The sequence below is a fragment of the Chiloscyllium punctatum genome, chromosome 30 (genome assembly GCF_047496795.1).
Source record: "Chiloscyllium punctatum isolate Juve2018m chromosome 30, sChiPun1.3, whole genome shotgun sequence".
NCBI classification, from domain to species: Eukaryota; Metazoa; Chordata; class Chondrichthyes; order Orectolobiformes; family Hemiscylliidae; genus Chiloscyllium; species Chiloscyllium punctatum.
The window spans coordinates 23,675,524-23,747,612 of NC_092768.1; the positions used below are offsets into that span (position 1 = coordinate 23,675,524).

The 72,089-nt window shown below is 43.3% G+C and overlaps 1 protein-coding gene across 1 annotated transcript; it reads left to right on the plus strand.

Annotated features, from left to right (window-relative positions):
- The first annotated feature begins 10,381 nt into the window (after positions 1 to 10,381).
- On the plus strand, positions 10,382 to 49,046 carry LOC140455281 (butyrophilin subfamily 1 member A1-like). Its single transcript, XM_072550025.1, has 9 exons — positions 10,382 to 10,517; positions 25,879 to 25,953; positions 29,820 to 30,167; positions 31,033 to 31,317; positions 34,840 to 34,959; positions 35,084 to 35,116; positions 41,389 to 41,415; positions 45,681 to 45,707; positions 48,149 to 49,046. The coding sequence occupies exons 2-9, from the start codon at positions 25,881 to 25,883 to the stop codon at positions 48,670 to 48,672; spliced, it is 1,437 nt and encodes a 478-aa protein (XP_072406126.1). The 5' UTR covers positions 10,382 to 10,517; positions 25,879 to 25,880; the 3' UTR covers positions 48,673 to 49,046.
- The last annotated feature ends 23,043 nt before the right edge of the window (positions 49,047 to 72,089 follow it).

Here is a 72,089-nt window from a genome sequence, read left to right on the forward strand (position 1 = left end):
ATTTTCCTCATTTAGACCCTTCGTCCTTAATCTGTGGTGAATCAATCAAAGACAAACTAATAAAACCAGAGGGCCCTGCGTGACTGAAATAAAATGAAGAAGTAGATCACTGGAAACCTGGAGAAACCCAGCAGGTCAGGCAGCAGCCCATGGAGAGAGAAACAGTGTTAGTATTTGAAGTCAGTTACCCTTTGTCAGATGTGAAATTAGCTGAGAAATCGTGGTTTGAATATTTCAGACAAAATGGAAATCTTCAGAGAGAGAGAGAGAGAGAGAGAGAAGAGCAGAATTTCTATTTGTTTCTGTTTGCAATATGATTTGTTTCCAGTAAGAACTGATGTCCTGTGAATGATAACCACCTGTGAGTTTACTCTCTCAGACCAGACGTGAACAACAGCATAGAATAGAATCCCTACAATGTGGAAACAGGCCATTTGGTTCAACAAGTCCACGCAGACCCTCTGAAGAGTAACCCCCCAAACCCATTCCCTTACCCTATCATTTTACAATTTTCCCTGACTAATACACCTAACCTACACACCCCTGAACACTATGGGCAACACTTAATCTGCACACCTTTGTGACTGTGGGAGGAAACCGGAGCACCCGGAGGAAACCTGCACAGATGTGGGGAGAATGTGCAAACTCCACACAGACAGTAACCCAAGGCTGGAACTAAACTGGGTCCCTGGTGCTGTGAGGCAGCAGAGCTAAACACTGAGCCACTGAGCCTCCCTAAATGGTCATCTGAGGAAAACATGATGGGGCTACCCTGGGAAATGTAACATCCTCAGTCTAATCAGTGATATTATTGGAAGAGAAACTGTCTCATGAATAAATGCAATTATTTATAAATTATGTAGTAATAATGATGTATATTCACCTATATGAAAATCATGATTTCATTATGAATAACATTCATTAAAATAATAATATTAGGATGTTCCAAAGCACTTTATAAACAAGGTGTATTGGAGGTTCACTCAATGATGTAAAGTGAGAAATTCTGTGGTGAATTTGTCTGCAGCAGTGTCCCACAAACAGTGTAATGCGATGTCTAAAATGTGATGTTGAATAAAGAATAATATTGACCAGGGACAACCCCCACTGCTCTTCAGAGTAGTCCCATGGGGAAGTTTTATGTCCATCTGAGGAAGCAGACAAAGCTAGGTTTAACATCTCACCTGAAGGATGGCACCTCTGACTGTGCAGCACTCCCTCAGGACTGCACTGGGACGGTCAGCTTGGTTACATGCTGAGGTCTTTGGAGGAGAATCAACAGCCTCCTGACTCAGAGGTGAGAGAGATACAACTGAACCGAGGCTAACACCTGTCAGGCTAAAGTGCTCAAACCACTCAAACCACTTCAAATATGGAGATTCCTTTTTGATTTAATTCACTCGTGGGAAATGGGCTTTCCTGGCTGGGCCAGCATTTATTGTCATCTCCAGTTGCCCTTGAGAAGGTGGTGGTGAGCTGCCTTCTTAAACAGCGGCAGGTACCATGGTATCACATTGGGATCACATTGGGATCACATTGGGATCACATTGAGTCGGGATCATATTGATGTCTCTGTCAATATTTTAAGGTTTGTGACAACCTTATCAACGCATTGTATTAACAGTTTGATTTCTTTTTTAGATCGGTGGAAATCTGTCAGTGATTCAGGTATACTCTACTCTTTGACTTGAAAGGTTGTTTTATATTGATGCCAGTGTGGGTCAGTAAGGAGAGGGCTGAGAGCTGAGTGTGAGATTTGGTGCAAGTTAAGACACAGCAGCAGAGTTCTCCGTGACCTCCAGTTTATAGAAGGTAAAATCTGGGAGAGCAGCCTGTAGTGTATTATCATAGTCAAGGCTGGAGCAGTACTTCCCAAACTGTATGGGAAACCACCCACCCACCCCCCCACCCCCAGGGTCACCGAAACACCAGATGGGGTTGGGTTTTATTATGTGAACCATGAATTGTGAATAAGAAGCTGCAGGTCCCATCTCCAACTGGACTGGAAGGAAAGGTGTTCCAGGATTTTAACCCAGTGACGGTGAAGCAATTGTGACATAGTTCCAAATCAGTATGGTGCATGGTCAGGAATGGTGTTTCACTGACCCTGCTTTACCTGGATATCGATGTGGTGCAGGTTGTAGGGAGCTATCAGAGAACACTGATGGTGCAGTGAGTTCCCACAGTGCAGTTTATCGGTGGGACACTCTGCTGTCTCACTGCAATGCTGGTGGGTGGAGTTCTGAACCATCAGGCTGATTGGTCCTGCACCGGGTCAAGCTTAAGCAGTGTTGTTGTAACAGGACCTCTCCAGGCAAGTGACAGGTATTTCATCACATTCCTAACTTGTAGACTGACATTGGGCAGTCAGGAAGTGAGTTACTGACCTCAGATTTCCCTGTTCTTATCATCACAGTATTTATGTAGTTAATCTGGTTAAGTTTCTGGTGAATGGTCAACTCCCAGAATGTTGTTGGTAATCAATCAGTGATGGTGATAGTGTTGTCTGTCAGGGAGTTGGTTTGATACCCATTTCTCAGAGATGGTCATCGTCTGGCACTTGTTTTCTGTGGCCATTACTGATGATACCAACTGACCTGTCCCTGCACTCTGTGCCCTCACACAGGAAGAGGATGTAAAATGTAACACCTGTAAGTGACATGAAACTTTGAAATAGATTTTAAAAAGGCTCAAGACTGGAATGAGGAAATTGCTTCCTTGCCACCCAGATTAACAAGACCAACACTTTGAGACTAACAACGTCCAATTCACAGCCAGCAGTTAAATAAAAATCACAGTCCATTTTCTTGTGTGGATTTAAGTACATGCTGATTTCTCCAGTTTTATTGGTTTATTATTTCTGATTTCAGATTGGGAGAACATTTCTAAGCATAAAGGTAAGATCCTCATGTGATAACAAGGGAATTTATCTCTAGATCACCTTCTCTTGTCACTCTCCAGTAACAACTTGGATCCTTCAGGGTAATTTTCTGGGTGCATGTTGCTGCTTCAGTGTCTCAATCACCAGCAGCACCTACTGGGAAATAGCAGGGACACTGCCCACAGTTTTCCATCTATCGATGGGAATGAATGGCAGATAAAGAGCAGCATGGATGCAGTTTCCAATCTGCATCACTATTGGGTGGCTCACAGCCCAGCCGTGTGAACTTAGAAAGCAAGCTTTCAAATTGAAGAATGTCAGATTTTTAATGGGTATAATTAATATCATTCAGTCTCTGTGAACCCTGGGTCTCTTGCTGATTTAATTTAGCCGGAGGACATTGCAGAAGTACCTTGAGGTATTGTTCATGGTCCAATCATCTTTAGCTGTATTTTAATTTATTTTGGGAATGTGTCCATTTATTATCGATCCTTTTATTGTCCTTGAGGAGATGGTGTTGAGTGATCTTCTAAAATTGGTGGAGTCCACATGTTGACGGTCCACGAAGCTGTTGGGATGAATTTCTAGAATGTTAAGCCAACAATAGTGAAGGAACAGCAGTATAGTCCCAATTCAGGATGGTGTGTGAGTTTGAAGGGGCCTTGTAGCTGATGGGTGGTGATGACCCCATGCGTCTGATTCCAATGTCTTCCTACGTTGTGGACGTCAGGGGTTTAGCAGGAAATCAAATGGACACATGAGATGTAAAGCTGCAAGGTTTGGGGTTTAAAGTAGGGGAACAAGACTGATTGATTGCTTTTAAACAGAGCTGGCTTCGACTTGTTGGCTAAACAGCCACCGTCAATGCTATTGTGACTTTTATAAGGTGCTGTAGAAGGAAGCTCAGTAAGTGCATCCAGTGCATCTAGTAAATGGTACACACTGCTCCCAGAGTACAAACAGCAGTGTGCACCAGAGAGGGCTCGTCAGAGGCCCAGTGACCTGACAAGTTGACTAAGTGACAGCCACTCTTGACATAACTCTTTAATTTAATAAACCATCTCAAGACTTTCACCAAAGCATTATGATAAAATATGATATTTAGAAACTTCAAAGGATATTGGATCAGAATCCCAAAAGCTTTATTAAAGAGGGAGGTTTTAATAATTCTCTTGAACCCCATATCAACCATTATCACATTTGTGGGTGGCACGGTGGCACAGCAGTTAGCACTGCTGCCTTACAATGCGAGAGATTCGGGTTCAATTCCCACCTCAGGCAACTGTCTGTGTGGGTTTCCTCTGGGTGCTCTGGTTTCCTCCCACAGTCCAAAAATGTGCAGGTTAGGTAAACCAGCCATGCTGGATTACCCATAGTGTTAGGTGTAGGGGAATGGGTCTGGGTGGGTTGCTCTTCGGAGGGTCGGTGTGGACTTGTTAGGCCGAAAGGCCTGTTTCCACATTGTAATTAATCTAACCTTTTAAAAAATGGTGTAAGAGGTTCGAGGGCAGAATGAGCTGCTTCTGTCCCTAGGACTGGGTAATAAATACTGACCAGACAGCCACACCTACATTCCACGCAGGACTAAATAAAATTCTGATGTGTTTGAGGATGAGACCTCATTAAGCCTTCACAAAGCTAATCTTCCAGCAAGTACTTGCAGTCAGTAAATGTAATAACTGGACCCAAACCACAACAGTCACTCTTACAGAACACGGTGAAACTCAAAAAAATCAAACCTCATATTTCAGTTCAAACTTTACAGCCTTCACACTCAGTTCAACAATTCCCCATCAGGAGGAGAGGGGGTGGGACAGGAGGTTGGGAGGGAAGGATGATAGAGAGAACTGGGGAGGGTGGTTGGAAGGGAGGGAAGGGAAGTGAGAAGGTGTATAGATGAGAGGATGGTGAGAAAGGAGATGGGAATGGAAAGGATGATGAGGAGACAGGGATAGAGGGGAAATTAGATTAAGGATATTGGGGAGGATGGTGGGACAGAAAAGGGTTTATAGATAGTGGAAATAGGGTGATAAGAGGGAGTGGGGAGATTGATAAGAGAGGAGAGGGAGGGTAGAGAAGGATGTTGAGAGGGAAGGGGCATGTAGATGTAAGGGGGAGGGAAGTGGGAAGTGGATAGAGAGAATTCGGGAAGGTCATGATAGAAGAGAGATGCATGGAGAGGGAGGTGATATAGAGAGGAGTAGGGAAGGTGATGTGGGAGGGAGAAGGATAAAGCATGGAAACACAACCTATGTCCAATGTGTCCGTTCCAACCAAGTTTCCAAAACTAAAATATTCCCATTTGCCTGGTTTTTGCTCGTATCCCTCCAAACCTTTCCTATTCATGTACCTACCAAATGTCTTTTAAATGTTAGAACTGCACCTGAGTCTACCACTTGCTCTGGAAGTACATTCCATATGTGAACCAATCCCTGTGTGAAAAGGTTGCCCCTCAGGTCCCTTTTAAATCTTTCTCCTCTCACCTTAAATCTATGCCCCCAAATATTGAACTACCGCAGCCTTGGGAAAAGATCTTTGTTGTTCATCTTATCCACGTCCCTCATGATTTTATAAACTTTTATAAAGTCATCTCTCAATGTTATATGCTGAAGTGAAAAGGTCCCAGCCTATCCAGCCTCTCCTTATAACTCAAACCATCCAATCCCGGTAACTTCCTGGTCAATCTTTTCTGAACCATCTCCAATTAAATCATGTCTGTCCTATAGCAGGGTGATCAGAACTGTAGCCAGTACTCCAACAGTGGCCTCACCAACATCCTGTACAACGTCAACATGATGTCCCAACTCCAATACTCAGTCGCCTGAGCAATGAAAGTACGTGCGCTGAACATCTTTTTAACCACCCTATCTACCTATGATGCAACTCGCAAAGAACTATGTATCTGAACCCCTGGGTCTCTCTGTTCGACAACCCTCCCCAGGGCCCACAATAAATGTATAAGTCCTGCCCTAGTTTGTTTTACCAAAATGCAATACCTTATATTTATTCGAATTAAACTCCATCGGCCACTTCTGAGCCCTTTGTTCCAACTGATCAAGATTCCCTTGTAATCTTACATAACCTTCTTCATTGTTGTGATGATGCTGTCACTTTAAAAAGGTTGTTTTGTACTTGGTTTCTATCAGGAGAGCTGGAAGGCAGAGGTGCCCAGAAGTCTGCGTTCACAATGGCAGGGGAGTGGCCAGTTCTCCCAGTTCAGGTTATTTCTGTTTGAGTTGACAGTGAGAGGCCGATTGCAGCAGGGAAACGTTCCAAGCTTCAACAGATGGCTCCTGTCTGGCTTTCCTCTCTGAAATCTCTATGGGAGTTGTTCCCTCCTGCCTGTAAGAAGCTGGGTTTGATTTTACCTTTTGTTGAAAATGTGTTGCTGGAAAAGCGCAGCAGGTCAGGCAGCATCCAAGGAGCAGGAGAATCGACGTTTCGGGCATGAGCTCTTCTTCAGGAAGGGCCAAGGGGTGTGGTTTTGGGCTGTTGCTCTTCAGTTAACTGGCTGTATTGAGTTGGTTGGGTTTTCAAATAGTAAGCTTATTCTAAATTCTGTTTTCTTTTATTAATGGTTCAACTGTAGTGTTTAAATAAATTCTGTTTGCTTCAAGCCAAGTGGTTTGATCAGCTGCATCACTCCTTGAATAACCACCTTACATCTGCCTTTAAAATAAGAAAAAGTTATGCTCTGGGAGACCTGGGAAGATGGATTACTGGGCTAATGGTAGACTACTTGGTCGTGTGGATGAGCAGAGGGATCTTGGTGTCCATGTACACAGATCTCTGAAAGTTGCCACCCAGGTAAATAGTGCTGTGAAGAAGGCATATGGTGTACTGGGCTTTATTGGTAGAGGAATTGAGTTCCGGAGTCCTGAGGTCATGTTGCAGTTGTATAAGACTCTGGTGCGGCCTCATCTGGAGTATTGTGTGCAGTTTTGGTCGCCATATTATAGGAAGGATGTGGAGGCATTGGAACGAGTGCAGAGGAGGTTTACCAGGATGTTGCCTGGTATGGTAAGAGGATCGTATGAGGAAAGGCTGAGGCACTTGGGGCTTTTCTCATTGGAGAAAAGAAGGTTTAGGGGTGACTTGATAGAGGTGTACAAGATGATTAGGGGTTTAGATAGGGTTGACAGTGAGAACCTTTTTCCGCTAATGAAGTCAGCTGTTACTAGGGGACACAGCTTTAAATTAAGGGGTGGTAGGTATAGGACAGATGTTAGGGGTAGATTTTTTACTCAGCGGGTTGTGAGTTCATGGAATGCCCTGCCAGTAGCAGTGGTGGACTCTCCCTTTTTATGGTCATTTAAGCGGGCATTGGACAAGCACATGGAGGTTATTGGGCTAGTGTAGGTTAGGTAGGCTTTGGTCGGCGCAACATCGAGGGCCGAAGGGCCTGTACTGCGCTGTATTTTTCTATGTTCTATGTTCTATGTTCTGAATATATTTTGCTGGGGTCTGGCCTAATCCCAAACACTGTTGTCTGCACCACTCGATGTTTGTCACCCACAAACATACTAACCATGCCTCCTAAATGCTTGTCCAAATCATTTGTATAAATGAAAAAGAACAGTTTGAATCAACACCGATCAATGCAGAACACAGCTGATCATAGGCTTCCAGTCTGAAACACAACACTCCATCACCAAGCTCTGTCTCCCAGTGTCAAGTCAATGGATATGGGAAGGGATGTAGTCAGGAGTGGGGAGAATCGTGAGAAACGAGAAAGGATTGGGGAGGCTGTAAGAGAATGTGGGAATGGGGATAGAGAGGAGTTGGGAGGATGCTGAGAGAGGGAGCATGGAGAAGGGAGTAGGGCAGGGGAGTGGGGAGCGGGGAGGGTATTGAAAGAGAGGGATGTGGAAAGTGAGGGAACGGGGTTGATGTGAGATGGGAGAGAAGGAAAATGAGGGACTTGGATTGTGAGGAACAGGAGGGTCTGAGACCTTTCTGGACAGCCAGCACCATCTCCCAGGATGGAAGCCAAGCACCAACCCCCTGGATCAGAGGGAGCAGTCTTCAGTGAGTGAACTCTGAAAGCTGAAAGTGAAAGCTCTCAGGAATGTGGGAGAGAGCTGGCACCTTCCACTTTACTCTTTACACATCTGTTGGGAAAAGGGGGAAAATGTTCGATTAGATTGTGGGAAAGGAAGAGATGAGTCTCAAATCCTCTTTAATTTCAGGAAGGGGTCATTCCCAGTGGGATTGGGTGGATATTAAAACTCTGAATCTCACTGTCTCAACCCGTCCAATGGTCTCTGCTCCTTTCAGGGAGTTTTGAAAAACACATCACTTTATCGAAGTTTTTACTGAAATGATTTACATTCTATTCCCTGCTTTCACTCTCAAGGTCTCCATTTCTGAAGCCCAAGAGCCGCTGTACTTTGCTGACTGTTCTCTCAATGTGACCTGTCACCATCAAAGATTCATCCACATGACCCTCCCACCAGGGCCCTCTGTTCCTGTCGATAGAATTATAACATTAAGTCAACATTGTACCTCTTTCCTCCTTCTGTTAAGACACATCACCCTCATAATCCTCTGCTTCAACTCAGTCTGTCACTTGTCTGCCTACTTTCTCACCCAGGATATCAGAGATGGCTTGTGAACAAGACTCCTGTCATCCATCAGTTTTGGAAGAGAATGTGGTGGGGGAGGGGTTTGTGATCAGTAAGTTTGTATATGGCACAGGGATTGGCTGGGTGGTGAATAGTGAGGAAGAAGGTTTGAGCTTCAAGGAAGATAAAGGTGGGTTGGTCAGAATGGTAGATCAAATGGGAGGTGGTGCGCTGTAAGAAGTAACAGGATAAGGCATTTCTCAATGAATGACAGGAGACTCGGAAGCTCAGAGAAACCGAGGGATCTTTGGATGCCTGTTCACAGATCCTTAAAGGTGGCAGGACAGGTTAACAGGGTCGTTCATCAGTTAATGTCCAAGAGCAGGGAGGTTAAATTGGAGCTGTAAAACCTTTGGTCAGGTCACAGTTGGAGTACTGTGTGGAGTTTTGTTCACCTCACTACAGGAGGTGATTTCCCTGGAGGCAGGTACAGAGGAGATTCACCAGGATGTTGTCCAGTTTGAAGCCTTTTCCCTTTGGGCTGTGCTAGATAAGCTTGGGTTGTGTTCTTTCGAGCAGAAAAAGCTGAGGGGGGAACCTGATTGAGGACCTAATGTGGGCATAGACAGGCAGTCAAGATTAGAGTGTTGCTGGAAAAGCACAGCAGGTCAGGCAGCATCCGAGGAGCAGGAAAATTGATGTTACGGGCAGGAGCCCTTCATCAGGAATGAGGCTGGAAGATTCGGGGATGGAGAGATAAATGGGAGGGGTTGGGGCTGGGGAGAAGGAAGCTGAGAGTGCAATAGGTGGATGGAGGAAGGGGTAAAGGTGATAGGTCGGAGAGGAGAGTGGAGCGGATAGGTGCGAAGGAAGATTGGCAGGTCGGACAGGTCATGAGGGTGGTGCTGGGGTGGAAGTTTGGAACTGGGGTAAGGTGGGGGGAGGGGAAATGAGGAAACTGGTGGCTCCCCCTCCCACTCTGCCGAGGACATGCAAGTCCTGGGCCTCCTCCACCACTGCTCCCTCACCACCAGACGCCTGGAGGAAGAACACCTCATCTTCCACCTTGGAACACTTCAACCCCAGGACATCAATGTGGACTTCAACAGCTTCCTCATTGAATGTGACAGTCAGTGATTACTGATTCATTTGAAAACACGGCTTTCATCCTAAAAGGTTTGAGAACTGCTGATCTAACCTGTCAAACCTTCACCAACATTTCAAAGAAGAGACAAATCAGGCTGACCTTTAATCACTCACCAGTGATAACCATGGGAGAAAGTGAGGACTGCAGATGCTGGAGATCAGCATCGAGAGTGTGGCACTGGAAAAGCACAGTAGGTCAGGCAGCATCCAAGGAGCAGGAGAATCGACAGTTCATCACGAAATCCATACCCAAGGATAAAGTGGAAAGCCATTGTATGACAGGTCAGGAGGACTGGAAATCAAAGATCATTTCCTGACTAGAATGAATGGTAGCTCGGTGTCAAACCGATTCTATCTTTGCACCATTTGCTAATGTTACTCATCTTTCAGTGCGGTTTATGGAGAGCCAGCACAGTGTTTCCAATAGGAATCAATAAGGTTAAGGCCGAAAAATGTATAACCAAGTGAGAGAAACCCCTTCACACAGAGTGTTGTGAGGATGTGAATTTCTCTTACAGGTTTAGTGACTGAGGTTCAATGTTGTGGAGTGACAGGTCTTTCTCAAACTCTGCCTCAATGCAGATCCCTCAGAGCAGTCAGAGGCTGAAATTCAAAGTGTAGCCTGGAACATAATTCTGTTCCCGCCGTGAAATATATACACACAGACTTCATCAACTAAAGACATTTATTGAGGTGACCATGAATTTTATCAACATTATTAATTTTCGGTGGATTATTGTTTAAGGAGCAGTTTCCCTGCAGTTACACATTTGGCCGAAGGACGGAGCAAAACCCAAAGAGTGAATTCAGTCAAAACCGAAAGGAACTTTTCTCAGGGAGGGGCTGCTGTTGTGAAAGTCTTTACTTTTTACAGATCTGTCGGGAAAAGGCGGAAAATGTTCGGTCAGATTGTGGGAAAGTAAGAGGTGAGTCCCAAATCCTCTTTAATTTCAGGAAGGGGTCATTCCCAGTGGGATCGGGTGGATATTATTCCCGCTGAAAGATCCCAATCAAATCCAAGGAGTTGAACGGGGAGCCGCTGGGGATTGTCCAGGGAAAAGGTGTGAACTTTCTCCAATGTCTCTGATCAGCTGAACAGAGCCTGGAGCTGGCTCCTGTCAGTATAAGGGAACAGGAGGGAGAGGCAATCTGCAACATTAAAGTCTCAGGGTCAAACACAGCGACTGGAGACGGAAGGAAAAAGGAGGAACATAGTGAGGGCCATGAGACAGAACCTGACCCACTGGGGTTTTTATTTAGAGAGAAATAATTCAATCCTGGAGATAGTTGTGACGCTTCATTTCCTGAAATAAACTTTAATTGAAGAGTTTCTCTTGTGCTGAGTCCATTCTCCGATTCCATTCTTTCCCCTTTCCGGTTTTCTGTCTCCACCATCGACAGCAGTGACTCCAGCTTCCCAGGGTCTAACCTCCGCCACTCCTTCCCTCCCTCAATCCATTAAATCCTCTCCACTGCTCTCTGCCCCTCTCAGAGGGTTCTGAAAATCTCTCCACTTCTCTCTCATCTCGTCTCTGCCGGAGTTTTGCGGCACAGAACGAGGCCATTTTGCCCTTCGTATCCACAGTGACTCCAAAATGAACACCATTATCTCATATCTTTCCCCTTCCTTTGCACGTTATTATTTGTTCAAGTTATCATTCACTAATCTATTTAAGCTTCTGTTGACTCTGCCAAAGCTCCCTGTTCAGTCCTTACATGCTGGTCTCAAGTCACTTGCTGTGTAAAAAATATTTTTCTCACATCACGTGCGTTTATTTTTGAAATCACGTCCAATCTGCTCTATGGTTTTCCATCCTTTTACAAGTGAGAATCGTTTCCCCCAAACCCCTCTGTCCTCCCACCCATGATTTTGAAACCTCCTATCAGTCGTCCCCTGAGCTACCTTCTCTCCATGGAGAATGGTCCCAACATCTCTCATCTAACTCTGGAACTGGACTTTCTCATCTCTGGTACTATTCTTGTCAATAATAATAATAAAAGCAAACCGCAGATACTGGAGATCGGGAACATTAAAAAAAAATTGCTGGAGGAACTCAGCATATCTGGCAGCATCTGTGGAGAGAAAAGCAAAATGTGGAAGGACAAACTGTAGCAGTGCAGGCTTAGAGGGCTGAAAGGCCTGTTCCTGTTCTGTAATGTTCTTTGTTCTAGAAAACGGAGTTAGTATTTCCAGTCCAGTGATTTCTTCAGAATTCTAGGTTTCTCCAGAAAAATTTCTGAGTTTCTGCTGGGTTTCTCCAGCAACTTCTGTTTTTGTTTGTTACTGTTGTGTGTATGTTCTCAGCCTCTGTTTAAGAAAGGGCCTGTTGAAAGTACAGGGATAAGTAAGCTTTGTACAGTCGGGGAGGAGAGATCCCATGCAGACTGAGACACAGCCCAATTGACTATATGAAAACAATGAAAGAACTGCAGATGCTGGAAATCAGAAACAAAAACAGAAATTGTTGGAAAAACTCAGCAGGCCTTGCAGCATTTGTGGGAAAAAGCAGAGTTCGTGTTTCAGGTGCATTGGCCCTTCTGCAGAACTGAAGAAGGGACATTGAAGAAGGGTCACTGGACCTGAAACATTAACTCTGTTTTCATTCCACAGCCGCTGCCAGACCTGGCAAGCCAACCCAGCAATTTCTATTTTTTGTTTCTGATTGAGTATATGGTTCAGCAACGTTGGAATAGCACACTTTCGAGGGAAATCAGGAAGACAAAAAAGGGACACAAGGTAACTTTGGCAGATACGGTGAAGGAGAATCCAAAGAGGTTCTGCAAGTATATTAAGGGCAAAATAGTAAGCAGGAGCCCTTAAAGATCAATGAGGTAATCTATTGTGGAGAGATGGGTGAGTTCCTAAACAAATATTTCACAGCAGTATTTACCACGAAGGAAGATTGGAAAGCTAGGAAACTCTGAAAAATAAGTAGTCATGACTTAGAACATAGAACATTACAGTGCAATACAGGCCCTTCGGCCCTCAATGTTGTGCCGAACTGTGGAACCAATCTGAAGCCCATCTAATCTACACGATTCCATTCTCGTCCATATGCCTATTCAATGACCATTTAAATGCCCTTAAAAGTTGGTGAGTTTACTACTGTTGTAGGCAGTGCATTCCATGCCCCTTCTACTCTTTGAGTAAAGAAACTACCCCTCAATTTAAAGTTATGTCCCCTCATGCTAGTCATCACGATCCGAGGAAAAAGTGTCTCACTGACAAACCTATCTAACCCTCTGATTATCTTATATGTCTCAATTAAGTCACTTCTCAACCTTCTTCTCTCTAATGAAAACAGCCTCAAGTCCCTCAACCTTTCCTTGTAACACCTTCCCTCCATACCAGGCAACATCCCAGTAAATCTCCTCTGAACACTTTCCAAACTTCCATATCCTTCTTATAATGCGGTCACCAGAACTGTATGTAATATTCCAAGTGTGGCTGCACCAGAGTTTTGTACAGCTGTAGCATAACCTCATGGTTCCGAAGCTCAGGTCCTCTACCAATAAAAGCTAACACACCGTATGCCTTCTTATCAACCTGGGTGGCAACTTTCAAGGATCTATGTACCTGGACACCGAGATCTCTCTCGGTGGAATGAAAACAGAGTTAATGTTTCAGGTCCAGTGACCCTTCTTCAATGTCCCTTCTTCAGTTCTGCAGAAGGGCCAATGCACCTTAAACATGAACTCTGCTTTTTCCCACAAATGCTGCAAGGCCTGCTGAGTTTCCCCATCTCCATGACCAAGAATCTTACCATTAGCCCAGTACTCTGCATTCCTATTACTCCTTCCAAAGTGAATCACCTCCCACATTTCTGCATTAAACTCCATTTGTCACCTCTTCGCCCAGCTTACCTATGTCTCTCTGTAACCTACAACATCCATCATCACTATCCACTATCTACCGACCTTACTGTTATTAACAAGTTTACTAACCCATCATTCTATGACCTCATCCAGGTCAATTATCTAAATAACAAACAACAGAGGACCCAAAACATATCCTTGCAGTATCCCACGAGTAATGAACTCCAGGATGATATATTTCCCATCAACACCACCCTCTGTCTTCTTTCAGCTAGCCAATTTCTGATCCGCTAAATCGCCTTCAATCCCACGCCTCTGTATTTTGTGCAATAGCCTACCGTGGGGAACTTTATCAAACGCCTTACTGCAATCCATGTATACCACATTCATCTGTTTGGTCACCTTCTCAAAGAACTCAGTAAGGTTTTTGAGACACGACCTACCCTTCACAAAACCGTGATGACTATCCCTCTCTGGATGATTATAAGTCCTATCTCTTATAACCCTTTCCAACACTTTACCCACAACTGAAGTAGCACTCACCAGGTCGATAATTTCCAGGAGTGTCTTCTACTCCCCATAAAACATGGAACATTACAGCGCAGTACAGGTCCTTTGGCACTTGATGTTGCGCCGACCTGTGAAATTAATCTGACGCCCATCTAACCTATACCATTCCCTTATTATCTATATGTATGTCCAACGCCCATTTAAATGCCCTTAGTGTCAGCGAGTCGACTACTGTTGCAGGCAGGCTGTTCCATGCCCCTACTACTCTCTGAGTAAAGAAACTGCCCCTGATATCTGTCCTAAATCATTCACCCCTCAATTTAAAGCTATGTCCCTTTGTGTTAGCCTTCACCACCTGAGAAAAGTCTCTCACTGTCCACCCTATCTAACCCTCTGATTATCTTGTACCTCTCGATGAGGTCACTGTCATGGAAATTAAATCAACTCAACTCAATTGCTAGCAAGAGCAAAGAGAAAGTTTTATTTTTTAAAACCTCCACATGCAGGGGACAGATACACTTGGCAAAAATGCCTTGTGTAGGGGCCGTGAACAAAATTCACATATTCTTTTTATACCATTCTTATCACACGCTCAAGGACAAGGGCTGGGAAACAGTTGAGTTCTTGTTTTCTCATTCCCTTGCTGTGGACATAATTGTCTTTATGTTTTCCTTAGCCTTTTGCTGAATTTGACTGCTCACAAGGCCAGGTTGAAGGTTTACAAAGTTCAGCAAAGACAAGCTGTCTTCCTGGCTGCAGAACTCAGCAAAGTGTTTGCAAAGTTCAGAAAAATGTTAAATTTAGCAAAACATTCTCTTTCAGATTTCACTGTAAATGTTAATTTTGTTAATTTTCCATTACAGTCACCTCTCAACCTTCTTCTCTCCAATGAAAACAGCCTTATTTCCCTCAGCCATCTCTTATGAGACCTTCCTTCCATACCAGGCAACATCCTAGAAAATGCTGTGGGGCAGCATGGTGGCTCAGTAGTTAGCACCGCTGCCTCATAGCTCCAGGGTCCCAGGTTCCATTCCAGCTTCAGGTGACTGTCTGTCTGGAGTTTGCACATTCTCCCTGTGTCTGCGTGGGTTTCCTCCGGGTGCTCTGGTTTCCTCCCACAGTCCAAAGATGTGCTGGTTAGGTGAATTGACCATGCTAAATTGCCCATAGTGTTAGGTGCATTAGTCAGAGGGAAATGGGTCTGGGTGTGTTACTGTTCGGAAGGTCGGTGTGGACTTGTTGGGCTGAAGGGCCTGTTTCCATACTATAAAGAATCTAATCTAATCTAAATCTCCTCTGAACCCTTTCAAAAGCTTTCACATCCTTCCTATAATGCAGTGACCAGATCTGTATGCAGACTCCAGCTGTGGCCTTACCAGTGTCTTGTACAGCTGAAGCATGACCTCGTGGCTCCGAAACCCAATCCCCCAACCAACAAACACCAACACACCATATGCCTTCTTAACAAGCCTATCAAAGTGGGTGGCAACTTTCAGGGATTTATGCACCTGGACACTGAGATCTCTCTGTTCATCTGCACTGCCAAGAATTTTACCATTAGCCCAATACTCTGCCTTCCTGTTATTTCTTCCAAAGTGAATCACCTCCCACATTTCCACATTAAATTCCATTTGCCGCTTCGCAGCCCAGCTCTATCTTATCTATGTCCCTCTGTAACCCACAATATCCTTCAGCACTATCCACATCTCTGCCTCCCTTCTTGAACAAGGCAACAACATTTGCTATCCTCCAGTCTTCTGGCACTGTTCTTGTAGACAATGACAACTTAAAGATCAAAGCCAAAGGCTCGGCAATCTCCTCCCTGGCTTCCCAGAGAATCCTAGGATAAGTCCTATCTATCCCAGGAGACTTACCTATTTTTAAACTTTCCAGAATTGCTAAAACCTCCTCCTCATGCACCTCAATCCCATCTAGTCTAGTAGCTTATATCTCAGTATTCTTCTTGACCACATTGTCTTTTTCTAGTGTGAATACTGACTTGAAAAGAGTCTGCATTAAAGAAGAGGAGGTATCGGAGGTCCTAAAATGCATAAAGGGCTTTGGAGGCATAAAGAGGCTGGATAGGCTGTACTGTTTTTTCTCGTGCTTAGGAGGCTGAGGGGTGAGTTTATGGAGGTTTCTAAAATCATCGGGGACCTGATAAGGTGAGCAGCCAAGGTCTTTTCCACAGTGTAGGGGAGTCCAGAGCTAGAGGGCATTGGTTTAAAGTGAGAGGGGGAAGATTTAAAAGGGACCTGAGGGGTAAATTTGTAACGTAGAACTTGGTGTGAATAATTGGTACAACATTTAAATGACATTTGGACAAATACATGGATGAAACATTTTCGAGGGATATGGGCAAAATGCAGGCAAATGGGACTAGTTCAGGTTAGGAAACCTGGTCGGCATGGATGAGTTAGGCTGGGTTTCCGTGCTGCATAACTTTATGGCTGGGAAATCCTTCTTTTCTTTCTCCATTTTAAAAGTTTAAAATTTAGTTATCTAGTGGCAAGGTTGATAAGGATGCTGACTCAACTAACTGAGGGACAGTTATCAGTCAATCACCTGAAGCCTGAACAGGGTCTTAATGGGTGTTAAGTACTATTCAATTTTAACTAGAGTGAGCCATCTCAGCTCATCTCCTCTCTGTTTAAGAATGTGTGCTTTCAACAGGCTCCATCTGTAAGCTTTGCATGGTCAGGACACGGATATCCCATCCAGAGTGAGACACAGCATGCCTGAGTATATAGTTGAGGGAATTTGGAGGCAGTGTGGGCATTTGGTGCAGGGGAAGTGTTTTTCTGGTTCATTGCTTGGAAGGTTTTTTAAACAAGATAAATTGAAACCCCCAGATCAGGGGCCCAGCGCAAAGGTAACACTATGGATGAACAGTTATTTCATTGGTTGGCTATAACTACAAATCTGATTATCTATTATAGGTTACTTTCAGATCGAAGGTCAATAGGGGAAATACTTATAGGCTATAAACTAAAAGACCAGTGCAAAATTTTTAAAAATCAGGTTCAGAACTAAATGATTAAACTTGAGATGCCGGGGCAGGCGATGTATTGTAGTGGCATGAAATGGGAGCTGGTGGACTCCATTGTTGTACAGAGTGACCACATCTATATCAAGTGTATTGTTGCTTGAGGGTCTCTGGCCCAGTGCTGATGAGCTACAGTCTGAGCTTTGAACCCTGGGACACATCAGGGAGGAGGAGAGTTACCTAAACAATATGTTTCATGGCAAAGCGCAGCAGGTCAGGCAGCATCCAAGGAACAGGAGAATCGACGTTCCGGGCATGAGCCCTTCTTCAGGAATGAGGAAAGTGTGTCCAGCAGGCTAAGATAAAAGGTAGGGAGGAGGGACTTGGGGGAGGAGCGTTGGAAATGCGATCGGTGGAAGGAGGTCAAGGTGAGCGTGATAGGCAGGAGTGGGGGTGGGGGCGGGGAGGTCAGGAAGAAGATTGCAGGTTAGGAAGGTGGTGCTGAGTTCGAGGGTTGGGACTGAGACAAGGTGGGGGGAGGGGAAATGAGGAAACTGGAGAAATCGGAGTTCATCCCTTGTGGTTGGAGGGTTCCTAGGCAGAAGATGAGGCGCTCTTCCTCCAACCATCATGTTGCTATGGTCTGGCGATGGAGGAGTCCAAGGACCTGCATGTCCTTGGTGGAGTGGGAGGGGGAGTTGAAGTGTTGAGCCACGGGGTGGTTGAGTTGGTTGGTCCGGGTGTTCCAGAGGTGTTCTCTGAAATGTTCTGCAAGTAAGTGGCCTGTCTCCCCAATATAGAGGAGGCCACATTGGGTGCAGCGGATGCAGTAAATGATGTGTGTGGAGGTGCAGGTGAATTTGTGGTGGATATGGAAGGATCCTTTGGGGCCTTGGAGGGAAGTAAGGGGGGAGGTGTGGGCGCAAGTTTTGCATTTCTTGCGGTTGCAGGGGAAGGTGCCAGGAGTGGAGGTTGGATTGGTGGGGGGGTGTGGACCTGACGAGGGAGTCACGGAGGGAGTGGTCTTTTCGGAACGCTGATAGGGGAGGGGAGGGAACTATATCCCTGGTGGTGGGGTCTGTTTGGAGGTGGCGGAAATGACACCCGGACCAACCAACCCCACCACCCCGTGGCTCAACACTTCAACTCCCCCTCCCACTCCACCAAGGACATGCAGGTCCTTGGACTCCTCCATCGCCAGACCATAGCAACACAACGGTTGGAGGAAGAGCGCCTTATCTTCCGCCTAGCAACCCTCCAACCACAAGGGATGAACTCAGGTTTCTCCAGTTTCCTCATTTCCCCACCCCCCACCTTGTCTCAGTCAAATCTCTCGAACTCAGCACCACCTTCCTAACCTGCAATCTTCTTCCTGACCTCTCCGCCCTCACCGCCACTCCTGCCTATCACCCTCACCTTGACCTCCTTCCACCTATCGCATTTCCAACGCCCCTCCCCCAAGTCGCTCCTCCCTACCTTTTATCTTAGCCTGCTGGACACACTTTCCTCATTCCTGAAGAAGGGCTCATGCCCGAAACGTCGATTCCCCTGCTCCTTGGATGCTGCCTGAACTGCTGCGCTTTTCCAGCAACACATTTTCAGCTCTGATCTCCACCATCTGCAGTCCTCACTTTCTCCTCGATATGTTTCAGGAGACAGTCATACCTCTTTGATAAACAAACATTAAATTCGGTCCGTGGTCAGGAACAGGAGGGTGTGATTATGAGTAAGGCATATAGAGGAATCTAGGAGGTAATGCACTACAGCTTGTCGAACTAGTTTGAGGTTCTTGCTCCCTGTGTGGATGAGAGTGGGGCTGTAGGGAGGATAAACAAACTGAGCATAGCACCATTGTACAGGGAGCCATTCAGGAGGGCGGAGAAAAGAGAAATGTAGTTCTCATTGGGGATAAAATAGTCAAGGGAATAGAGACTGTTCTCTGTAGCCAGGGTTGACAGTTGTGAAGATCTGTCTTGTGCCTGGGTTGAGGAATTCTCATCTGAGCTGCAGAGGAACTTGGAGTGAGAGGGGAAAGATACAGCTTTTGTGGTCCATGTAGATATCAATGATATAGGCAGAAAGCAGAAAGAGATTTTGCTGAGGGAATATGTGCAGCTAGGGGCAAAAGTAAAACACAGAACCAAAAAGTTAATAATCTTTGGATTACTACCTAAACAAGGTTAAAAATCACACAACACCAGGTTAGAGTCCAACAGGTTTAATTGGAAGCACACTAGCTTTCGGAGCGACGCTCCTTCATCAGGTGATAGTGGAAGGCTCAATCGTAACACAGAATTTGTAGCAAAAATTTACAGTGTGATGTAACTGACATTATACATTGAAAAATTGATTGTCCGTTAAGCCTTTCATCTGTTAGAATACAGTGATAGTTTCACTTCTTTCATGTGTAAATCACAAAATCTTTTTCTCAAAGTTGCATTCTCGGGTTGGCTGTTAACAATGGTGATAGCTAGACAATATGTTGAAGGTGCAACATATTGTAAATGAATGGTTTAAAGATTGATGTGAAAGAAATGGGTAAAAATTCATGGGGCATTGGCACCAGTACTGAGGAAGGAGAGAGCTGTTCTGATGGTGATCTTTTAAAAATCACTGGAGTCGGGAAAGGTGCCAAAGGACTGGAAAATGGCTAATATAACACCCTATTTAAGAAGGAAGGGAGACAGAAGACAGGAGACCATAGGCCAGTTAGCCTGAACCTAGTCGTTTGTAAGATTTTAGACACCATTATTAAGGATGAGATTGTGGGTACTTTGAAGGACTTGGTAAAATAGGGCCGAGTTAGCATGGCTTCATTAAAGGGAGGTCATGCCTGATGAAAGTATTAGAATTCTTTGAGGAGGTAATGAGCAAGTTAGACAAAGGAGAGCCAGTGAATGTGATGTGTTTGGATTTCCAGAAGGCTTTTGACAAGGTATTGCACAGGAGACTGTAAAATAAGACAAGGACAATGGTGTAAGGGGCAAGCTGCCGATGTGGATAGAGGATTGGCTTACTGGCAGAAGGCACAGAGGAGGGAAAAGGGGTCTTTTCCAGGGTGGCAGCTGGTGAATTGAGTTCTATAGGTATCCGTGTTGGAACCACAACTGTTCATGTTATACATTCATGATCTGGAGGAAGGAACTGAGGGCATTGTTGGGAATATTGCAGATGACCCAAAGATAAGGGAGTGTTGAGGAAGCAGAGAGAATGCAGAAGGACTTGGACAGGCCTGGAGAGCAGGAAAGAAGTGGCAGCTGGAATACAATGTGGGCAATTGTGAAGTTCTGTACTTTAGTAGGTAGACTAAAGACATATACTATTTTCTAAAAGGAAAGGCTTCAGAAATCTGAACCACGAATGGAATTGGGAGTACTTGTTCAGGATTCTCTGAAGGTGAACATGCAAGTTGAGTTGGCATTAGGAAGGCAAATGTCATGTTAGTGTTCATTTCAAGAAGGCCAGAATAGGCAGGGATGTATGGCTGAGGCTGGAGGAAGGTCAGACCATATTTGGAAAATTGTGAGCAGTTTTGGGCCCCATATTAAAGGGAAGATGTGCTGGCTTTGGAGAGAGTCCAAGGAGAGGTTAACAAGAATGATCCCAGGGCCAAAGGACTTACCAGATAAGGAGCTGTTGAGAAGTCCCGGTCAGTATTAAATAAAGTTTAGAAAGATGAATAGGGGACCTCATTGAAACTTACGGAATACTGAGAGGTCTAGATAGTTTGGATGTGGAGAAGATGCTTCCTCTAGTTGGAGAAACTAGGACTTGAGGCACAGCTTCAGCGTAATGGGGCTTAGAACTGAGATAAGGAAGAATTCCTTCAGCCAGAGGATGGTGAATCTGTGGAACTCATTGCTGCATAGGACTGTGGAGGCCAAGTCATTGAATGCATTTAAGACAGAGCTAGATAAATAGGTTCTTGATTGGTAAGAGGAACAAGGGTTATGGGGAGAAGGCAGGAGAATGGGGTTGAGAAACATATCAGCCGTGATAAGGCAACAGAACAGAATCCATGGTGCACATTGCCTAATTCTGTTCAGTTACCTTGTGATTTTCGTCAAAAAGTGTGGTGCTGGAAAAGCACAGCCGGTCAGGCAGCATCTGAGGAGCAGGACAGTCAATGTTTCAAGCATAAGCTCATCTTCAGGAATTCTTGATGCAGAGCTTAGGCTTGGAATGTCGACTCTCCTGCTCCTCGGATGCTGCCTGATTGGCTGTGCTTTTCCAGCACCACACTTTTTGACTCTGATCTCCAGCATCTGCAGCCCTCACTTTCTCCTATCTTTATTCTTGTAAATCTCTAATGCACTCTCAAACATGTTCACGTCCTTCTGATAGTGTGATGCCTAAAACTGTACAAAATACTCCAGCTGAAGTTGAATGTGTGACTCTTGTACTCTATTAAGAAAACTCAGTCACTGTATGTATTCAATTCAATAAAAATCTTGAATTAACTGCTTTCTCTACGTGTTCTGCTCTCCTTGAATGATCTGAGCACTGTTATCCTCTTAATAATTTGTGCACTTTGACATCCAAATCCCAATGCTCCTGCACCCCCTTTAGAATAGTACCCTTTATACTTTCTATCTGATTAGATTCCCTACAGTGTGAAAACAGGCTCTTTGGCCCAACAGGTCCACACCGACCCTCCGAAGAGCAACCCACCCAGACCCATTCCCCCACATTCACCTCTGAATAGTGCACCGAACACCACGGGCAATTTAGCATAGCCAATTCACCTAACCTGCACATCTTTGGACTGTGGGAGAAAACCGGAGCACCTGGAGGAAACCCACGCAGACACTGGGAGAATGTGCAAACTCCAGACAGACAGTTGCCCAAGGCAGGAATTGAACCTGGGTCCCTGGGGCAGCAGTGCTAACCACTGAGCCACCGTGCCTCCTTCCAAAATGCATTACTTCACACTTCTTCTGTCATCAAAATGTCCAGCCAGTCCACCAACTTGTCAATGTCCTTTTGAAGTTTTTCACACTGTTGTCCTCACAGTTTTCAAAGTTTTCAAATTTCAGATCAGCCCCTGCCCACCATGATCTAGATCATTAATATAAATGAGAGAAAGGAAGAGTCCCAATACCATCCCCTGTGTGTAAACATTCCGACAATCCAAAATACATCTTTATTTTGACCATTTCTTTCTGTTTCTCATGATTCAGCCAAAGTTGGATCCACATTACTTGCCCATGACCTGTTACTCTGCTCACAAGTCTGCTGTGTGGCACTGTATCAAGTGCCTTCTGAAAATCCATATATACCACATCAATCACATTTCCTTGACCGAACTTTACTACTACTATTCAAACGTTCCCAGCAAACCAATTAAACAGGAGCTTCCCTTTAGAAATCCCTACTGAATTTTTGCAAACAACCCACCCTTTTCCTAAGGAACCACTATTCTATCCAAAGAACTGTGTCTAGAAGCTTCCCTGCCTTGAGATTTAACTGGCTGGTCTGTAATTGCTAGGATTTAACTGGCTGGTCTGTAATTGCTGAGATTTAACTGGCTGGTCTGTGATTGCTAGGATTTAACTGGCTGGTCTGTGATTACTGAGTGTATCTTTGCAACCTTTTTGGAACAAAGGCTTGAAGTTTGCAATGCTCGAGCTTCTGGACCTCTCCTGTATCTAGACAGGAATGAAAGATTACCAGTGACCATGCAATTTCCACTCGCACTTCCTTCAACATCCTTAGATGCTTCTCATCAGCTTTGGTATCTTGTCAACTTTATTCACCAACAGTCTATCCAACACTCCTTACTCATCAAATTTGAACCCTTCTACTTCCAGAGTTTCCTCCTCAATCACTGTGGCCTGGGTACACATATCTCTTTGATGAATTCAAATGTAAAATCAATACATCAATTATGCCTACTGTCTCCATGCATAAAGCCCATTTTGATCCCGAACTGATCTGACTCCCTTTACCACCTTTTTGCTATTTATGTGCCTGTAAAAGTCTTTGGGATTCTCCTTAATGTTGTCTGCCATTCTATTCTCACAATTCCTCTTTGCTTCTCTAACAGGCTTTTTCCATCCCTCTCTGAATTTTCTGTCTTCCTTTTGTATCGCAGTTTTCAGCTTGACAGCTTGCAAAAGCACGCATTTTCTTCTTTATCTTAATTTCTATTTCTTGTTCCAGAGAGAGCTGGATTTGTTTGTTCTACATTTTCCGTGTGATAAAATATCCTATGACTATACTCAAACGCTCCCCTTTGAAGGTAACCCATTGCTTAATTACAGTTCTCCAAGAGCCAGGTCTGGCATTGCTACCTTTCTAGTTGGACTGCACATCCTGCTGGAGGAAATTCCCCAAACACAATCTAGGACTGCTTGTCCCTCGCTGCCCATTACACTCTCCGTATCTCAGTCATGTTTGGGTAATTATAATCTCCCATTATAACTACTCTCTAATGTCTGCAGATTTGTTTGTTTGCATTCTTTCCACTCATTGGTCTATAGACTACACCCAGCAGTGTAATTGACCCCTTTTCATTCTGCAGCTCCAGCGAAACTGACTCTATCTGAATGCTCTGGGTCAGATCCTTTCACACACTACAATTCCCATTCACTGATACTGCCAGCTTTCCTTTTCTTCCTTTCCTGTTCCTCCCCAATCCCAACCCTCCCGCTCGTCATCTGAATCAGTCTTCCAGCCGCGTATTCATTTGCATTATCTTCTGACTTCTGAACTCACTAGCATGTGTCACTGGGAATTCTCCAGATAGCACATATTTGAGGTCCGTCTTGCTAACATTCCACCCAGTTCCCTAAATTCTGACGTCAGGATGACATCCCCTTTTCTACCCAAATCATTGGTACCAACATGAACCATGATGACAGGCTCTTTACCCTCCCTCAGAAGAATCCCCTGTAGCCACTCTGTGACATCTTTGGTCCTGGAACCACAGAGGTAATGCACCATCCCAGAGTCACTTCTCCAGCCTGTTTGTTCCCCTTATTGAATAATCCCTTCTCACTCTTGCCCTTCCTTTCTTCTTTCTAACCTCTCATACAGCTGAGCAACTGGTGGTATGACAAACATAGCTCTGACTGCACTCCCTGAACCAGTGCCCACATCAACTTCCAAAATAGGAAAATGATTTGTGAGCAGGAGCCCAGGGGATTCCTGCACTACCTGTCAGTGTTTCATGGGCTGGGATTGACTGGTAGCCCCTGATTCCTTTTCTCACTCCCAGCCCTTCAGCTTTGATATGACCACCTCTCACTGAAGTAACTCCACAGAATCTGGTATCCTGTTGCCAAGTCACCCTTTCTTTACACATGGAGAGTTCTTGCCTTAATTGCTATCTCATTTAGAGTTAGCTCTTGGAGAATCCAAACCTCTGACATACCTCTTTATAAATATCAGCCAGGACTCCCTGATTGGAACAGATTAACACCCCCACTCAGGGAATTCCTATTCGATGAGGTGCAGCGGATTGGCCTTTTTATAATCACTACGCTCTGAACACACTATCCATGTAGCTGTCAGCCTCATGAATACACATTGGCCCTGACTTACTTTATTCCCTTGTTACTCAGTCAAATCTAAGTATATGTATACTTTAAAAAAATACGCTTCTCTAATTTACTGCATTTTAAAGATAGTCCCTAACAGCAGTTTCTTACCAACCAATCAACTTTTTGAAAAGGAAGAAAAAAAAACATCTCTTCCCTTCCCTTCACCAACATTCCCCCTCAAGCAACTCACCCCATCACTCTCTGTTTCTTGCAGTAAACTTTACTTGAAGGGCTTCTCTCCCCTCTGAATTGAATTCCTGGTTTGATCCAAACTCCTAAATCTGTCTCTGCCTCACTCAGGTGAAGTCTCCCTCACAATGACTCCGCACCCTTACTGACCATGTGTGTTACAAATCCTTTTCTTACTTTGAGCTGACAAGCTTTGCTTCCAGCTGCAGTAATTAATGCCTTATTTGGGCAAGGTATTTCAGGACATTGAGCGATAACTGCCACTATCAGACAGTTGTCTTTTAAGTAGGCTATTTAAACTTACTTAAGGGATGTCGTTCTAGATCAGAATCTGACTATTACTCTAAAATCCTCAGGTAGGCTCACTCAGCTTCCATCTCTGGGTAGCACAGTGGCTCAGTGGTTAGCACTACTGCCTCACAGCGCAGGGGACCCAGGTTTGGGTGACTATGTGTGTGGAGTTTGTATGTTCTCCCATATCTGTGTCGGTTTGTGTGGGATGCTCTGGTTTTCTCTCACAGTCCAAAGATGTGTAAGTGAGGAAGATTGGCCATGCTAAATTGTCCATATTGTTCAGGGATGTACCAGCTTGGTGGCATAGTCATGATAAATGTACAGGCTAGGTGGGTTAGTCATGGGAAATATACAGGCAAGGTGGGTTAGTCATGGTAAATGCGGGATTAAAGGAATAGTATAGGAGGCTGGATCTGGGTGGGATGCTCTCTGGAGGGTTGTTGTGGACTCAATGGGCTGAATGGCCTCTTCCACACTGTATGGATTCTATGATTCTCTGCCTCAGTCAAGTGAAGTCTTCCTCATGTTGACGATGTACAATCTTTTCAGATGTTTCTAAAAACCTATCACTTGACTCGACTGTCACCTGTTTATATCTTTTCATATGACTGTTGACTTTAATTTTTCTATTAAAAAGGGTATGCTTGCTGTCTAAAACAAACAAATTAATGTGTGAGAAAATAGATCCAACATTCCACAGAGTTAAGAATGTAAAAGCAGAATTCTATTCACCTGAAAATAAGAATGTTTTTCAGTATTATTGAATTCAAGTTGGTTGATGATGAAATAACTAAATCTGTCTAACATTTCACGGGAAGCTTTGGAAAAGTAACAGAAGTCTGTTTAAGGCCAATTAAGAATGAGCAATAAATACTTGCCTAATTTGTTTCAGCCATTCCTGGCAATGAACATACAGCAAATGATTTAAATTGATTTTCTGTGAATCAGGAATGGTTACTGCATTGATGGAAGGAATCAACCTCATTACGCTTTTACTCTTGTGGCTTCCGTTACCCATTTATGGTAAGAAATATTACAATTTATTCATTTAATTATATTAATAGAAATATGCAAGGAATTGTTATTTTGCTATGAAAACAGAACTCTGTCATATTAAGGTGACAGGCTCTCATGATAAATTTCTCTGTTTCTTGATAAGTAAACTTGCTTCGGAAAAGCTTCCAACAGTTTGAGACTGGAGGTTCAACAGCAATCAAAGTATTCTACAGAAACAGATCCTTCAGTTCAACTTGTCCATCTTGACCAGTTATCTCAAATTAATCCAGTCCCATGTACCAGCATTTGGCCCATATCCCTCTAAACCCTTACTTTTCATAAATCCATCCAAATGCTTTTTAAATGTTGTAATTGTACCAGCCTCCACTACTTCCTGGGACAGCTCATTCCATACATGCCCCACCCTCCGTGTGAAAAAGTTGTCTCTTAGGTCCTTTTTAAATCTGCCCCCTCTTACCTTAAACTTATGCCCTCCAGTTCTGGATTCCCCTACCTCAGAAAAAATATCTTGGTTAATCCCTGATGATTTTATAAACCTGTATAAGGTCACCCCTCAGCTCTAGGGAAAACAGCCCCTGCCTATTCAGCCTCTCCATATAGATCAAACCCTCCAAATTTGGCAACATGCTTGTAAATCTTTTCTGAACCCTTTCAAGTTTCACAACATCCTTTCTATAGCAGGGAGACCAGAATTGCATGCACTATTCTGAAAGTGGCCTCACCAATCTAGATTATAAGTTTCTTTTAGAGGGACAGTATTACAAATGTTCGGAGTACAGCTTCTGATAGCAGTGAAGTAATAAGACTAAAGGAACTATCCCATTTAAAGATTTCATACTTCACCTTTCGGGAGAGGATGTAGTGGTGAGGCAGATGGATGAGGATATCAGTGTTCTAGGCTAGTACTGAGCTAAAGGTCATTCACAGAGATTAAGACCACAGGTTCGAAGGGCTAATGGGTGTGTTTTATGCTTTATGTTGAGAACTACTCTCACTGTATCAATCACAGAGAAGGCCATCTACTTCCTTGTATCATTTCTACCCGTGTCCCCCTTTCACATCCTGACCTCTGTCTGATTCTGCCAGCAGATAAATTCTATCCCTGAATTCACCAATAACTCTGCTTTCACAATCCCATCTGTCAAGCATTTGGCCTTTGACATAGCATTTCCGATTGTGGCCTTTTCCCTAAAATGTCTCTTTGTGGTGATTTCACAGACTAAAGATCATGTGTCACTGAGTTAATGGTCCTTCAGGCGTAGTTGATCTTTGGTTTAGTATGTGTTTGTATAGAATACAGATTCATTCATCACGGGACTGCTGTGGATGGACATTAACAAGAACTATTGCATCTCTCTCCGGTCCTTCATCACAATGGCATATTCCCAAAGGAGTTGTTTCCTCATTGCCACAGCTGTCTTGAGGACAGTGTGTGGTGACATGGAGAGTCTGAATAAGCATGAATAATGTCACTACCAACCAAGTTACGTCTTATTGTTTGAAAGTTCTGGCAATGACAAATGACTTTGATAGTTTGCTCATTGAAACATCCAACAGGGTCAGTATCACTGTTTCCTGCAGGGCCTTTAGAACATATGTGCTGACCACACTGCCTCATGTGTTTTGCCTACAGAACTCTTCGCAAGAGACAGATGATGTAGTTAGGTCCAAAAAAAGTGTTCAGTGGCAGTGTGGCTGGATCCATTCTTCACAATGAAGTTGTGCTGAAGTATATATGTATGAGAGACTCTGTGAACCTCATAGATGTTGTCTGATTGTTGGTCATTAAGAACCTTCATGGTAAACAAGGCAACTATTCACTGTCTCACTGTAACTACAGACATGGTGATGGAATTTGAGCTTAAAAAGATGATGTCCCCATAATGCAAATTCAATTTGATTTATTCAATCACTGTACATCAATGATTGTAGAGGCATACTTAACATTTTGCATTACAGAACAGTTCACAGCTGTCCTTCATTTAGTCTGATGTGCTTCTGAAGTGGCACGGATTAAATAGTTTTCCAATAAGATAAGAGTGTTCCCAGGAAGAATTGTGTTTGGGTGTGAGCTGAACATGGGAGAGTGAGGGACCCAGAAATCTGGACACTTTTCCTAGCTGTAAGTGTAGCCCCTGAAGAGCTGTGATATTGTCTTTTCCCAAAGTTGCCAACAAGTGAAACTAGAGCAGCCACATATAAACAGCCTGAGCAGAATCAGTCCTTGTCCCTTCAGGAGAATCATTCCCTGTTTCACCAGGAGAGGTTGAGAATCATTGCCTGTTTCACTGGGAGAGGCTGGGAAACATAACTTGTCCCATCAAGAAAGAATGGGAATCTATCATTTCCATTCCACCTGCACAGGTTTGGGCTGAATCTTCTGGAGCGATGCAGTGGCTCAGTGGTTAGCGCTGCTGCTTCACAGCGCTAGGGACTCGGGTTCAATTCCAGCGGGTGACTGTCTGTGTGGAGTTTGTACATTTTCCTTGTGTCTGTGTGGGTTTCCTCCGGGTGCTCAGGTTTCCTCTCACTATCCAAAGATGTGCAGGTTAGATGAATTGGCATTAATTGCCTGCAGTATTCAGGGATGTGCAGGTTAGGTGCATTAGTCAAGCATAATTGGGTAGGGGAATAAATCTGAATGGGTTACTTTTCAGAGGGTTGGTGTGGGCTTGTTGTGCCAAAGGGCCTGTTTCCACACTGTAGGGATTCTATAAACCATCTGTCACCTGAAAAAGTTGGAATATTTTATTGGTCTCCCCAGGAAAGATTGGAACATTGATATAAACCAACAGGAGCAGTCCCTCAAGACTTAGCAACTGCTATGTTGAAAATTGAGGTTGACCTGAGCAGCACTATTTGAAGAAGTTTCACTGTGTGAACCAGCTTTAGAACAAACATGGCTCGAAAGTGTAGTAGATCTGGGATTACTGTATCTGTCTGCTCGTTAGGAGCAATGACATTGGATGCTTACAGATTTGCTGTATTCTTCTGAAAGTCCTTCTTAAACATGCTTAGATCAGATTGTCCCATTGCCTTCTTTCCTAATTTCACTTACACGTGTGCTTTGACTTTAATTCTGTCCTGTCTCATTCCTGGTAATCAATAACTGAATTCAACAAAGAACATCTCAAAGACTTAAGCAGGTATTATTTTCCCCGTTGCAACACTGAAATATTCAAGAAAACTGCAGTTTACACAATGTAGAGACACAGTGAGGGACACAATAATTTGGAGCAGATATTGACTTGATTCATTCCCAGGATGTGGCTGAAACACGCTAAGCCAGCATTTATTGCTCATTCTTATTTGTCCTTGAGAAGGTTATGGTGAGCTGCCTGATGATCCACTTCAGCGCATTAGGTGTGTGTAAATCTACAGTGCTGTTAGGGAGTCAACATCTCTGAAACAAGTACAGGTACTTGCAGCTTGAGCAACTTCTCTTATGAGTTGAGGGACTGGCATCTGAGCTGCAGACATTGCACTGGAATAAGGCGGGGCAAAGTTATGTGGACACTGCTTCAGGATGCAGTTACATTTTTTAAATTAGGGAATTCAAACTTGGTCTCTGATGTGTGCAAGACAAGAACGTTGTTCAGTGATACTCAAATAATGGTGCCCTTTTTTTTCCCCCTCCTCTCTCATTTACAAAGAAGTATGAATTAAGAAAATGAGAATTATTTAGTTTAAAGATTTTATGTTTAGTTCTAAAACAGAAATATTTATTCATAACATGTTTTGCAGAATAATTATTATTGATAAAATAAGCATTTTCTTCCATCAGAAAAAATATATTTATCTTTACTTCAGATTAATTGTTCATTTTTTAATGTTTAATATTTAAGACATCTGAAGCTTGAATAATTCCACAGGTAAATTCATAGTTACTGGACCAACAGACGCTGTTATAGCCATTGTGGGTGAAGATGTTACTTTGGGATGTCAGGTTACGCCAAGTTTACCCATCAACAACATGGTGGTGCGATGGCTTAAAGCAGATCTTGGTTCAGCTGTATACATGTACAGGAATGGAGAAGATGACACTGCTACTCAGGATCCTGAGTACAGAGGAAGAACTCAACTGTTTAAAAATGAACTGACCAAAGGAAACATTTCTCTTAAAATAAAAAATACAAGAGTGTTTGATGAGGGGAAATACAGATGTTCAGTTGATGATGAAACCGAGTTTGAAGAGACTGTGGTTGAACTGAAAGTGGGAGGTGAGTGAACTGATTTTCATAGTAACTAATAACTAAGAAAACAATATTTTTAAAACAGGTTTTTGATCGAATGTTTTGCAATAAAATTTTATGTCAGCAAATCAAAGAACATGATCACTGATAACTTCACTTTGTTTTAAAGATATTAAAAGTCAGATACTTATAAAGAATTGGAATATTAACAACTTGGCTTGGGTACTGTTTCAGAGACTTGTGTAAGAATGAGATTTCTTGGGCTTTCTGCTTATTTTTGGTAAGATTTTCCCTTCAAATCTCCTCCATATGCCCTACACTGTAATTCTCCATACAATGCAAGCATCACCAGCATCTTAAGTGAAGCCACCGTCGATCAGAACTGTCTAATTCTAATGTTCCTTACCTTTTGAGCCTTTTATCTATGATGTCTTTTGCTGTCTCTCCTTCCTGGCTAGCTTGGCTATTTCAAAATTCAACTCCCTGTGAGTGGAGTCCTTCAGATATTGATAATAGATCTGTTTTAGACAACATTTCACCTGAATTTTGTTTGAAAAAACTCTTCTCTGCAGCTAAATGTGAACCTAAACTGCTTGGACACAGAGTCACAACAAGTAACCCACTCAGCCATATCATAACTTATTGAGTGCTCTATTGTCTGTCCCCATACAGCTTAATCACATGATCAGTTCTTGAAAGTAGGTATTTCTAACAAGAAATATTTCAGACAAATTTAATTCTTAAAGGAACCATTGTCCACACATAAAATATATATTTTTTTCTAACAAAGGATATGGTATATCATAAATTCAGTCCAGTAAAAGAATATTTTCTGTGGTTTAAACATTATTAACGAACAGTTTTATTCTTAAATACATTTATTTCTTTCTAGGTTTGGGGCGTAAGCACTGGATCCAGATAGAGGGAAATAATAAACAAGGAATTCAGCTAATCTGTGAATCTAATGGATGGTTCCCAAAGCCAAAGCTAATGTGGACTAGTGCAGATGGTCAAAATTTAACAGCACAGTCTGAAATAAATTACCATCGGGACACTCAAGGATTGCTAACTGTGCAGAGCAGTGTAACTGTAACAAAAGATTCGACAAACAGCTTCAAGTGTCTCATACAGAACAACCTGTTGAAAAAAGAACAAGAAGCAACTATCCAGATAGCAGGTCTGTAAATTATAAAATAGACTCAGTTAAAGGGATTAATGCTTGACTTACAATTCCAATTGCATCATAAGTCAAATTAGGACTAAGGTATTATCCTGTTATATTGAATTAAGAATGATCTTTCAAATTAATTAATCTTAATAACAGATATTTGTGTGAACAGGGTGACTGAAATTGGAAATATTATTGCTTGCTTTACAAATAGTTTTGAAGTACAAAACTGATGAGATGCATCCTTGAATTGCTGCAGTTCATTTGGTATAGGTGCACCCAGAATATTGTCAAGGAGGGAGTTCTGGGATTCTGACCCTACAGAAGTGAAGAAACAGCAATATATTTCCCGGATAGTGAATAGCTTGGAGCGGAACTTGCAACTGGCGGTGTTCCTATATATCACTTGCCTTTATCCTTCTGAATGGTAGTGACTAGATTTTGAAGGTGCATGACCAGCTTAGCTTTTGGCTATCAGTAACCCTTAGGTTATTGGTAGTGATAGTAGAGTGACTGAGTGTCAATCGGTAATTGTCAGATTCTCTTTTGTTGGAGATAGGCATTGCTTTGCGTTTGTGTGGTGTGAATGTTCCTTGACACTTCTCAGCCCAAGTCTGGATGGTGCTGCATTTGGACATGTAATATTTCAGGATCTGAAGTGTTGCGAATGATGCTGAACACAGTTTAATCATCATTGAATATCCTTATTTCTGACCCGCAGGTCATTAATGAAGCAATTGAGGATGGTGGTTGAGCTGAGGATAGTGCACTGAGGAACTCCTGCTGAGATGTCATGCAGCTGAGATGACTGATCTCCAGCAGCCACAATCATCTTCCTTTGTGCTAGATATGACTTCAGCCAGCAAAGAGTTTTTCCCGGATACCAGTTGACTCCAAGTTTTGTAGCACCACTTGATGCTACACTCGGTTAAATGCAGCCTTGATATCAAGAGCGGTCACTCTCACATCACTCCTATATTCAGCTCATTTGTCCATGTTTGAACCAAATCTGGATGAGATCAGATCCTGGTTGGACCTGGCTGAACCCAAACTGGATATTAGTGAGTCGGTTATTGCCAAGAAAGTGCTGATTTATTTCATTCCTGTTTACACCTTCTATCACTTGACTGACTATCGAGGTTAGATTGATAGGCAGTAATTGGCTGGGTTTGAATTGTCCTGCTTTTTGTGTACAGGCCATACCCATTAACCTTGCTGGGTAGACAGCAATGCTGTCGCTGTCCTGGAATAGCTTGGTTCGGGATGTAGCAGATTCTAGACCATATGTAATCAGTACTATTGCTGAAATGTTGTCAGGGCCCATAACCTTTGCAGTATCCAGTGCCTCCAGCCATTTCTTGATATCACATGAAGTGAATCAGATTGACTACTAACACTGGCATCTGTGATGCTGGAGATTTTTGGAAGGGACTAAGATGAATCATCTCCTTTGTAATTCTGGCTGAAAATTGCTGCAAATGCTTCAGCCTTATTGTTTGCACCATGGTGCAAGGCTCCTCCAGGATTGAAGATGGGGATATTTGTGGAGCTTCCTTCTCCAGTGAGTTGTTTAGTTGTGTATCACTCTTTGTCACTGATGTGTCAGGATTTCACTGGACTCGAAATGTTGATTTTGCTTTCTCCCCGGAGATGCTGCCAGTCTTGCTGAATTTCACCAGCAAGTTTTTGTGTTAGATCTGATCTCTTGGGTTTGGGATTGCTTAACTCTGTCTATTGCTTGCTGCTTATGCTGTTTGGCACTCAAGTCACCCTGTTTTGTAGCTTCATCTATTTTTAGATGTGCCTGTTGCTGCTCCAGACATGCCCACTGGCACCCTTCATTGAATCACGGTTGATCTCCTGGCTTAATGGTAATGCAAGGCCATGAGGAATCAGATTGTGTTGGAGTATGATTCTACTCCTTCTGATAGCCCATTGTGCCTTATGGGTGCCCTGCTGAGTTGTTGGATTTGTTTGAAGTCCATCTCAAACAAATAGTGACACACAACGGGATGTAAGGTATCTTCACTGTAAAGGGGAAAGTGTGGACTGCAAATGCTGGACATCAGAGTTGAAAAGTGTGGTGCTGAAAAAGCACAGCTGGTCAGGCAGCATCTGAGGAGTAGGAGAATCGACATAATGAGCATAAGCTGATGAAGAGCTTCTGCTCGAAACATTGATTCTCCTGCTCCTCAAATGCTGCCTGACCGGCTGTGCTTATCTAGCACCACGCTATCTTCAATGTAGAATCAGGACAGAAGGTGTATGACAAATAGTGTAAAAGAAAATGTCTCAGGCATTTAGTGCTTTGGAATGATTTCAGAAGATCTAGTGGAAACTCCACAAACTTTATCGGCTTTAGCGAAACCTAACCACAGTAAATAAAGTAGTGCTCGAAGATTTAAACGGATGTAATTGAGGGAAAGTAAACCATTAGCTAGGAGTGACGATAAGTACTATGAACAAACTAAAAATTAAGGTAGTAAGGACAAAAGTGTTTAGAGATTGTTGTGGGGGATGAAAAGAGAATAAAAATAGAGAGAAATATGGGATATACAGATATGCACAAGAAAAGATCTTTAAGCCCCTCAATGCATGGTCCAATCTGTAGATGATATGGATCTTACAAACTGATCATACATCTGACAGCAATTCTGCTTCTTGGTGGCAGTGAGAAAAATAAAAATGGATAAATTTCCCTCTGACTTCCTAAGGGAATCAAACAGGATCTCAGGTACGAATGAGTGGTTCAGGGCTTCAGTGTGTGAATAAAAATGGAAAGCATTTCAGAGAGCTGGAGCTGTTAATTAGAATGCAAATATTTTGTAAATTATTGAATTATGGGAGGGAAAGTTGTATAAATTTAAGAAATACTAAAGTAAAAGAAAAACCTTGGCTGGAAGTTCCTAATGCCCTGTTATATACTTGTGTGACATTTCCTTCACGAGAAGTCATTAATAAGATAAGTTTTTATGGCAACCTGACAGTTATATTTTAAAATTTAATTCTGCGTCAAGATCTTGGTTGAATGCCTAAAAAATCCCTGCACTCGAGATTGGCAAGATTAACACAGTTGGAAACTCTCCTGTAGTTGAACAAACCAGGCCTATGTTGCTTTAACCCCAGGTGTCATTAATTTGCTACCATTCCTGTCTGGAGTAACTCATCCAAGCCCCAGATTAATGTGAATAATTTGCCTATCAGGATCTCTTCATATCCTCGTCCTTGATTCCCGGACTTAGTTGAGTTTGGCATTCTGAATTAGAATTACAGTCTGGGCACAATAGCACATTGCAACTCCGATTCGTGTGTTTTCGGAAGCCAACAATGGGGAACTGAATTGGCTGTTCATTGAGAAGCCTGTGTAGAAATTATGATTGATGAGAAGCTGCTTCACTTGGTTGCAATGAAAGCACAATTCAGCAGTGGCCATAAATTTTTAACTTTGGTAACATCAAGCATTTTAAAAGAATGGTTAATGTGAAATATATTTGAAGTATAAGATCTAATTAATTGCCATTTACTTTGCAGGTGACTTTTTCCCCGCTGTTTCAGGCTGGTTGGTTGTTTTATGTCTGATCCTCGGTCTTTTCATAATAGTTTTAATTCTTGGGATCATCTGGACTGTGAGAAAGCACAAATGCATCAAAGGTATGGTCTCAGTCTGAGTGAGAACGTTGAATACAGATGTACGATTTAAAGTGAAAACAGAACTATTTATTCTGTTAGAAAGTAAAAGCTTGACTGATTATTGAATTTATTGGATTTTTTTCAGAACTTGAAAGTGACAAATCTATCAAACAATACGGTAAGGATTTAACATTTGAAATATATGCAGTCTGATAGTGAATGTTTCAGTCCATGTAGTAGTGATCCAGCTTTGCTCCTGAATAATGACTCTTTAAGTATTATTTTCAACATAATGAGCCAATATCTTTTTCATAGCCTTCCATTGTTTGTATAACCACAATAGGGAGCATGAAGCAACATCAAGGTTGGTAAAAGAACAAGGATAATTCACACAAGTTGGCAATTTTGATGAGCCTTTTATCTGTAGTATGCTTTTTGATGAATATTATCTTCACTAGTTTCTCCAAAATAATGTTTCATAATTAACTGTAAGGTGAAGATACCCATTTGATCCCTCTTACCAACATTTGGGCTTGATGCCGAATTAGTGGTCTTGAGGATCACTGCCTACTGTATTTTCAGTTTACAAATCAGCAATCATCAATGTTGGAACAGTACTCATAATAAGCATTGACAGAAGCACTGAGATTGACTTACTATCCATAGCACTGATTACACTGGATGAACATAGCAGACAACTTGGGTCTTGTCAGCTGGTGAAGGAATAATTCAAGGGAATAAACAACTCAAATGCTGTCCTCATCAACTTTTATGCATTCATGATAACATTAGTGACCATAGCTATCACCCATTCCTCAAGAAAGAAAGGTCCTACCTATAACTTTTCCATATTATAGTGTAGTAGTGCCATCATGCTATATGAGACAGGTTAGAGACAGCATAGCAGATCAAACTGGACTATATGAAGTGGTATGACCTGTCAGTAGCAATTTAACTCTTGTCTGCCACAAGCTGTGCCATTACGGTGTTATTCATGCTCAGTCCACCGTTATCATTAAATTGGGTGATGAATATTGATTCAATAGGGATTGTAACAAGATGTACTAGGTATAGTATCAGGTGTATCATGTAGTGCTGCATGAGCAAAAGGGGTACGCATCCGAAACATCAAAGTAGCAGGTATTGACAAAGCAGAAATTCTCTGTAATCAACAAATCAGAATAATGTCCTGGAGCTCTAGATAATAATAGATCTAAGCATCCCTGCAATGAGGAATAGGCTTCAATGGAGACAGCAACTAACTAATTTGTATAGAATTCAACTTTATATCAGTCAGTCATTCTCGAAGTATCAAGTAGATGATGCTACTTTCATTCTCTATTTCCCTGAGATCTTCACTATAACTTATCCCAGCATCTAACATTTGGTCAAATCCATTTAAACTCCCAGCTGTTGGCTTCCCCCAGAGCACAAGGTTCCGAAACATTCTTATTTGGTCCCCTTTAATGCACAGATCATAACGGTGAGGTGAGAATGATTGCCCTTTACATGAAGAAAATTGTGAGATCATTATAGTCTTAGTAAAACTGAAGTCAATGGGAGCCATATTTGGCTCAAAGGAAAGTGGTTGTGACTCTTGGAAGCCAATCATATTGTCTACGGGACACTACTGACTGGAGTGTTCCTGGGGAATTTGTTTCTGTCTCTACCATTTTCAGCATTATCAACAAACATCATCGGGTCAGATGTCACGATACTTCTTTATGTTTGTACAATATTCAATACCATTTGCAACTCTTTGTGTACTAAAGTTCATATGCAACAAGACCTGGCCAGCACTTAGGCTTGGGTTGATGAATGGCAATATAAGGCAATGGCTATCTCCAAAGAAATAGAATCTAATAATCTTCAGTTGACATTCTTTCTATTCTTCCATGGGCTGCAGATGTCACTAGGTGGCTTGTTAGTGCCATTCTGGAGTGCAGTTAAGATTGAACCATATTCTGTAGGTAACACCAGATAAGGTTGGCAGATTCCCTTCCTGAAAGGACATTAGTGAACAAGTTGGGCTTCTATAGCACAGATGAAAGCTGTTGTGGTCACCATTATTGAAATTAGCTTTATACACCAAATTATTAATTTAAATGCCATCTGTTGCCATGATGGGATTTGAACCGTGTCCCCTAAGAATTAGCTTTAGTCTCTGGATTACTAGCCCAGTAATATTACAGCAATGTCACTATCTTCCCTCTGGCATTAGCTTTGCAGAATCCCCCACTATCAGCATCCTGGAGGTTACCATTAATCAGAAACTGAACTGGGCACTGCAATAAAAATACTACAGCCCACATTGTTGATGAAGGTCGATGTCTGAAACGTGACTCTCCTGCTCCTCGGATGCTGGCTGACCTGCTGTGCATTTCCAGTGCCACGTTTTTCGACATAAAAATACTATGGCTACAATAGCAGGTCAGAAGCATGGAATTCATCACCTCCTGACTGTCCAAATCCTGTTCCTTATTTATGTGCACAAGTCAGGAGTTTGTTGGAATAAGCCCCCTTTACCCAGTTGATTAGATTAGATTCCCTACACCAAACAGTAACCCACCCAGACCCATTTCCCTTTGACTAATGCACTGAGCATTATGGGCAATTTAGCATGGTTAACTCACCTAACCTACACGTCTTTGGACTGTGGGACGAAACTGGAGCACCCGGAGGAAACCCATGCAGACACAGGGAGAATGTACAAACTCCACACAGATAGTCACCAGAGGCTAGAATCGAACCTGGGACCCTGGTGCCAGGGTGCCGCCCCAAGTTGGTGGTGGGTCCAACAACAGTATCCAGGAAAAAGTAGTCTGCTTAACGAACACCCTAGCCACCATCTTAAATATTCTCTCTCTTCAGTGTTGAGACACAGTTGCAGCAATATATACACTGTCCACAAGACGCATTGTAGTAGTTTGCCAAGAATTTGACAGCATCTTCCAAAATAATTACCCCCATCACTTTGGAGGTCTGAGAACAGCAAACATATGGGAATACCAACACATGAAAGAGCTTCTCCAAGTCACATACCACCCTGACTTGGAACTATGTCACTGTTTCTTTGCGGTCACTGGATTAGATATCAGTATTGTCCTTGCATCTATACCACCTGGCCGATAGCAGTTCAAGAAGGCAGCCCCCCCTCACTTTCTCAAGGGCAGCTGCAGAGGGGCAACATGAGACCATAAGATATAGGAGTAGGATTAGGACATTCAGCCCACTGAGTCTGCTCCACCAGTTAATCATGGCTGATATGTTTCTCAACCCCATTCTCCTGCTTCTCCCTGTAACCCTCACTAATCAAGAACCTGTCTATCTCTGTCTTACATACACTGAACGTCTTGTCTCCACAGCCTTCTGAGGCAATGATTTCTACAAATTCACCATACTCTGACTAAAGAATTTCTTTCTTGTCTCAGCACTAAAGGGTTGTTCCTTCACTCTGAGGCTGTGCCATGGGTCCTAATTTCTCCTACTAGTAGAAACGTCATCTCCATGTCCGCTGTATCCAAACCTCTCAGTATTCTGTCAGTTTCAATGAGATCCTCCCGTATCTTTTTTCAGTCCATTTAGTACAGGCCCACTGTCCTCAACTGCTCCTCATTTGACAAGCCCTTCATTCTCAGGATCATTCTTATAAACTTCCTCTGGATCCTCTTCAAGGCTAGCACTTCATTTCTTTGATATGGGGCTCAAAATTGCTCATAATATTCCAAATTCAGTCCGACCAAAGCCTTATACAGCCTCAATAGTACATCCCTGCTCTTGTATTCTAACCCTCTTGAAATGAATGCAAATGTTGCATTTGCCTTCCTAATGCCAACTGAACCTGCAAAATGAACCTTTGGAGAACCCTGAACTAGTTCTCTTAACTCAATAGACAATAGTCCAACTCCATTCATGGTTCAGATTTCCAAAGCCTTTCTCATTTAGAAAATAGTTAATGCCTTTGTTCTTCCTACTAGAGCATATAACCTCACACTTTTCCACATTGCATTCCGTCTGCCACTTCTTTGTCCACTCTCCTAGCCCGTCCAAATTCTTCTGCAGCCTCTCCACTTCCTCAATGCTATCTGTCCCTTCAGGTATCTTTGTGTCATCTGCAAAATTAATAATAATGCTCTCAGTTCCTGGCCTAGCCAGTCACACACACATAACATGAACAATTGGAGAACAAAAAAAGTGATTTTTTTAAAAACGTGATAGCTTGTTCAGAAAGTCACCCAAGAGAGAAATCATTGGTTGGTATCAAAGCAACAACATTAAATAGTTGGAATAATAACTGTTGGATGAACAAAACAATCTACTGATTGCTAGATTACTTACTTTGTACATGTGAATATTATTGATTTCACAAGTGAAGAAAAGTGCAGCTCGTAATTTAAATTAACATATAGAGTTGTGCAGTCAATTAATATCCTCAAAAATATAAACAGAATGAGGCACATTATTTACTCTCCTCAGGATTTAATTAATAACTTGAAAAAAGGTTCGACATTTTACTTCTTTAGGTTTAATCAAAATACTCCTTATTCAGCTGAGAGCAGCAAGAACTGGAAACAAGTTGACCATTCTCTGCTAGAAACATTAGGTCAGGCAGATTCAATTCTGAAGATGAAAGATCTTTTTTAATACTTTTCCAATAAAAATCCACCACTGTCAGTCTGAAAATATAATGCCTTAATATGCTAACTCCATTTCACACACCAACTATTTGAGTTGGATTTCATTCAGAATATCAAATTAATGGCAATTTATTACCCTTGATATTAGTGTGTATAAGGACTTTGATGAGAGGTTGCGAGGTGGTCATGGTGTGTTGAATGGGAAGACTGGCAAAATAGCAGGAAAATGCATCAGGTGACATGTTCGATGTCTTTCTGTCATTATTACCATTCTGCCAGCTGGTAGGAGGAAAGGTCGCAGATGGCCCACTCACCGAAGCCAGATTATAAGACTTAAATGTATAATTAAGGGCCTTTTCTTGTCTCCATTGGCATTTTACCAGTAGCAGGATGGCCTTCTAATATATGGGAGTAGAGTGGTGCTGAAAAAGCACAGCAATTCAGGCAGCATACGAGGAGCAAGAAAATTGACGTTTCGGGCAAAAGCCCTAGCATCTGCAGTCATTGTTTTTACCTTCCAATATATGGGGACAGGGCCAAGTAGCTTCTAGCAGTCTCACTGCCTTTTTCAGTGTGGGTGTGGTGTTTGTTTGTGGGGAATTTTCGCTCATGGAGGGATTTCACTTTGACAATTATTGCAACTGCAGCATTGGTACTGCCTGCCCTAAGACCACTCCCCAACTCTAACCAGGGAGTGTCCCAACCACTCCTCTGGCTGTGAAGGTGCAAGTCCATTAACTTCTAGGTACAGGCAAAGGCTGCTACTTCTGGTGTTGATGCCCTGATTGAGCTGTCAGTTTCCAGGGGTGGGTGTCATCCAATGGCACAACTGCCTGCAAAGTCTTGCTGCCTTCCAAACTGTGACAGCCTCCCTTGCTTTCAGCCTTGGTGGTGGCAGGGTTCTTGTTGCTAATGAATAATTCCAGCTATTGCGCAATGTAGTAATAAGCCATGCAGCATGGCTTATTATTCTTGATTATACCCTGAATCTGTGCAGAATCAGCTGAAATTACAACCGGGAAGGCGAAAAAAAGAATAACCAGGATTCCCATTTTGAACGTTATCCTCTGAACCCTGATGCTCCTGGTGCTTGAATGACCATCTGATGTTTACTGTCTTAGCTCAGATATGACGAATGACCAGATGATCAAAACCCTGTTATAGTTATCCAATAATACCAACATTCCTGGCATATAAAGGGAGAAAAACAGGCATAAAATTGAAAGAAATATGTTTCATAATAAGTTTAGCAATTGCTTCAAAATATAAAGTAACAGCGATTTGTGAAGATTAAGAAAAGTACAACCCTTCTTTGTATGGTACCTTTAATAACTTCAGGATTTTCTGAAGCATTTTACAAACGATGTGTTTATAAAATGGATTAGCTGTTGCAATGTGGGAAACACAGGAACCAATTTATGCATTGCAATGTCTCTCAAACAGTAATGAAATTCATGAACAAGTCAATATTATTGTGATGGTGGTTGAAGGACACTAGGAAAACTCCCCCACTTTTCTTGAAAATGGTGCCAAGTGATCTTTTACATCCACCTGAGAGGCAGACTGTGGTTTCACATTTCATCTGAAAGATGATACCTCTGATAGTGCAATACTGAGTCTCAGTTAGGTTGTACACTCAGGGCTTTGGTGTAGGGCCCACAAATTGCTGTTCAAGAGGTGAGAGAGATTAATCAGCAACAGTGCTAACACCTTGAAATTGCAATATTCAAATCAAATAGGGAGTGCTTGTCAATATTTTAAGGTTTGTGACAAACAGATTAATAAGTTTTATTTATCTACTTTTGTTTTGTAGACCAGTGGAAATCTCTGATTGAATCAGGTATGTTCCTCTTGCACCTAAAACAGCTGCTGTATATTAATTCACTGAGCAATTTGTGGCATTAGCCATAATCAGCAATGCCCTTGCTACAAAGCAATCTGATGAGAAACAGAGGGATTAACTTTCAATCAAATTGCCATTTGGATCAAATGTGGGTAGGAACACAGCTGTCATGCCAATTCTCTGCTATGATTTTGATCATGACCTCTCTTCAAAGAGACCAGATTGGGATCGGATCAGCTGCCCACTGGCAGCCGGAGTCATAGTCATAGAGTCATAGAGATGTAAGTATGGAAACAGACCCTTTGGTCCAACCTGTCCATGCCGACCAGATATCCCAACCCAATCTAGTCCCACTTGCCAGCACCAGGCCCATATCTCTCCAAACCCTTCCTATTCATATACCCATCCAAATGCCTCTTAAATGTTGCAATTGTACCAGCCTCCACCACATCCACCACATCCTCTGGCAGCTCATTCCATACACGCACCACCATCTGTGTGAAAAAGTTGTCCTGTAGGTCTCTTTTATATCTTTCCCCTCTCACCCTAAACCTATGCCCTCTAGTTCTGGACTCCCCGACCCCAGGGAAAAGACTTTGCCTATTTACCCTATCCATGCCCCTCATAATTTTGTAAACCTCTATAAGGTCACTCCTCAGCCTCCGACACTCCAGGGAAAACAGCCCCAGCCTGTTTAGCCTCTCCCTATAGCTCAAATCCTCCAACCCTGGCAACATCCTTGTAAATCTTTTCTGAACCCTTTCAAGTTTCACAACATTTTTCCGATAGGAAGGAGACCAGAATTGCATGTAATACTCCAACAGTGGCCTAACCAATGTTCTGTACAGCCGCAACATGACCTCCCAACTCCTGTACTCAATACTCTGACCAATAAAGGAAAGCATAACAAACGCCTTCTTCACTGTCCTAGGTATCTGTGACTCCACTTTCAAGGAGCTATGAAACTGCACTCCAAGGTCTCTTTGTTCAGCAACACTCCCGAGGACCTTACCAATAAGTGTATAAGTCCTGCTAATATTTGCTTTCCCAAAATGCAGCCCCTCGCATTTATCTGAATTAAACTCCAACTGCCACTTCTCAACCCATTGGCCCATCTGGTCCAGATCCTGTTGTAATCTGAGGTAACCCTCTTCGCTGTCCACTATACCTCCAATTTTGGTGTCATCTGCAAGCTTACTAACTGTACCTCTTATGCTCATATCCAACTCATTTATGTAAATAACAAAAAGTAGAGGACCCAGCAACTATCCTTGTGGCACTCCACTGGTCACAAGCCTCCAGTCTGAAAAACAACCCTTCACCACCACCCTCTGTCTTCTACCTTTGAGCCAGTTCTGTATCCAAATGGCAAGTTCTTCCTGTATTCCATGAGATCTAACCTTGCTAATCAGTCTCCCATGGGTAACCTTGTCGATCACCTTCCTGAAGTCCATATAGATCACATCTACTGCTCTGCCCTCATCAATCTTCTTTGTTACTTCTTCAAAAAACTCAATCAAGTTTGTGAGACATAAGAATTGATAAATTACTTTAATTAAAGTTTCTACTAAGTTCCCATTCCTAAGGGTTCCAGTTGGCACCACAGGAAGCCCACGTTGGTCTGGAATGTATCAATGTGAAATAGAGTGGCAATGGATGTCCTGTTGGTCATTTCACCCACATTTATAATGTCGCCAAACAATAGCTGCTTATTATTCAATGAGGGAGCTGTGCATATTTGAAAAATCAAGTTAACTTACTGGCTGTTTCCTGACTAGATGTCAATCTGTGCATGCTATTAGGGTCTCCAGCTTCAACACCTTGCCCAGGAATAAGAGCTGTTCACTGGTCTTGAATTGGCACCCTATTTAAAAATGTGAATGGATGTGCTTTTGTGACCAGCTGAAGTACAACATTGATAGAATTACCCAGAACCCTTCAGCTCAGTTATGTTTTGCTCACAAAGTTACTGTAGGTGCCAACAGATAACCCAAATGACCGAAACAGCACCTGGGACCTGAGCGAACTGTGCAGCAAACAGACAATTTCCTTAACCAATGAAATCTAAGGATTGAGAAACAAAGTCAGACACTAAAGAAGGTAAATTCAAGAAGATAAATTCAATGTCAAATCAAATACAGTAAAGGCAGAGGAAGAACAATTAGAAAAGGTAGATTGAAAGGCTGGAAAGAAAGCAATTTAAAGGATTAACATTTTAAAATCTCCCTGCAAAATTCAAAACATAAATGAATGAGACTAAAGTTACTTTTCCTTGCCAGAAAGGTTGATTATAGTCATTAATTACGTTGTTTAAAAGATATTGCTAAAGACAAGACATAACTTTCTGTGGAAAATGTGATGGTCAAATACAGCATTAAGTTTAAAGGAGAGATTTAACAGAGATTCAAAATGATGAGGCCTTTTGATGGAGTTATAAGGAGAAATTGTGTCTCTTGGTTGGAATGATGTCCATCAAAGGAGAAAGATTTAAGACAATTGACAAACGAACCAAAGGAGAGTTGAGAAAATTTTAATTTGTTTTTATATCATTCATTGTGATCAACACATTTATGAAACATTGGTGGAAACTGATTATGGAGTAACTTCCATAAAACAACTGGATGTACACCTGAGAAAGAATAAGTGTATTGCAAAAGATTGGGCAGTATGATTTTGTCAATCTCTGCAAGGTAGCTGGCAGTTATGGTCAGCCGAATGGCTTCCTTGGATGTTGTTACATTCTTTCAAATACTTCCTTTTTCACAGTCTGTATTCTGAAAATGTTAAAATTGCATTGAAGGCAGTTTTATGTATTTACAGTTAATGTAATTAATTCAAATTTTCTTTACAACTGTCCACACTGCATGTTTGAAATCATTTGTCTGAGGTGTGTAGAAAAAAAGACCTGTTCCCGCCAGTGCCAAAATCAATTCTCACCAGCAGGAAACTGCATTGAAATTCCTTGTGTATTGTTCAGTCACAGAAAGTTAAAGTGATGCTGAACCACTTACCCTATAACCAGGTCTGAGCAGACTGAAATGCTATGATATCATATTTGACCTATGTGGAAAGGCTGGGGCTATTTTTTCTCCTGGAGTGTGGATGCTAAAAGGTGGCCTTTATAAAATCACGAAGGACATGGATAAGGTGAATAGCCAGGGTAGGAGAGTACAAAACTAGAGAGCATAAGTTTAGAGAGGAGAGAGGATCTGAGGGACAACCTTTTTACATAGAGGATGGTGTGTGTATATAGAACCAGTTGCCAGAGGCAGTTGTAGATGTGAGTACAATTATAACATTTAAAAGACATCTCGATGGGTACATGAATTAGAGAGATATGGGTCAAACGTAGGCAAATGGGCCTAGATTAGTTTATTATATCTGGTCGGGATAGATGCGTTAGACAGAAAGGTCTGTTTCCATGCTGTGTGACTCTAACACTTTATATTGGGAGCAAATTCTGGGAAATTTCAACACTAGGGGGCACTTTTTTTTGTGAGAGGTGAGAGGAGAGAGATTTGAAAAAAACATGGGTGACAACATTTTTACAGACAGAGTTTGGAATTAACTTTAGATTAGATTAGATTACTTACAGTGTGGAAACAGGCCCTTCGGCCCAACAAGTCCACACAGACCCGCCAAAGCACAACCCACCCATACACCTACATTTACCCCATACCTAACACTACGGGCACTTTAGCATGGCCAATTCACCTGACCTGCACATCTTTGGACTGTGGGAGGAAACCGGATTGGTGGAAACACTTTCAACATTTAAAAGACTCTTAAATAAGTACATGATAAGGAAAGGTTTGGAGGTGTATGGGCCAGGAGTGGACAGGTGGGACAAGTTTAGATTGGGATTATGGTCAGTATAGACTGGTTTGACCACAGGGTCTGTTACCGTGATGTATGATTCTACATTAGGAGAAAATTCTAAGACCTCTGACTAATGTTATCAGGCACCTGTCTTATCTCCTTTTCAGCCCACACAGGAATCGGTCAGTAAAAGCATCTTGTTCCAATTGCAATGAAAGTTTGAAGCACTCTTGAGTCATCAACACAATGTGAAAAGATTATGCTCCAAATTCCCTTGCCCATTCAGACAATGTTTTATTACCTAGGGTCTCAGTCATATCTGGACTTACGTTTCCCAATTTAAAGCCAATTTAAAGCCATCAGTTAAAAATGCAAGGGAATTCATTTCAGTTGCATTATTTACATGCTGATTTCCACAAATTAACTTTTTTTTCTGATTTCAGATTGGGCAAAGATTTCTGAGTACAAGGGTAAGATCTTCAAGTTATTTGAATAAATATTTTTGTAAATTGGATTGGAACTGATCACATGGCTTGATCATAATCACCCTTGTTGTGAAATTATCTTTGCAGAGACCCCCAACCCCCTCCTCTCACTCCAACTTGTTTGGATAGATCAGGATATTTTTATGGATTCATATTGCTGGCTGAGAGTCTTAAACACCAGCAATACATAATAGGAATTTGCAGGCTCACTGCCCACAATTTTCCATAGATCAATTGGATTGGATGACAAATTGAGAGCAAAGTGCTTCGCTGCACAACAAGCCAAAAGTGTGTACTGAGAAAACCAGCTGATAACTGTGCAGAATTTATTATTTTTATGGAATTTAAGATCATCCACAACAGTAGCCTCTGCCCCTTTCATCCTCTGACTTATGTCAACTTCCTGTTTCAGTTTCCATTCGTTCTTCAGTTTCTTCCATCTCCCAGTCAACCTACATTCAGCTCCTTCAATGCCCTGCTGAAATTTGTCTTCTTTGCCCCATGTGAATCCTTCAGTGTTTCTTTTTCTGCGGTGTTGGCCTTATCTGCAGGACTCAAAATAATTCTTTCCTATTGAAGCCTTTGACTGTGAAATCTATCAACTCGTTTAATTTTTTTGAACATTGCTTTTTGATTTTTGGGAGCACCTGTTTTCATTTTCATGAACTAATTGTTGAATAGGTGACATCATCTGGGTGCTGCATATTGAAATTATCAAAATTGTACCTACTTGCCATTGAAATCATTGCCTCTTCCTTCATAAACATGGTAACAATAGACATTTTGAATTGAAGAGGTGCTCTGATTACCAATGCTGCTACCGAATAAATAGCAGTGAATATGTAGGATAATGCAACTCTGTCATTTAAATATCATTATGATACATACATGTGACTTTCCTAAAATAAAGGGGGCCCCTGCTGTAAAAAAGTTCTGTTCCACCAAAAAGAAGTGAAGAATAGATGACAAATCTTGACCATGTTAACTCCAAATGATATTTTTCCAATATGGTTCTGCATCAATCAAAGCAAACTCCAGTCTTATCAACAGATCAGAATTAACATTAGTCTCTTTCTCTTTTCACACTGACCATAAGACATAGCAGAAGTAGTCCATTGAGTCTACTATGCCTTTCAATTTGGTATTCTTTCCTTTATTGGTCAGAGCATTGGAGGATAGGAGTTGCGAGATCATGTTATGGCTGTGCAGGACATTGGTTGGGTGACGTTTGGAATATTGTGTGCAATTCTGGTATCCCTTCTACAGGAAGGATGTTGTGAAACATGAAAGCATTCAGAAAAGATTTATAAGGATGTTGTCAGGGTTGGAGGGTTTGAACTCTAGGGAGAGGCTGAATAGGCTGGGGCTATTTTTGCTAGAGTATCAGAGGCTGAGGGGTTTATAAAATCATGAGGGGCATGGATAGGTAAGTACATAAATCTTTTCCCTTGGGTGGGCAAGTCCAAAACTAGAGGGCGTAGGTTTACAGTGAGAGGCGAAAGATTTAAAAGGGACCAAAGGGGCAACCTTTTCACGCAGAAAGTGGTGTACTGTGGAATGAGCTGCCAGAGGAAGTGGTGGAGGTTGATACAATTACAGCATTTAAAAGGCATCTGGATGGGTTTCTGAATATGAAGGATTGAGAAGGATAAGAATGCTGGCAATCAGACTAGATTAATTTCGGATATCTGGTCAGCATGGAAGAGTTAAACTAAAAGTTCTGATTCCGTGCTGTACATCTCTATGACTCTAAGCAACTGCTGCCTTCAGAATGACAAAATAATACAGAACAATCCCTTTCCCTGGAAAAGCTACAGACAAATTACTCCTCCAAAAGACTCCATCCTCTGATTCAGCACCCTATCACTCCTCGGCAATCAGGAGAAAGCAAGAAGGCCACAAAGCAAATTAGAGCTGGGAGGGTGGTAAAAGAGTGGGGCAACTAAGTTGGCAAATTAGTGGAGAGGCCCAACATATGTGTGAAAGGGCTAGGAGCGCAAGCCAGGGAGGGCCAGTAAGGGAGGGGTTGGAGTGGGGGGAGGACTGGATAACAAGAATCATGGAGGGTATTTAAGATAGCAATGAGCAAAGTGTTTATTTAATGAATACTCCTAGCATGCAATGAAATGTATAAATAGGCATTTTAACCACTGCAGTCCTTTTTGTTGGAACTCTCTGGTCAAATGTCTGCATCCAGACTCTTAAAAAATATCCTCAATGGCATCCTATTGAAAAACTGTTGTTCTACATTTGCTTCCTCTCTGTAAAGTTCTTTCGGGCTTCAATGTTTCAGTTAAAAGTCATAAAGTATATAATGTGTCGTTCACCCAAGTTGTGATTTTCATTTGATCATTTAAACATTGATTAGAGCTAGCCTTTGAACTGTTTTTTTATCACTCTCAAAAACTTTACGATTTTTATTCCAGTCAATGTCACCCTGGATGCAAAAACTGCAAACCCAACGCTTGAAATATCTCAGGATCAGAAAAATGTGAGATTGATTCGAAAAGAAAGGAATGTCCGTGACAATGAAGAGAGACTTATAAGCTGGGAATCTGTGCTGGGATCAGAGAAATTCACATCAGGCTCACACTACTGGGAGGTGGAGGTTGTGGGGAATCGACAATGGAATGTGGGAGTAGCCATGGAGTCTGTGGAACGGAAGGAAGACATTCATTTGGTACCAAGTGGTAAAGTCTGGACAATTGGGAGGGCTGACAATCAATTTCAAGCAAATTCTGAAGAAAAATTTGACATCCCAGTCTATGAGATTCCCAAGAAGATCGGTGTTTATCTCAGTTATGATACTGGAACAGTTTCATTTTATAGTGCAAACACCAAGTCTCACCTCTACTCTTTCACTGGGTTTAAATTCACAGAGAAACTTCATCCTTTTTTCAGTACAGCACACTGTAACAAATGGCTGAGAATCTGGTCCGTTCAGGATTAGTTCTTTTGAAAATCTCTCTGCTTTCAAGACAGGTTCCAGGTCAACACAGTTAGCTAAAATATCCTATCAAATGTGTAAATATGAAAGTCAACCTTGCACTGTAAGATACCTTTTATGTAAAATATCCAAAGTGATTTTCAGCAATTATGACAATTATTGTTGTTAATAGGCTGGGAATCCCATTGAACAAAACCAGTAACTGCAACAGGGAGAAAACAACTTTTAATTTCTATTAATAAGGAATGTTAAATGTTTTCTAATAATTATCAGTTGAATCTCTGAATGATATTAGCAGCTTAGTGCAAAACAATGTCTTCAACTAGGATGTAGGTTTGCTCACTGAGCTGTAGGTTTGATATCCAGACTTCTCATTACTTGGCTAAGTAACATCATCAGTGACGACCTCCAAGTGAAGCGAAGCTGTTGTCTCCTGCTTTCTATTTATATGTTTGTCCTGGATGGGGTTCCTTGGGTTTGTGGTGATATCATTTCCTGTTCGTTTTCTGAGGGGTTGATAGATGGTATCTAGATCTATGTGTTTGTTTATGGCATTGTGGTTGGAGTGCCAGGCCTCTAGGAATTCTCTGGCATGTCTTTGCTTAGCCTGTCCCAGGATAGATGTGTTGTCCCAGTCGGATTGTTGGTTTTTTTTTTCATCTGTGTGTAGGGCTACAAGGGAGAGAGGGTCATGTCTTTTTGTGGCTAGCTGGTGTTCGTGTAACTTTCTTCCTGTTTGTCCTACTTAGTGTTTGTGGCAGTCCTTGTATGGAATTTTGTAGATGACATTGGTTTTGTTCATGGTTTGGACCGGGTCTTTTAAGTTTGTTAGTTTTTGTTTGAGAGTGTTGGTGGGTTTGTGTGTTACTAGGATTCTGAGGGGTCTTAGTAGTCTGGCTGTCATTTCTGAAACTTCTTTGATGTATGGTAAGGTGGTTAGGGTTTCTGGCTGTGTTTGGCCTGCTTGTCGTGGTTTGTTCTTGAGGAATTTGCAGACTATTTTTTTGAGTATCCGTTCTTCTTGAATACGTTGTATAGGTGGTTCTCCTGTTTTCCGAAGTTCGTCTGTGCTGCAGTGTGAGGTGGCTTGTTGGAATAGTGTTCTGATACAGTCCGCAGATTCCTCAAGAACAAACCATGACAAGCAGACCAAACATAGCCAGAAACCCTAATCACCTTACCGTACATCAAAGACGTTTCACACGCAACAGCCAGACTACTAAGACCCCTCGGAATCCTACTAGTACACAACCCACCAACATTCTCAAACAAAAACTAACAAACTTAAAGGACCCAGTACAACCCATGGACAAAACCAACGTCATCTATAAAATTCCATGCAAGGACTGCCACAAACACTACGTAGGACAAACAGGAAGAAAGTTAGCCACCAGGATACACGAACACCAGCTAGCCACAAAAAGACACAACCCTCTCTCTCTCGTAGCCCTACACACGGATGAAAAAAAAACCCACCATTTCGACTGGGACAACACATCTATCCTGGGACAGGCTAAGCAAAGACATGTCAGAGAATTCCTAGAGGCCTGGCACTCCAACCACAACACCATAAACAAACACATAGACCTAGATACTATCTATCAACCCCTCAGAAAACAAACAGGAAATGACATCACCACAAACCCCAGGAACCCCATCCTGGACAAACATATAAATAGAAAGCAGGAGACAACAGCTTCGCTTCACTTGGAGGTTGCCACTGATGATGTTCCCTAGCCAGGTAATGAAACATCTGGATATCAAACCTACAACTCAGTGAGCAAACCCACACCCTAAACCACAAACCTTGCAAAAATGTCTTCAACTTTGTATTTTATTTTGCATTCACTATCATTGGTAGTTTATAATATTTTTTATATGTGTTCCAATACATATTGGGTGCTTTGCGTGAAATTGTAACTTTTGAGTGTGGAAGCAACAGATTTAGCCGAGCTTTACTCACATTTGGACACCGATATTCGGATTTGATCATAAACTATATTAAAACGCAATCTTAAATCTCAGATTTTTCACTGCATTTTCCAATGAACTTAACACCGATGCACATGTAGCAAAGACGCATAATCCTTTCAAAAACTAAATTCCTTCCTCCTTCTATCCCCAGTCCGCACGCGCGCTATTCCCCCAATCAGAGGCTGCCATTTTCCCAGCTCGCGCTCTGACAGTTGGGGTTTGAAACCTCTGTCACGTTCAGCTTCATGGCTCCTCCAATCAGAGACAGACATCTCCCCTCCCTCTGTCTTCCCCCCTCCCCCAATCTCCCCTCTCTCTCCCCTCCCCTCCCGCCCGCTCGCGCTCTGACAGTTGGGGTTTGAAACCTCTGTCACGTTCAGCTTCATGGCTCCTCCAATCAGAGACAGACATCTCCCCTCCCTCTGTCTTCCCCCCTCCCCCAATCTCCCCTCTCTCTCCCCTCCCCTCCCGCCCGCTCGCGCTCTGACAGTTGGGGTTTGAAACCTCTGTCACGTTCAGCTTCATGGCTCCTCCAATCAGAGACTGACATCTCCCCTCCCTCTGTCTTCCCCCCCCTCCCCTCCCGCCCGCTCGCGCTCTGACAGTTGGGGTTTGAAACCTCTGTCACGTTCAGCTTCATGGCTCCTCCAATCAGAGACTGACATCTCCCCTCCCTCTGTCTTCCCTCCGCCCGTCTGCTCGCGCCCTGACAGTTGGGGTTTGAAAGCTGAGCACGCGGCGGTTACTCAGTTCGAGCGGAGCTTTCGGTCGAAAGGGCTGTTTTATAGCGAAAAAAAAATGCTTCAAGTTAGATTAAAAACAAGGGAATGGCAAATATATGTATTACCACCTGAAGGGAAGATGGTTCGTTGGCTGTCTGATCGAACTCGAGCACTTTGTGAAGAACGCGAGGAAAGAAAACGGACAGCTTATTGAAAACTTAGATTCGACCCCTGATATGGTCAACAAGTTATGTTTGATGTCCTTATTGCTTAGAAATGTAGAAGTGAAAGATAAGAGGAAATGCTTTTATCAGAAGAAGGTTCAGTGCTTGTGTGCAGCTCTTGTGATGCTACTATGACCTTGATTTTTAAATGAAAAAGGTTTTTAAAGCATGGGCATGTCCAAAGTTTGGTTCTGAAAAAGCAAAGGTTTGAATTTTACTGAGCGCTAACCAATCCGATGTTACCTCAAAGTCTATGGCTGGAGAATCAGTTGAGTCTAGAATGGATTGCTGATGGAGATAGACAATGTCTTTTGTACCTCTTGGTAGTAATAATTAAAATGTCTAAGTGTTAAAGTAGCCATTATATGGTTCCTGTTGTTTCATAAACAACATTTTCTTATCTGAGACAAGTGCCTCTTCTGCTGATAAGAGGATTTCTAAACTGAGAGCTTTTTCTAAACTGAGAGATTACAAGCACCTACGTATATGACTAGATGACCGTCCCAGAGGGTGCTGGAAAATTGAAAATATGTAATGTTTGGCTGCCCCATGATACTAAAGGCCAACTGAGTTTGAATTTATTGTTTTGCCGACATTGATCCAGTGATGGGAGTATAAAAACGTGGGCATTTTGAAAATTGGAGAGAGCAACTGCCCTCGAGACAAACAATCTAACATCTTGCTCTCCAAGAAATTAGGCAACAATCAAAAGTACCCTTTTCATGTGAAACTTACTGGCAGTAAAAAGAAAGATGACCCCAGGAATTCAACAGCCGGAAGAGTGAAGTCACAGAAAATGACAGTGGCTGCGTGGCCTTGAAATTAAGTTAGTGTAACTTTTAAGTGTCTTATTGGAACAGCATATTGTTAGAGAGTTGGAGACAGATAATAAGCAAATAAGAGAAAAGGAGGCTTAGAATTGTGAATTGTTTAAGGTTCACTTTTACAGTTAAAAAATGTTGTTTTCTTCAGAGGAATTTGGGAGTTCTCTGTCACTCATATTTTAGCAGGTTATGATGCAAGGTGAAGAGTGTGAAGATGGAAAAGCACAGCCGATCAGGCAGCACCCTAGGAGCAGGAGAATTGATGTTTCAGGCATAAGGCCTTCATTAGGAATGCAGGTGAGATGAGCGTTTCTGGGTGTTTGGTTTAATTAATAGAAAGGTGAGCCTCTGTGTCATAACACTAACCGTGAAAAGATCCCAGTACAACCTGCTTTAAGACCATTCGCAGTTTTAAAAAGGCTTAGCTAGTGAGTCTGCAGGTTAGTGGAAGCAGTAAAAGTTTGTTAGCTATACTTGGGTGAAAAGACAGCCAGAACCAACGTCGTCTACAAAATTCCATGCAACAAACTCTACGTAGGACAAACAGGAAGAAAAGGTAAAAACAATGACTGCAGATGCTGAAAACCAAATACTGGATTAGTGGTGCTGGAAGAGCACAGCAGTTCAGGCAGCATCCAACGAGCAGCGAAATCGACGTTTCGGGCAAAAGCCCTTCATCAGGAATAAAGGCAGTGAGCCTGAAACGTGGAGAGATAAGCTAGAGGAGGGTGGGGAGAGAGTAGCATAGAGTACAATGGGTGAGTGGGGGAGGAGATGAAGGTGATAGATCAAGGAGGAGAGGGTGGAGTGGATAGGTGGAAAAGAGGATAGGCAGGTCGGACAAGTCCGGACAAGTCAAGGAGACAGTGCTGAGCTAGAAGTTTGAAACTAGGATGAGGTGGGGGAAGGGGAAATGAGGAAGCTGTTGAAGTCCACATTGATGCCCTGGGGTTGAAGTGTTCCGAGGCGGAAGATGAGGCGTTCTTCCTCCAGGCGTCTGGTGGTGAGGGAGCGGCGGTGAAGGAGTCCCAGGACCTCCATGTCCTCGGCAGAGTGGGAGGGGGAGTTGAAATGTTGGGCCACGGGGCAGTTTGGTTGATTGGTGCGGGTGTCTTGGAGATGTTCCCTAAAGCGCTCTGCTAGGAGGCGCCCAGTTTCCCCAATGTAGAGGAGACTGCATCGGGAGCAACGGATACAATAAATGATATTGGTGGATGTGCAGGTGAAACTTTGGATGTGGAAGGTTCCTTCAGGGCCTTGGATAGAGGTGAGGGAGGAGGTGTGGGCACAGGTTTTACAGTTCCTGCGGTGGCAGGGGAAAGTGCCAGAATGGGAGGGTGGGTCGTAGGGGGGTGTGGACCTGACCAGGTAGTCACAGAGGGAACAGTCTTTGCGGAAGGCGGAAAGGGGTGGGGAGGGAAATATATCCCTGGTGGTGGGGTCTTTTTGGAGGTGGCGGAAATGTCGGTGGATGATTTGGTTGATGCGAAGGTTTGTAAGGTGGAAGGTGAGCACCGGGGCGTTCTGTCCTTGTTACGGTTGGAGGGGTGGGGTCTGAGGGCAGAGGTGCGGGATGTGGACGAGATGCGTTGGAGGGCATCTTTAACCACGTGGGAAGGGAAATTGTGGTCTCTAAAGAAGGAGGCCATCTGGTGTGTCCTATGGTGGAACTGGTCCTCCTGGGAGCAGATACGGCTGAGGCGGAGAAATTGGGAATACAGGATGGCATTTTTGCAAGAGATAGGGTGGGAAGAGGTGTAATCCAGGTTGCTATAGGAGTTGGTGGGTTTGTAAAAAATGTCAGTGTCAAGTTGGTCGTCACTAATGGAGATGGAGAGGTCCAGGAAGGGGAGCGAGGTGTCAGAGATAGTCCAGGTAAATTTAAGGTCAGGGTGGAATGTGTTGGTGAAGTTGATGAATTGCTCAACCTCCTCGCGGAGCATGAGGTGGCGCCAATGCAGTCATCAATGTAGTGGAGGAAGAGGTGGGGAGTGATGCCGGTGTAATTACGGAAGATCAACTGTTCTACATAGCCAACAAAGAGACAGGCATAGCTGGGGCCCATACGTGTGCCTTTGGTCTGGAGGAAGTGGGAGGATTCAAATGAGAAATTGTTAAGGGTGAGGACCAGTTCAGCCAAATGAATGAGAGTGTCAGTGGAAGGGTACTGTTGGGGACGTCTGGAGAGGAAAAAGTGGAGGGCTTGGAGGCCCTGGTCATGGCGAATGGAGGCGTAAAGAGATTGGTATCCATGGTGAAGATAAGGCGTTGGGGGCCGGGGAAATGGAAGTCTTGGAGGAGGTGGAGGGCGTGGGTGGTGTCTCGAACGTATGTGGGGAGTTCCTGGACGAGGGGGGATAGGACAGTGTCAAGGTAGGTAGAGATGAGTTCAGTGGGGCAGGAGCATGCTGAGACAATGGGTCGGCCAGGGTGGTCAGGCTTGTGGATCTTGGGAAGGAGGTAGAACCGGGCAGTGCGGGGTTCCTGGACTATGAGGTTGGAAGCTGTGGGTGGGAGATCTCCTGAGGTGATGAGGTTCTGTATGGTCTGGGAGATGATGGTTTGGTGATGGGGGGTGGGGTCATGGTCGAGGAAGCAGTAGGAAGAGGTGTCCTCGAGTTGGCGTTTGGCTTCAGCGGTGTAGAGGTCAGTGCGCCAGACTACCACTGCGCCCCCTTTATCCGCTGGCTTAATGGTGAGGTTGGGATTGGAGCAGAGGGATTGGAGGGCTGCGTGTTGTGAGGGTGAGAGGTTGGAGTGGGGGAGGGGGGACGACAGGTTCAGGTGGTTAATGTCCTGGCGGCAGTTGGAAATGAAGAGGTCGAGGGCAGGTAATAGGCCAGCGCGGGGTGTCCAGGTGGATGCAGTGTGTTGGAGGTGGGTGAAGGGGTCCTCGGAAGGTGGGCGGGAGTCCTGATTGTGAAAGTAAGCTCGGAGGCGACGGAAAAATTGTTCGATGTCACGTCGTGTATTAAATTCATTGATGCGTGGATGGAGGGGGATGAAGGTGAGTCCTTTGCTGAGGACTGATCGATCGTCCTCAGTGCGTGGGAGGTCTGGAGGGATGGTGAAAACTCGGCAGGGCCGGGAGCTGGGATCTGGTGTGGGTGTGGAGCTGGGAGTGGGGTCGGAGCCAGTACCTGGAGTGGGTGTGATGGTGGGGGGAATGGGGGTGGAGGCATGAGCTGAGGTAATGTTGCCCTCGGGGTTCTGGGGTGTGGGGATAGTGACAGTGGGGTCTGTGGGGGGTGTGTCAGCAGAATGCAGGTGAGTGGCGCTGGTGGAGGCGGAAGTGGTGGTGATCATGGCAGTAGGGGTGGCGGAAGTCACTGAGCGTGTGGCATCAGCGATGATGTGAGGGCCGGAAGTGGCTGTGGGAGTGGCCATGATGTGGGCGGAAGTGACATCATCACTCAGCGTGGGGGTGGTAGCTGCGTCAGCCGCATGGCTAATGGCGTTTCCGAGGCCAGGGGAATCTTCTGGAATGTTTGAGGAGCGCTGGTTATGGAGGTGGGTGGATAAACGTTTGTTGTACTTACAGTTTTTGATGTTTGAGATGGAATTGAAATACTGTTTGTTGAGAGTATGAATTCTGAGGATGGAGTACAGAGTGGGTCCTTTGCAATTCTGAGAGAGTGTGGCCCTCAGCTGAGGCAGGGATGACTGGAGAGAGGTTAGGTGCTGGCGCATTGCTGCAAGCGTGGAGCGGAGGACCCTGAAGGAGAACTGTTGCTGGTGTTTTTGAATCTGTAGTCTGTACTGTTTGTCCTGTTCGGGTCCGAACTCTGCTGGTTTAAAGGTGGTTTGGAGTCCGTGTGGGATGAGTTGGTTACGGAGGCATGCACTGAGGAAGCAAATGTGGCTGTGGTACTGAGTTTGTTTCACAACATGGTTGAAGAGCTTCAGAGCAGAGGAGATAACCTGGGAGTTGCAGTGGGAGAGGGACTCCGAGATTCTTGTAGAGAGAGGAGGAAAACTTCTTCAAGGCAGGCATCCTTGCAAGAGGATTCGCAGTAGGGTTAAAATCAACAAGGTAAAACAATGACTGCAGATGCTGAAAACCAAATACTGGATTAGTGGTGCTGGAAGAGCACAGCAGTTCAGGCAGCATCCAACGAGCAGCGAAATCGACGTTTTGGGCAGAAGCCCTTCATCAGGAATAAAGGCAGTGAGCCTGAAGCGTGGAGAGATAAGCTAGAGGAGGGTGGGGGTGGGGAGAGAGTAGCATAGAGTACAATGGGTGAGTGGGGGTGGAGATGAAGGTGATAGGTCAAGGAGGAGAGGGTGGAGTGGATAGGTGGAAAAGAAGATAGGCAGGTCGGACAAGTCCGGACAAGTCAAGGAGACAGTTACTGAGCTGGAGGTTTGAAACTAGGATGAGGTGGGGGAAGGGGAAATGAGGAAGCTGTTGAAGTCCACATTGATGCCCTGGGGTTGAAGTGTTCCGAGGCGGAAGATGAGGCGTTCTTCCTCCAGGCGTCTGGTGGTGAGGGAGCGGCGGTGAAGGAGGCCCAGGACCTCCATGTCCTCGGCAGAGTGGGAGGGGGAGTTGAAATGTTGGGCCACGGGGTGGTTTGGTTGATTGGTGCGGGTGTCTTGGAGATGTTCCCTAAAGCGCTCTGCTAGGAGGCGCCCAGTCTCCCCAATGTAGAGGAGACCACATCGGGAGCAACGGATACAATAAATGATATTGGTGGATGTGCAGGTGAAACTTTGATGGATGTGGAAGGTTCCTTTAGGGCCTTGGATAGAGGTGAGGGAGGAGGTGTGGGCACAGGTTTTACAGTTCCTGTGGTGGCAGGGGTAAGTGCCAGAATGGGAGGGTGGGTCGTAGGGGGGTGTGGACCAGACCAGGTAGTCACAGAGGGAACGGTCTTTGCGGAAGGCGGAAAGGGGTGGGGAGGGAAATATATCCCTGGTGGTGGGGTCTTTTTGGAGGTGGCGGAAATGTCGGTGGATGATTTGGTTGATGCGAAGGTTTGTAGGGTGGAATGTGAGCACCGGGGCGTTCTGTCCTTGTTACGGTTGGAAGGGTGGGGTCTGAGGGCGGAGGTGGGGGATGTGGACGAGATGCGTTGGAGGGCATCTTTAACCACGTGGGAAGGGAAATTGCGGTCTCTAAAGAAGGAGGCCATCTGGTGTGTCCTATGGTGGAACTGGTCCTCCTGGTAGCAGATACAGCGGAGGCGGAGAAATTGGGAATACAGGATGGCATTTTTGCGAGAGGTAGGGTGGGAAGAGGTGTAATCCAGGTAGCTATGGGAGTCGGTGGGTTTGTAAAAAATGTCAGTGTCAAGTTGGTCGTCACTAATGGAGATGGAGAGGTCCAGGAAGGGGAGCGAGGTGTCAGAGATAGTCCAGGTAAATTTAAGGTCAGGGTGGAATGTGTTGGTGAAGTTGATGAATTGCTCAACCTCCTCGCGGGAGCATGAGGTGGCGCCAATGCAGTCATCAATGTAGTGGAGGAAGAGGTGGGGAGTGGTGCCAGTGTAATTACGGAAGATCGACTGTTCTATGTATCTCTCCACCCTTCAGGCTCCCTGCCTGTATTCCTGATGAAGGGCTTTTGCCCAAAACGTCGATTTTACTGCTTCTCGGATGCTGCCTGAACTGCTGGATCTTTTAAGTTTGTTAGGTTTTCTTTGAGAGTGTTGGTGGGTTTGTATGCTACTAGGATTCCGAGAGGTCTTAGTAGTGTGGTTGTCATTTCTGAAACTCTTTTAATGTATGGTAAGGTGGTTAGGGTTTCTGGCTGTGTTTGGTCTGCTTGTCGTGATTTGTTCTTGAGGAATCTGCAGACTGTATTTTTTGAGTATCCGTTCTTCTTGAATATGTTGTATGGCTGGTTCTCCTTGTCATTTTTTCTTTTTAGTTTAATAAAAATGAAATAATTATAGTGAAGTGTAAAGAGCAGGGAATCTTGAGCAATGAATTTATAAGTTAAACACACACGATAGTGATGGCAGGATGGGTGATGCATTGTTTCTGCAACATTTGGACACCGATGTGAAACAGAGTGAATGCATCAGTAGGAAGTCTGAGCAGATTGACAAACTTCAGATTCAAGTTGGGAGCTGGTATCTGAGCTGCAGACTTGTCATGGCAGGGAAAGGGCAAGTTGCCTGTGCACTTTTGTCCAGAAGATGGTCACATCTCTTAGACCCGGTTCATAGAAACATATGAACTGGAGTAGGCCATTAACCCCCCTTAAGCTTATTCTTTCTTTCAGTGATCTGTGACCTAACTCCATTTACCTGTTCTTCTCCCAAATCCCTTAATACCTTTTACTTATTTATCTTAGATCAGTTATCAATAATGAATTAGTGTTTGTGGAAGAGTTCCAAATGTTTACCACTGCTTATGTGTAGAAATGCTTTCTAACCTCTCCTGAAAATCTGGCCTGAGTTTTTAGACTATGCTCCCCAACTAGTAGAAGTAGTTTATCTTTATCTATCCTGTCTTTTCCTGTTAATATCTTGAAGACTTCGATTCCTGGAAGGGGAAAGTCAGAATAGGATAGGCTGTTCAGAGTGTGGAGGCAGTTTCATCACCCCTCTGAGGAGCGAATCCTGGCCTTAAAAGATTGGGACTCTCCTGCAGGGTTACTGAAGCAACCATGTTCCACCATCAGACTATGCACCACCATTCATTCCACTACAACAGTTACATTAATCCTGGTGTCGATGTCATTCATTATACATCACTTCGAAGCACTGCATGCGATGCCTTCTCTCCTTTGTGACTTGCAGGTACCACTAGGGTATCCCTGGCCCCAAGCAGAAGAATGGCCAATTCCACTAGAATTGACCACCTCAATCTCTGGAAAAGAGAGTACCAGGACCTAGGAGGAAACATCAACAAGGCTACTTCCTACAATATCTGCCAACTCAGATACTGACATGTCATTGGGGGCATGAGAGAGTTTGGGAGCACAAGCTGGTGAGTACATGCAAAAGCTTCATAGCTGGAAAAGGAACGACTACCCACGCTGGGGACCAGACATCTGCTCAGCCCAGACAAGAGAAGACCATTACGATATTCACATGTTATTACGATGTTATTCAAATGCACAGGTTGAACATCAACAGCAGACAGATATATGGAACTCAGTGATGCTCATTGCTGTGAACATAGAGTCATAGAGATGTACAGCACGGAAGCAGACTCTTCGGTCCAACTTGTCCAGGCCAACCAGATATCCTAAGCCAATCTGCCAGCACCCGGCACATATCCCTCCAGATCCTTCCTATTCATATACCCATCCAGATGCCTTTTAAGTGTTGCAATTGTACAAGCCTTCACTACTTCCTCTGGCAGCTCATTCCATACATGTATCGTCCTCTTTGAAAAAGTTCCCCCTTCGGTCTCTTTATATCTTTACCCTCGCCCTAAACCTATGCCGTTTAGTTCTGGACACCCCCAACCCAATGAAAATACTTTGTCTATTTACCCAATCCATACCCCTCATGATTTTATAAACCTCTATAAGGTCACCCCTCAGCCTCTGACACTCCAGGGAAAATGGCCTTAACCTATTCAATCTCTCCTTATAGCTCAAATCCTCCAACCCCGGCAACACCCTTGTAAATCTTTTCTGAACCCTTTCAAGTTTCACAACATCCTTCTGATAGGAAGGAGACCAGAATTGCATGTTATATTCCAAAAGTTTCCTAACCAATGTTCTGTACAGCCACAACATGACCTCCAAACACTTGCACTCAATACTCTGACCCATAAAGGAAAGCATACTAAACGCCTTCTTCACTCCAATCTGAAAAACAACCCTCCACCACTGCCCTCTGCCTTCTGATCTTTGAGCCAGTTCTGTATCCAAATGACTAGTTCTCCTTGTATTCCATGAGGTCCACCTTTGCTAACCAGTCTCCCATGAGGAACCTTGTTGAATGCCTTAATGAAGTCCATATAGATCACATCTACTCTGTCCTCATCAATCATTTTTGTTACTACTTCAAAAAACTTAATCAAGTTTGTGAGACATGAATTCCCATGAACAAAGCCATGTCGACTATCCTTAGTCAGTCCTTGCCTTTACAAATAGATGTACATCCTGTCCCTCAGGATACCTTCCAACAACTTGCCCACCATCGACGTCAGGCTCATGGGTCTATAGTTCCCTGGCTTGACCTTATCACATTGCTTAAATAGTGGCATCATGTTAGCCAACCTCCAGTCTTCCGGCACCTCGCCTGTGACTATCGATGATACAAATATCTCAGCAAGAGCCCCAGCAATCACTTCCCAAGCTTCTCACAGAGGTCTAGGGTACAACTGATCAGGTCCTGGGGATTTATCAATTTTTATGCATTTCAAGCCATCCAACTGTAATGTGGACTTTTTTCCTCCTCTGTAATGTGAACTTTTTTCAAGCTGTCACCATCTATTTCCCTACATTCTGTATGAGCTGGTTTTCTGGATCAAAACATTAAGGAACGAAGCAGACAGCAGGCCATCTGAGGCTGGGTATTGTACAATGAGAAAGGAATAATTGGTAATGTATTTGAGAGGGATTCTTTGGGGATGAGCGATCATAATATGATGGAATTCTTCATAAGATGGAGTAAGGTGGTTGATCCTGAGACTAGAGTCCTGAATCTTAAGAGAAACTGCAGCAGTATGAGGCAGGAGTTGGCTATGGTAGATTGGAAAGAATGACTGTGATAGGCAATTGCAACATTGATGAATGAACATCAATGGATGAACAAAAAAATTGTTTGTTTCTGTTTGACCCAAGATTGCAAGGAGAACTGTGGCTTACACGGAAAGTTGGAGACAGTAAATAGATACAAAGTAGAGGTATACAAATTGAATAGAATATCCTTTTATTGTCACATACTCCAGTACGGGAGCACAGTGATAAGTTTTTGTGTGGCTGCCTTGAAGGGCACCACTTTAGCTACAAATACCTGGGTACAAATCTTACAGAGTAAACAAATTAGTGTTGTTACAGAGTAAAAATCAATATAGATTGACATGAAACAGTGAAAAAGTTCAGAATGGCACTCAGCGACCGTAAGTACTTCGGTTCTAGTCTGTGCCCTCCAGCCCCAGAGCATGAGGCCATACTGACTCCTCATGTCTGCCTGCATTCAGGACTCGCTGCACTGCTACTCTGAGAATCAGCTGCTCACTCAGTTCCGCTGTGGGACTGGGCCCATACTCACTCAGCTCCGTCGTGGGACTTGGCACGTACTCACTCGGCTCTGCCAGACATGTCGGAGTGCAATAACTTGGGCATTTGTCTTGCTGTCTCCATGGATAGATTGGTGGATGGCATGGAGAGCTAGGTTCCAGCACACTTTCCTCTCTTGGAGAGGTGCACATGCCTGTAGTTCATTGCCACAGCCATTGGATCACATGAACAAAAGTATGGTGACAAGGGGATTTGTGGGGGAGAGGGCGGTGGGGGCGGCGGTGGGCGGGGGGGCCTTGACCTCACTAAAGTTGCCTCTTTTTCATAAAGAGGTAGGGCAGTTCAAGGAGGCATCCAGCTGGAAGATGTACCCCACACACACACATCCCTCAGAAGTATCCTCTCAGGACGTTGGAGATGTCTGGGCCTCCATCTTAATTGTGCCTGCCTCCCTCTGAGTCTTGGAAGTTCCAAGAAGAGACAACTTGCCCCTAGCAAGGAGACCAACAGCAGAACATCCAGGCAAATGCCCCGTCTTCCTGGTCACCAACATAACTTCCAACACTCTCATACTTCACAACTTCCTGGGTTCCATTCCATCCATCCCAACTACAGGACCAGGGACAGTACTGAAACCTATTGAGAGAGGAAAATCATTGTGGGCACTTTGGTGGCATAGGTGACATTGGAATGTAAATTAAGCTTCTTGTTATAAAAATGATTGTTTGCCTGCATTTTGAATATTTATGCAACCCTAAATGTAACTGTTCCAACATGATGCCTAATTTCATGTTCATAAAGGATGTACCATTGTCTGTTTTGAGAGTTTGCTGCAGCATTAGAAGCAAGGTGCTCTGTACTCTACTCTGCTGACACAATTGTGCCTTGTGGTGAAATACCTATTCTTTCTTTGGTTTCTGAGTTCAAAATGCTGATGTGAATGAGATGGTTGGCAATGTATGATTGGTGTACCATAGGGAGGTGTATAGCACACTGGGATGCAGTGCATTAGGATCACCTATTTAGCAGGAATGAGTGAGCTTGCCCAGATTGAGCTCCATAAATTACTTGGGTCTGTGTGCAAAAAACCAAATTTCAGGTCCAGTAATTGTTTAACAGAGCTGATTGTACTGAGGAAAAGATTGGTACATATTCTAGAAAAGGGATGGGGTAAGAGGGGGAAATTGTAAACAATAGGTGGAGATGAAGCTGAGAGAGTAAAAATCAGTTGGGCAGGTAAAGAAATGGGTAAAGGTCAGATAGTTAGTAAGATTGAATGCTAATTATGTGAGTTGTTGCATTAATGAAGCATTCAACCAGTTGTAATTCCCCTTATTTGGCAACTTAAAGCTGTCTAACAAGAATCTTGTCTCTGTCAAATGTTGAAGAGATGCAGTGAACTCTTCCTGATGTCACAACAAGCCTCACTGGAGGCTTTGCACAATTCTAATACTAATATTAATTTATTTTCACTTGTATTTAAGAAAATACCATGACAAGTGTTTAAGCTGCCATGCTGCAGTGTCATTTTAATTACAGAAATTAAAATAAAAAGAAATAATTAAAACAAAGTTCATCTTTTGTTCCCTTCAAGGCTCCTGGGTTTGTGAAGGGGCTTTGGGGTGTCATTGCTGAAGCCGCCATACTAAGGAGGAATGGACCAGATCTACCGTGCCACCGCAGCCCCCTCAACCTGCCACATATATTCCTGGCCTGACCCAACAGGCAGCTGTTGCTGTAACCACAGTATCACCCAGGAGGAGTTGACCAGACTCACTATTCCACTGCTAAAGCTGCCATGTCACCACCATGGCCAGGAAGAAAGGGTCAGACCCACCAAGTCGCTAATGCTGAAGCCACTGCTCAAGTCAGGACCACCATGCCCAGGAATGGACCAGACCCAACATGCCACTACAACTGTGGTAGTCCCTTGCAACTGCCTTCCTCTGCCTAAGCTGGTGAAAAGAAGAGAAGGTGAAGATTGAGATGAAAGAGTTGCTGGCCTTGTAATTGGGAGTGGATGGGTCAGGTGCCCAAACCCTATCTATCATGCCATGTTGAAGATAATTCTACCACTAATCCTGCTATAGAACTCATTGCTCAGACCCTTTTAAAATTGCCATGAATCTGTCTCTGTGCTGTGGAATAAAAGATCTCACAGGAAAAATCATTATTCAGCTACATCTACATCTGTTTAAAAAAAATTAACTTCCAAAGGCTGTGCGACAGACCCAGAAAGGTAGGGTTACCATTGGGGACACAAGAGCTTTTGATATTTACCTCCATTCGAGCTGGTATTTGAGGCACTCCTCGAGGACACTGGAGATCTGTCCGAATGGAGTTTGATAGTCAATAGATGTTTTGCTTTAAGTTTGATACGAGGTCACTTGGTGCAACAGCATGCAAGGTTAAAGAAATGCTGTAATGCCAAAAGATAAAGAATGTCAAATAGGAGAGAATATCTGTCCATCATTCACATTTAAGCAACTTGTGCTTCCCTCTGATTTTCTCCAGATCTTCTGAAAGCTGTGTGCACTGTAGGACATGAATAAAGCAATAGATTTCAGTTGATCAGCTTACTTCCTTGCTGCTTCAGTTCTTTTTAATAATTAGAACCTTGATTTTTTTTTTCCTTTGATGACCCTGGTGTGTTCTTCTGGTTTTAGCAGATGCCCAATAAGGTTCAGTTACAATGCTTCACTCAACTGTCTTTCAGTCTCTACATACCTCCAATTTGTTACAATCTCAACAAGGATGAGTTAGCACAAATTCTCAGAAGAACATTGTGCATGGGGAACATCTGGGAAAATGGAAAGTGGCTGTTCTAAATATTGAACAAATTAAGGTTCTTGTAGTTCTGTGGCAGTGTTCCTACCTCTGAGGATGGGGTACAACTCCCACCTGTTGCAGGTGAAAAATAACATCCCTGAACAGGTTGACTAGAAAATACTTGAAATGAGTTAGTGAGAATTGCTGTGTTTGCTTTATGATCTGTCACTGGACAGTTAGTCAAAAATGTATTACAGTGGCAGAAAGGACATTTAATGAGGACTCGTCTACTGAGGCAGTGTGGGCTGACGTTAGAAACAGGAAAGGAGAGGTCACCCTGTTGGGAGTTTTCTATAAGCCTCCAAATAGTTCCAGAGATGTAGACGAAAGGATTGCAAAGTGAATCTGGATAGGAGTGAAAGTAACAGGGTAGTTGTTATGGTGGACTTTAGCGTTTCCAGTCAATATTTGGAAAGGTATCGTTTGAGTACTTTAGATGGGTCAGTTTTTTGCCCAGTGTGTGCAGAAGGATTTCCTGACACAGTATGTAGATAGGCCAACAAGAGGCAAGGCCAGATTGGATTTGGTACTGGGTCATGAACTAGGCCAGGTATTAGATTTTGGAGGTAAGTGAGCACTTTGGTGATGGTGATCATAATTTGGTTATGTTTACTTTAGTGATGGAAAGGGATAGGTATGTAATGCACGGCAGGAGTTATAGCTGGGGAAGGCAACGGTGATGTGATTAGGCAAGATTTAGGATATAGGATGGGGGGAGGAAACTGCAGGGGATGGGCACAATTGAAATATGGAGCTTGTTCAAGGGATAGCTACTTGATGTATGTTCCTGTCAGGCAGCGAGGAAGTGGTTCAAGCGAGGGAACTGGGGTTTACGGAGGAAGTTAAATCTTGTCAAGAGGAAGAAGGAAGCTTATGTTAGGATGAGACATGAAGGCTCAGTTAGGGCACTTGAGTTACAAGTTAGCTCGGAAGGACCTAAAGAGAGAGCTACAAAGAGCCAGGATGGGACATGAGAAGTCTTTAGCAGGTAGGATCAAGGAAAACCCTAAAGCTTTCTGTAGACACGTCAGGAATAACAGAACGACTAGAGTAAGTCTAGGGCCAGTCAAGGACAGTCGTGGGAAGTTGTGCGTGGGGTCCAAGGCGATAGGAGATGCATGAAATGAATATTATTCGTCAGTATTCACACAGGTTGTAGAGAATACTGAGATACAGGCTATTAGACTAGATGGGATTGAGATTCATGAGAAGAAGTTGTTTGCAATTCTGGAAAGTGTGAAAATAGATAAGTCTCCTGGATAGTTTGGATTTATCCCTGGCTTCTCTTGGAAGCTAGGAAGGAGATTGCAGAGCCTTTGGCTTTAAATTTTATGTCATCATTATCTACAGGAATAGTGCCAGAAGACTGGAGGATAGCAAATGTGGCTCCCTTGTTCAAAAAGGGGAGTATAGACAACCCTGGTAATTATACACCAGTGAGCCATATTTCGGTTGTGGTTAAAGTGTTGGAAATGATTATAAGAGGATTTATAATAATCTAGAATGAATAATTTTTTTCAGATTCTCTATAGTGTGGAAACAGGCCCTCCAAAGAGTAACCCACCCAGACTCATTTCCCTTTGATTAATGCACCCAGCACTATGGGCAATTTAGCATGGCCTATTCACCGGGTCTATGAGAGGAAGCTGGAGCACCTAGAGGAAACCCACGCAGACAATGTGCAAACTCCACACAGCCAGTCGCCCGAGGCTGGAATTGAACCTGGGACCCTGGTGCTGTGAGGCAGCAGTACTAACCACTGAGCCACCATGCTACCCTGCATTCAGGATAGTCAACATAGTTTTGTGAAGGGTAGGTTGTGACTCATAAACCTTATTGAGTTCCTTGAGCAGGTGACCAAATAGGTGGATGAGAGTAAAATGGTTGATGTGTGTATGGATTTCAGTAAAGCATTTGATAAGGTTCTCCACAGTAGGCTCTTGCACAAAATATGGAGGCATGGAATTGAGTGTGATTTAGCAGCTTGGATCTGAAACTGGCTAGTTGTAATCAGGCAGAGGGTGGTGGTTGATGGGAAATGTTTATCCTGGAGTTCAGTTATGAATGGTGTTCTGCAAGGATCTTTTTTGGGGCCACTGATGTTAGTCATTTATAAAAGTAACCTGGGTGAGGACGTAGAAGGATGTGTTAGTAAATTTGCGGATGGCACTAAAGTCGGTGGAGTTGTGAATAGTGCGGAAGGATCTTGTACGTTACTGAAGGACATAGATAAGCTGCAGAGCTGGGCTGAGAGGTGGAAAATGGAAATTGTCACCAATTTTAATGTGGAAAAGTGTGAGGTGAATCACTTTGGAAGGAGTAACAGGAATACAGAGTACTGGGCTAATGGTAAGATTCCTGGTAGTGTGGATGAGCAGAGAGATCTTTGTGTCCATGTGCATATATACCTGAAAGTTGCCATCCAGGCTGATAGGGTTGTTGAGAATGCATACAGTGTGTTAGCTTTTATTGGTGGAGGAATTGAGTTTTGGAGCCATTAGGTGGTGATGTAACTGTAGTAAACTCTGGTCCAGCTGCACTTGGAGTATTGCGTATAGTTCTAGTCGCTGCATTATTGGAAGGATTGGAAAGGGTGCAGAGGCGATTTACCAGGATGTTGCTTGGTATGGAGTGAAGGCCTGATGAGGATAAGCTGATGTACTTGAAGCTGTGTTTAGAGAGAAGGTTGAGAGGTGACTTAGATTCATAGAGATGTACAGCATGGAAACAGACCCTTCGGTCCAATTTGTCCATGTCAACTAGATATCCCAACCTAATCTAGTCCCACCTGCCAGCAACCGGACCATAACCCTCCAAACCCTTCCTATTCATATACCCATCCAAATACCTTTTAAATGTTGCAATTATACAAGTTTTCACTACTTCCTCTGGCAGCTCATTCCATACATGCACACCCTCTGCATGAAAAGTTTCCCCTTAAGGCCTCTTTTATATCTTTACCCTCTCATTCTAAACCTATGCCCTCTAGTTCTGGAATTTGTCTATTACATTTGTCTATTAATTGTATCCATGCCCCTCATGATTTTATTAACCTCTGTAAGATCACCCCTCAGCCTCCAACGCTCTAGGGAAAACAGCCTCAGCATATTCAAACTCTCCCTATAGCTCAAATCCTCCAACCCTGGCAACATCCTTATAAATCTTTTCTGAACCCTTTGCAGTTTCACAACATCCAATAGGAAGGAATCCAGAATTTTATGCAATATTCCAAAAATGGTCTAACCAATGTCCTGTACAGCTGTAACATGACTTCCCAACTCCTATACTCAATACTCTGACCAATAAAGGAAAGCATACCAAACATAGCCTTTGCTATCTTATCTACCTATGGCTCTACTTTCAAGGAGCTGTGAACCTGCACTCCAAGGTCTGTGTTCAGCAACAGTCCCTAAGATCTTACCATTAAGTATACATGTCCTGCTAAGATTTGCTTTTCCAAAATGCAGCACCTCACATTTACCTAAATTAAACTCCATCTGCCACTACTCAGCCCATTGGCCCATCTGAATAAAATCCTGTTGTAATCTGAGGTAACCTTCTTCGCAGTCCACCACACCTCCAATTTTGGTGTCATCTGCAAGCTTACTAACTATTCTTCCAATGTTCATGTCAAAAGTATTTATATAAATGATAAAACGTAGGGGACCCAGCACCGATCTTTGTGGCACTCCACTGGTCACAGGCTTCTAGTCTGAAAAATAACCCTCCATCATCACCTTCTGTCTTCTACCTTTGAGTCAGTTCTATATCCAAATGGCTAGTTCTCCTTGTATTCAATGATATCTAACCTTGCTAACCAGCCTCACATGGGGAAACCTTGTCAAATGCCTTACTGAAGTCCTAGAGATCACGCCTACTGCTCTGCCCTCATCAATCCTCTTTGTTACTTTTTCAAAAAACTCAATCAAGTTTGTGAGACATGATTTCCCATGCACAAAGCCATGTTGACTATCCTTAGTCAGTCCTTGCCTTTCCAAATATATGTACATCCTGTCCCTCAGGTTTCCGTCCAACAACTTGTCCACCACTGATTACTGGATTAGTGGTACTGGAAGAGCACAGCAGTTCAGGCAGCATCCAACGAGCAGCGAAATCGACGTTTCGGACAAAAGCTCTTCATCAGGAATAAAGGCAGTGAACCTGAAGCGTGGAGAGATAAGCTAGAGGAGGGTGGGGGTGGGGAGAGAGTACCATAGAGTACAATGGTTGAGTGGGGGAGGAGATGAAGGTGATAGGTCAAGGAGGAGAGGGTGGAGTGGATAGGTTGAAAAGGAGATAGGCAGGTCGGACAAGTCCGGACAAGTCAAGGAGACAGTGCTGAGCTGGAAGTTTGAAACTAGGCTGAGGTGAGGGAAGGGGAAATGAGGACATCACCTGTGACTATCGATGATACAAATATCTCACCAAGGGGACTGACAATCACTTCTCTAGCTTCCCACAGAATTCTCGGGTACACCTGATCAGGTCCTGGGGATTTATCCACTTTTATGTGCTTCAAGACACCCAGCAGTTCCTCCTCTGTAATGTGGACATTTTTCAAGGTGTCACCATCTATTTCCCTACAATCTATATCTTCTATTTCCTTCTCCACAGTAAATACTGATGCAAAATACTTGTTTAGTATCTCCCCCATCTCCTGTCACTCTGTACAAAGGCTGCCTTGATGATTTTTGAGGGGCCCTATTCTCTCCCCAGTTACCCTTTTATCCTTAATGTATTTGTAAAAATCCCTTTGGATTCTCCTTAACCCTATTTGCCAAAGCTATTTTGCTTCCTGGTTTCTCTCTTAAATATATTCCTACTGCCTTTATACTCTTATAAGGATTCACTTGATCTATCCTGTCTATACCTGACATGCGCTTCCTTCTTTTTAACCAAATCCTCAATTTCTTCAGTCATCCAGCTTCCCCACATCTACCAGCCTTTCCTTTCACCCTAAAAGGAATATACTGTCTCAGGACTCTTGTTATGTCATTTGTGAAGGCTTCCTATTTTCCACGAACGTCTGTTTCCATGATCAGTTTTTTATGGTTCTTGCCTAATACTGTCAAAATTAGCCTTCCTCCAATTTAGAACTTCAACTTTTAGATCAAATCGAACCTTTCCCATCACTATTTTAAAACTAATAGAATTATGATCGTTGGCCCCAAAGTGCTCCCTAACTGACACCTCAGTCACCTGCCCTGCCTTATTTCCCAAGAGTAAGTCAAGATTTGCACCTTCTCTAGTAGGTACATCCACATACTGAATCAGAAAATTTTCTTGTACGCTCTTAACAAATTCCGCTCCATCTAAACCCTTAACACTACGGCAGTCCCAGTCTATGTTTGGAAATTTAAAATCCCTTACTATTACCACCCTATTATTCTTATAGATAACTGAGATCTCCTTACAAACTGGTTTCTCAATTTCCACTGGATTATTAGGGGGTCTATAATACAATCCCAATAAGGTGATCATCCCTTTCTTATTTCTCAATTCTACCCAAATAACTTACCTGGATGTATTTCTGGGAATATCCTCCCTTAGTACACTGTAATGCTATCCCTTATCAAAAACATCACTTTGCCTCCTCTCTTGCCTCCCTTTCTGTAGCATTTATATCCTGGAACATTAACTTGCCAGTCCTGTCCATCCCTGAGCCATGTTTCTTTAATTGTTATGATATCCACATTTAATAGAGACATACAAGATGATCAGAGGATTAGATAGGGTGGACAGCAAGAAGCTTTTTCCTCTGATGGTAATTGCTAGCGTGAGCAGACAAAGCGTCAAATTGAGGGGTGATCAATGTAGGACAGATGTCAGAGCTAGTTTCTTTACTCAGAGAGTAGTAAGGGCGTGGAATGCCGTGCCTGCAACAATAGTAGACTCACCAACTTTAAGGGCATTTAAATGGCATTGGATAAACCTATGGATGATAATGGAATAGTTTAAGTTAGATGGGCATCAGGTTGGTTTCACAGGTCAGCACAGCATCAAGGGCCAGAGGGCCTGTACTGCGCAGTTATGTTCTATGAGGGTATAGGAGAAACTTCAGTTCTTTCCATGACCTGGGAGAGCAGGTGGCCCTGCTTTATTCAGGAAAGTGACAACAACTGGCTCCTGCAGGAGGTGTGAGGTCAGAATCATTATCCTCTCGGTCCTTCCTGAGATACTGGGATTTACTTTATATTTTATAGCAGCCAAGTTTCTATAATTTTGGAGATTCCTTTGGCGAGGCTGCATGCATTCAGATTGAATAGAATCCAGAAGGAAATGACATTGGATTGTAACATCATTTTGCTGAGCAAATGTAGACTGCCTGGAAGCTGGAATTAGCAAATTACTTTGCTTCAGAAATCCTATCCTTCAGGTGTCTCCTGCGTTCCTTCTTACGTTTGATCCAGTTTTGACCCAAGCAATCGTTCCAAACGTCTTGCGAGTAAATACAACTCCAATTAGGGAAGAAGTTCCAGAATTTTGACCCGGCGGCATTGAAGGAACCACAATATATTTCTAAATCAGAGCAATAAGCTGTTTGGAAGGGATGTTGTCAGTGGTGGTGATTCCATGTGTTTGCTGCCCTTCACTTTCTAGGTGGTAAAGCTTGAGTTTAAAAGATGAGGTCTAAAGACCCTTGGTAAGTTTCTGCTCTTACCTTGCAGAAGGTGTACAGCCACGAACATTCCTTCTAAGCTGTGTATGTATGCTACCCACTGCAAGATTCTGTGATTGCTGTTGGCACGGCAGTTGAGGTATTGACTTTCAGTTCTGGAAGTTGCTACCCCACATTGACTTCCTGCATAACTGAGAAGAAAACTAGAGGGAATGCTAACAGCTAATGCTGGTGATGTGGTGCTGGGGGAAGTGAATATTTGTAGGTGTGTTAATCAAGAAGCTGCTTTGTTCTGGATGGTGTTAGGCTTTTTGATGCTTGTTGGTGCTGCACTCATTCAGGCAAGTGGCCAGTATTCCATTAAACCCCTAATTTGTGCCTTGTAGTTTCTGGATAGGCTCTCAACAGTCAGAGGTGACTTATTTGCCACAGGATTTCTCAGTTCTAACTTGTGAAAGACACAAAGTTTTAATAAGATTTGATGATACACAGCCATCAGCTCTTGAATGTGATCCATCTGGACCATTTGGGCCATTCAACTTGCAACGTGTGTGAGTTAACTTATATTCTAGCACTGAGAATGAATATAGTCTGCATATATAGATTCTACAATGTTTAGAATCATTATCTCATTTCTTCAATCATTGGTTATTATGCTTTTTTTAAAGTTGCAAATCTTTTAGTGTATTTCAATTTAACCCTAGAAATCTGTCACTTATTTTCTTATTCGTGGTTCTTCCACAGATTATGGTCTATCAAGCTTGATCATTAAAAATATCCAGTTTGTGTAGTAGTCCCTTAACTAATATCAAGCAAATTTGTAGCCTCGTCCAAGATCATCATAGGATGAAAGGGACATTCCCAATGATTTCAGGAATGTGACTATCTACAGGCAGGAAAAATCTGATTGCAGAAGCCACAGGGCAATTACCCTCATATCTGTCATGACCATCTTTGTTCATTTGCTACGATATTCTTCCCTGATACCAATTGTGACATCTGACCAACCCAGGATATTAGAGATCCAGGATATTAGTTTTCAAGGTTCGGCAGATGCGGGAAGAATTTCAAGAGCCA

Coding starts and splice junctions, on each gene's coding strand:
- LOC140455281 (XM_072550025.1), top strand. CDS start 25,881: ATGGTTACTGCATTGATGGAAGGAATCAACCTCATTACGCTTTTACTC. Junction 34,960..35,083: donor AAAGCACAAATGCATCAAAG/GTATGGTCTCAG, acceptor GATTTTTTTCAG/AACTTGAAAGTGACAAATCT. Junction 41,416..45,680: donor GAAATCTCTGATTGAATCAG/GTATGTTCCTCT, acceptor TTCTGATTTCAG/ATTGGGCAAAGATTTCTGAG.